General features: G+C 34.6%; 2 protein-coding genes across 2 annotated transcripts; both read right to left on the bottom strand.

Moving 5' to 3' along the window:
* Positions 1-24,815: 24,815 nt before the first annotated feature.
* On the bottom strand, positions 24,816-28,115 carry LOC131856324 (jacalin-related lectin 3-like). The gene is made up of 5 exons (XM_059207963.1): positions 27,474-28,115; positions 27,296-27,389; positions 26,070-26,306; positions 25,351-25,836; positions 24,816-25,120 (listed from the first exon to the last, which is right to left on the bottom strand). The coding sequence occupies exons 1-5, from the start codon at positions 28,025-28,027 to the stop codon at positions 24,842-24,844; spliced, it is 1,650 nt and encodes a 549-aa protein (XP_059063946.1). The 5' UTR covers positions 28,028-28,115; the 3' UTR covers positions 24,816-24,841.
* Positions 28,116-51,277: 23,162 nt separating this feature from the next.
* LOC131856493 (lactoylglutathione lyase-like) lies at positions 51,278-67,691 on the bottom strand. Its single transcript, XM_059208287.1, has 8 exons — positions 67,534-67,691; positions 67,310-67,434; positions 66,976-67,040; positions 66,619-66,831; positions 65,717-65,764; positions 65,470-65,577; positions 65,224-65,376; positions 51,278-51,532 (listed from the first exon to the last, which is right to left on the bottom strand). Exons 1-8 carry the CDS (start codon positions 67,638-67,640, stop codon positions 51,278-51,280), a joined length of 1,074 nt encoding a protein of 357 aa, XP_059064270.1. The 5' UTR covers positions 67,641-67,691.
* Positions 67,692-72,089: the final 4,398 nt, after the last annotated feature.

The raw sequence follows: 72,089 nt of genomic DNA, 5'->3' as shown, positions 1-72,089 counted from the left end.
GATGATATTGCTGGATTATGTCGATGGCCCGATAGAGTCGATGTGGTGTCATCGGGAGATTGGGTCTACCTATTGAAGGCTATCCCGATGACCGATGGAGCTGACCTGTTGTGGAGCTACATTAGTGGAATCATCTACTGGTTCATTGGGAGATCGAAGCAACGCATTTGTGGTCTTTCCGATGAGCCGATGGAGTAGAGACTGACTGCGAATGCTCGCTTCGAACCGAAGTCCAAAAGATGAGCTCATGGTCACATTAGAAGTTCCTCCCGGTATATTTGAATACGAACTGGTGTGATTCTTGGGTGCATGTGTGATAATTTTTTTCTCACAAATACAGATCGACGTAGGTAGTTAGATGTCTAACCAATTGGTGCAAACTGACAGTTGAACGGTCGACCTGGAAGATGTAATTAGAGTAGCCAGAGAAAACCAAAACGCAATGACAGATGGTTGGAATCCATAACAGTTATGCTTAATTGATACGTTGTAATCAATGGCTGATATATATGTTGCCAGAGATGTAACCGATGAAGAGTTGGAGTGAGAACAGAGTGGAGTAAGAATAGAGTTGGAGAGTACAAAGTTCTGAGATCAGAGTCCAGAAAAGAGGATCTAATAACTTTATTGTAATCATGTTGTTTACTGAATAAAGTGATCTCTCTTTAGTGGTGGGTTTTTTACCCATAAGGGTTTTCCCACATATATCTGGTGTCTTTCTCTGGTGCTATTCTATCTGGTTCATCTTAATCTCTGTCTGTGTTTATTTTAATGTACTGCAAACTGAAATTGAAATACTTCCTTGCTTGCTAATCCCCTTAGAATTGACAATAGGAGAGCATTTTCCACACGTTGCTTTCCTTACAAAATTGGTGTCATCTGCCAGATTGTTCTATTCTACAGTCAATTCTTTACTAATACTAGGATAGATGGTTTACGGTGGATTGGGCACTGGAGCTATTTGGCTGTTCACCTGATTCGAGGAGGCTCAGTTGTTTCCATATTGGTTTTGCTAATATAGGGGTCTATTGCCTTGGAAATTTTGTTGGAAAGGCAGTCTAGCATGAGGAATTTGGGATCTCTTCAAGTTAATGATCTCATTTGAAAAGGATCTCAGAATTTTTTTTATATCATTGACTTCTGCGACCAGAGCTAAAGAAGAGGACATACTGGTTTGTTGGGAACTAGGATATACATACATGGATTAGGGTGCGGAAGTGCTAGGCGTGATAGGATCAGGAACTTGATTTGATATTTCAGGGAAGACCGACATGAGTGGTTGTGGTGCAAGCTTTCCAACATCAATTAAATTATTCTCTGCTCAGACTGCCAAGTCATAGTCATCCAGGAGAGTGTTGCCTCCAAGAGATTGGATCATCACAGATATATCATAATTGAAATCTTTTAAATAAAAAACAAACATCATATCTACAAGGGGATGAGCAGACAATGTCATCCTCTGCCAGGTCATTTGGAACCTCATATTGAAGTTTGTCACCACTTCATGAGGAGCCCTTTTAATAGTAATCAACTGCTGCATTAGAGATGATCTATTCGCCTTGTCAAAAACCTCTCGAAGAAGTGGTCTCCAAGCTGATCCCAATCAATTATTGAATTAGGAGAAATAGACCTATACCAATCTAAATCTCTTCCTTTAAATGAAGCTGCAAGCAATCTCAAGTATATATTTTTCTCTATAACATTATGGACTATGCAAACATCGACTACATCTTGTAGGTGTTCCCTTGGTGTCTTAGAATCTTCTTCGATGAATTTAGGGATAAATTTTAGTGTAGAGGTAGGAATTGGGCCCCATAATGCGGGTGGAACGAGAGGAATGACGGGACTACCCTATTCCAAGTCATGAAATTTCTGGTAGGAACTTGAGCAATTACTACGGGGACTGGTACCATAGGGATAATGGGTGAATTCTGAGAAGAAATGACTGCGGACGGATGGACGCTTACCAGGGATGGTAGAAGTAAAATGGGATTTGAAAATTTTTGACTCTTGGTAATAGGTTTGTGGCTCATAAACTTGCTTAGGCTTGTTCAAAATTAGGTGTCACCGAATGTGGCAGAAAAAGAATTGTTGACTACTAATTTTGCATTAAACACTAACAACCTTATGGGAAATCCAGTGACAAGGGACCTTTGCGCGAGATTCACTGGATAACCTCTGGGTTTGAGAAGCCGCCTCTTCATGCAATTGGGGGAGAAAAGGGGAAGAAGAAAACTTAAAAGCTATACTAACTAGGCGATGTGCTAGAATATTTTTAAAATATCTACAACAAAAAAAAAAACCAAGAATTTGCAATTTTAAGGCTCATTCAACAATCTACATGCCCAATAAAATTTGTAAAGATAATCAAACAAGGTTCATTGAACACAATATGAGATACACCATTCATCTAACAGATAACAAGTTAAATGACATAGTCTAATCCGTAGAGTCTCACAACATATATCATAGAAGTCACTGAATTAGAACATATCACATAAGTTTATCTATTTAGCTACAAATAAAAATAACCATAAAGGCCATATGCATAGTCTGATATGTTTATCATCCATAAAATATAATTAACATAAAGGCTTATTTCATAGAACCAAAGTCTAATAATCTCTATCAAAGTCTGAACCTCTAAAACAACAGAAAAAGGCCTCTAAATATCCCTTTGCCTTTAACAAACAAAAAGAAAGCACAAGAAAACTTAGCAATCGCTCCCTATTAGAATCTCCCTGTGTGGCATCCACAGAGGCATATGCCAATAATATCAAAAATAGCCTTTAATGTTGTTATTCTAATTGCGTCATGATGACCCCTACACTTGCCAAAATAAGAAAATTGCGATGCCAACAACATTCAGCTTCATGAATCACCAAAGAGGACACGCGACAACTCGGAGGAGACCCAAAATAAAATGCATAAAGGGAATTGGAATATGCAATGTGAAGACACCAAGTGTTATTGCCAGCACACGAAAGATCGTGGGGCCAAAAAACATATGCCGAGGAAAAAACCTGTGCCATGCGGTAGCTCCGCATTCTCTCAACAAAAAGTGAGAAAAGCGAGCCTCTTAGAGAAATGCCATGATACCACCTAGCACACACACAAATGAATGGGAGAGTGGGCCAAAAAACAAGGGAAGACACTAACCCTTAACCAAAATTCCACTCACGAATAACTTTGAAAGAATATTAACAGATAGCATGTTAGAAATTAGGATCTTAGGATACTGTAGTGTCGTAAATTGTACACCTTTTATTAGTGTGTCCAATTTCACACTCTCCTAGCACCTATTTTAGTATTTCCCTTTCCACTATGCATTATAGGATCTTTATTGATATTTAAATTAATATTATGAGTCTTATTCCACCTTATTACATCATCACGCTCTTACTTGGGCCCTTAATTCTATGTGTGTCCTATATTTCTTCAATATCCCAATTTATCCTTAATCCTACCCTAATTTCAACCATCAAAATACATTTCACATATCTATACACTATAGTTTGAGTCACTGAGTTGGAATTGACATTAGAACCCCACTATCTTTCATAAAGTCAAAAAAATATTGCTGAGACAAGGGCAACCTACCACCATGGTCCTGCATTTTTTCCTTGAATTTCAAGAGGATAATTTGGAAATCTTATCTAATTCAAATTCCACTTTGTGAAAATGAATCACAAATCTAAGTCAGCCTAAAGGTGGAACTCTAACTATGAAATCCCTATATAATGCATCTCTTTGAATTCATTTTAAACATTGCATCTTATGCTAACATTATCATCAAATTCAAGAGGAATTCTTCTTCCTCAAGAGCAGACCTAATTAAATGAGCAACAAGCTACACTAAGACATATTCATGTGTATGTTTTATCTATGATTTCATTATGAATTTTATATGAATTATCATGTTATTACATCAACACATAGAGGACTTATCCTAAGAGCATTGCATCACCTATTGAAGGTATAATCATCTACATTCAAGCATTGCAATTTAATATCTAGTCTTTCCCTCATAGAAAACTTGTTCCAATTCAATTTCTATTTCAATTAGGGTTAATTATAAACTTGGGGTTTGACCTAAGGAAAACCCCTATCCACAACCCTCTTTCTTTCCTCTTGTGTGCATCTACAGGTACCCAATCGAGTCTACAAGACCAGAACCAAAAAACAAAGCATCCAACTAAATTTCATTAGAAATTTCTTGGACGAGGGTGCTTTAGATCCATGGTCCAAGACTAGGAGGCTTTGGAGCCATGGTCTACATAATACAAACTACTACTAAGGCAGGGGGGGGGGGTGGGAGCGGCGGGGTTGGTGGGTAACATGGTTGAATAGCTTTTAAAATTATTAACCTTTAGTTTGCAATCTAGAAGAAAACAATAAGGAAAACAATATCAACTCAACCACAAAAGATAGAATGCACATGATTTTATGTGGAAACCCAATTTGGGAAAACCATGATGAGAAATGATTCTAGGATTTACCATCCTAATTATCCAGCTTGGTAGTTAAATTACTTACAATCTTTTGAGCACCAACTCAATAAAAGTTCTTATGAGAGCACCAACCCTCCAAGAACACAATACAATGAAATCAACACCAACTCAAGAAACTTAGAGAACCAAATCTAGAAACTTAAAGCACCAACTCCAAAAAAAACTTAGTTACAAGGTATGTTTATTTTCAAATCAATTATAAAAATCAACCCCAACAATTTGAAACATTAAGACATCAAAATGTACTAAATATAGAAAGTCTTATTGTTTATAGCCTATGTATAACTACAAGATAATGCATTGAAACCAATATTAAAAATTAGTGTGTTTTTGTATATCTAAAAAAAACAAAGATCCGAAAATAACTTCTCTCAGCACTAATGTTTGTCACATGCTATGATCTGAAACTTAAACTTAAAAAAAAATTGTTACTGTTACAATATCAGAGATGAATATAACCTTTATAAAATATTTTGAAGATATTGGTCAAAAACCAAGTCTATAAAAAGAACTGTTATTGTATTATGGTATGTGAATATCTGAAATAAAATATAATCAGCAATACCCTGACGTATATGTCACTTGTCTTTGTCAATAGCCTTTTGTAATGTAGAATTATTTAATTTGAACCATTGATGAAGTATGAGAATCTCTTCAAAACCTTTTATAGAACTTGGACACCAACACAATATCTTCTATTCCATGACAAAATTATGATTCTTCTCTTTACAAAGTAGGCATTCTTTCTCACAACAATATGAAAATTGTATTTATCACAGCAACTCCCATTCGACTTTCTAATGAACTTCAAGTATATATAGAATGCAATCTTTCTCCATAGGAAAGGTCTTGTACCTGCCATCGGTTAGGAAGTTGCAACTGCCAATGTAACTAACAAACTATCGTTCAACTATCAACTACTCAACAACCTTGAACTGAAAGATTAAGTATTATTTGCTTAATATGACAAGCTTATACATATCTTCGATGATAATAAAGAAGTTTATAAAAAATTGCCAAAGGAAGATTTAAGAGACTTTGTAATCAACTGCAATGTGATCAACCTTTTAGCCTTATGAAAATAGATTTTATAATTTTTTTTTCCAGATCAAAATCAAATTGTCATCAAACCAAGAAAGATCGGATGACATGCTCCTCTAAGATATTCTACAAGAATTTTTATACTTCATTTTTATTAGCATAATTTTGATCATTACTGATTTTTTCCAACTTGCAAATCATATCACATGGAACTATTTGCAGATCAAAGATGTATTCAAAACAGACCAAATGGAATGTGCAAATACATATTTGAGAAAGTGTGTACTTATTTGATTTGTTTGTTTTAGATTTGTTCTCTGTCATTGCAATCTTCAGATTTTATGCAATTTCTGTATGTCATTAAAATTATAAACACAATACTTGATATCAATGACAAAAATGTCAACAATATCTCCCTTTGGCATTGATGTCAAAACACAAAACATAATCTGATAATCACCATAATTAGTAATCTGAAAAAGAACTAGTCAACTATAAACCAAACAACTACAATCTGAAATCAACAATTTGAAGCAATATGCTGAAGCACATTTTGAAACACTAGGTCAAACACCCAAATCACCTGAAACCACAACATGAACCATAATCTAAAGTACCAAAGCCACCTAAAATATCTGAAACAATAATCTAGGAACAAAATCAAGTCACCTATATCAAAGCATTTGAAACACAAATCTGAAACATTAACAATTCAAATACATCTAAAACAACAAAGTACATTCTCCCCCTTTGACATCATTGACAAAGGGATGGGGGGTAGTAAATATAATAGAAGGACACTCCCCCTAAGTAGATGCATGAAGATGTTCAAGTTTGAATAGGTGAGACTATAACCCCAAGACTTTTATGAAGAGCTTCAAAAGTTTCTTGAGGAAGTGGCTTAGTAAAGATATAAACTAATTGATCATTAGTAGGAACATATGCAAGCTGAACTTCATGATTAGCAAATTGTTCTCATGGAAAATGATATTTAATAGAGATATGTTTAGTGTGATAATATAATACATGATTCTTAGAAATGTGAATAACACTAGTGTTGTCACAAAAAATAGAGAGAGGTTTATCATAAACTAATCCTAGATCTCGTAAAGTTTGTTTCATCCATAAAAACTAGGTACAATAGGAAACAACAACAACATATTCAACCTCAATCATGGACAAGGTCATTGATTATTGTTTTTTACTCAACTAGGATACTAACTTCTCCCTAAAGAAGAAAGCTCCACCAGTGGTACTATGTCTGCCATCCACACAACCTACCTAGTCAACATTAGTGTAAGAAGTCAAAGTAAACTAATTTGATCGAGGATACCATAACCCATAGTTAATTGTTCCTTTTAAATATCTAAAAATTCTTTTGACTGCATTAAGATGAGAAATTTTGGGAGCAAACTGAAACCATGCAACCATACACACAACATGCATAATATTAGGCCTTGATGTTGTTATGTATAAGAGACTACCAATCATGGATCAATATTTTGTCTGATTCGTATAAGAAGATTAGTTAGTTTTTCTCAATTTACACCTTGTGATCATCAAAGTACTAACATGTGTGCAATCCTCCATTTGAAACTTCTTAAGCATCTCTTTGGTATATTTAGTCTGAAAGAGAAATATACTTTCATCCAACTGAGATATTTGCAACCCTAGGAAAAATGAAATCTCTTCTATCATAAACATTTCAAATTTTGTTTGCTTTTTAGTGGTAAAATCTTTACAAATATTATCATCACCATAAAAAACAATGTCATTAACATAAACTACTACCACAAATGCATGATCACTAATTGACCTAAAATATAGGTTGCTACCTGCATTACCTCTATTGAAACCCTGTTGAAGAAGATGTTAATCCAACTTGGAATACCAAGCTCTAGGGGCTTTTTTTGGACCATACAAGGTCTTTTTCAACCTACAAACATAATCCTCTTTACCAGGACATAAAAATCCTTCTAGTTTTTCATAAACTACTACCACAAATGCATGATCACTAATTGACCTAAAATATAGGTTGCTACCTGCATTACCTCTATTGAAACCCTGTTGAAGAAGATGTTGATCCAACTTGGAATATCAAGCTCTAGGGGCTTTTTTTAGACCATACAAGGTCTTTTTCAACCTACAAACATAATCCTCTTTACCAGCACATAAAAATCCTTCTAGTTTTTCCATGTAAACTTCATCTTCCAAATATCCATTTAAAAAAGTGGATTTAACATCCTTTTGCTAGAATTTAAAAAAATTGTGAATTGAAAATGTCAAAAACATACAAATAAATTCTAATTTGTCTATAGGTTCAAATGACATGAAAGGCAATGCCTTCAATCTATGCATATCCCTTACATAAAATTCTAGCTTTGTTTCTAACAATCTTTCTAAAAACCCATATAGCACCAATTACATTTGTTATAAACAGGTCTAGGTATGAGTTCCCATATTTTATTTTTCTTTATCTAGGTTAATTCTTCTTTCATTGCATTAATCCAATTTCCATCACTTCTAGCCTCTTTATAAGACTTAGCTTCAAATTCAGAAACCAAAGAAAGATAAACCTCTTCATTACAATGTTTGGCAATTTTCCTTCAAGTTTGAACACCATCATCTATATGGCCTGTGATCTGCTACTCAAGATGGTTTTAATTTACAAATTTTGATGGGACCTTTTCACTATCATTTTCAAGAGCCACTACACCACCATATTCAAAACCTGTTTCAACATTATCATGTTTAGAAGCATTATTTTCAGAATCCTTAAAAACATTTTTAGATTCCTTACCTACAATAATCTCTTTAGGGTTATATTCCTACACAATCTCATCCACTTTCAAAAACTCTTTTCAATCTAGTATTATAAAATTTGTAATTGTTGCTATGTGTAGAGTAACCAAGAAAAACACCCTCACCACATCTAGGATCAAAACTTCCCAGATTATCTTCATCTTGTCTAATAAAACTTCTACTACCAAAGACTTTAAAATACTTAATAGAAGTAGGTCTGCCATACCAAGGATCATAATGATTTTTCTTACTATTAGGTCTCACCTGTACTTGGCTAGGAGTTTATACTGCTTGTGTGAACAACATCTATCCAAAACTTATATTAAATTTTAGCTTCATTTAGAAGAGTCCTTTCCATTTCTTTAACCATGTGATTCTTTCTATCAACCACAACATTCTATTGTGGTATCCTTGCAGCATAAAATTGTCTTTTGATACCAAACATTTCACAATATTCATCAAAATTGTTAGAAACAAATTCACCACCTTTGTCAAATCTAAGACACTTGATTTGAAAACCACTTTCTTTTTCAAGCATTTCTCTAATGATTTTAAACTTCTCAAATGGCTCAGATTTTTCCTTTAGAAAACTCACCCATGTCAATCTTGAAAAGTCATCCACAAACAACATAAAAAAACCTTTTTTTTAACCCTTTAGTTCTAGTTGGCCCACAGAGATCGATATGAATTAATTCTAAGGGTTGCAAACATGAGTATTCTTTTGGCTTAAAAATTACTCTAGTTCACTTTTCCTATTGAAATTCCTTAAAAATAACACTTTTAGGCTTTACAATTTTAGGCACGTGTCTAAGTAAATTAATAGAATTGATATTAACAAGATTGCCAAAATTCACATGACCTACTCTTCTATGCCAAAGACAACTTTCATTAAACTGACCCAACATACATTTTTTACCTTTTACCTCCCTTAAATCATAAACATTACTTTCAGTTCTTTTACCTTCAACAATAAGTTTTCCTAATTTAGAATTTCTTATTTCACATCGTTGAGCATTCAAAAACACAAAATATCCACTGTCACACATTTGACTAACACTTAGTAAATTATATTTTATTCCATCTACAAACCAAACATTATTTGTTTTTTAAAGTACCATTAATGCTCAAAGAAGCTTTACTGCAGATTTGAACTATAGACCTATCACCAAATTTCACTAGACCAATAGGAAACTTACTCCTATCACCTATCATATGATTTGAGCAACCACTATCCACTATCTAAATATTTTCATTCTAGCATGCAATATTGTGTGAACAATCATAGATTTCTTCTCCTTTATCTTTCATACTTTTTCTGGGTCATTCTTCAAGACCCTAGTTTCTATTCCTTTTCTTTCCTACAAAATTCACGTGACAATTTTTTGTAATATGACCAACATTCTAACAATTAAAACAAATTACATTGAAATCCTTCAAATAATCAAAAGAATTTCTATTGATAAAATTATCATTCTTTTGTGGCACAACTCTGCAAAACTGCTTTATGACCAAAATAATTACAAAGATTAAAATAGCCAAGAAAGGAATAATATATGTTTGTTGTCAATCTTCTAGTAGGAAAATGACATTGTGAATACCTGTATTATCTTTGAACTATAACAAATTTATTACTTTTGTCTTTGTTATTAGAAATTTGACCTTGTTCAAAAACCAAACTAGATATATTCTTATTTGACCTCTATTTAGTTAGAATTTTATCCAACAGGTTAGAGCTTTTAACAAATTTTACTTTTCTATCTCACTCACTTTTATATTGTTCAAGATCATGTTGTAAAGCTACTAACTTATCTTCCAAATCCATGCATTCTTCATATTTAGATATAAATTTTGAATGTATTACCTCTTCTCTTTTCTTACCTTCTTCAATTTCGGCTTTTATCTGGGTGATCATTTGATTTTCTTCTTCAAATCTGTTCTTTAGTTCTCTATTTTTCTTTAATGCTGAAGCACTATGTTGTGTGACCTCTTTCTTTAATCTCTTGATTTCTTATAGCACAAACAATAGCTCTCCTTGAAGACTCATCTCACCATATCCATGATCTTGCAACTCTTCATCACTTTGATCTCTACTGATACGCCCAAGTGCCATAAACAAAGTTTCAACACTAGAGTTCTCAATGTTTTCTACGTTTGAATTATCTTCTTTAATACATAAGATTTTCTTCTTTGTTGAAAAGTTTGTTTGTTTAAAAGACATCTATCCTTTATACTTATTTTTGAATCCTTCCTGATTATCTTCGTCATCTTTGTCATAAGGACACTTAGCAACAAAGTGCCCAATTCTTCCACAATTGAAACGCTTAAGAAGTAAATTTCCTTTATGCTTCCCAAAACTCCTTTTTTCAGTTTCTTCACCATATATGCAAGCTCTTCTTCCATGCTACTATTTGAATTTGAATTCTATTCTTTTACTTTTTTTGTTGCTTTGAAGGTAGCATCTCTCTTTGTGTCTTCTTCTGGAATCAATCTTATTTCATAAGTAGTCAAAATACCATACAAATCATCAATTTTAAGCCCACTAAGATCTTTGGCTTCTTCACTGGCATAAATTTTTGCATTATATTTAGAAGGTAGAGATCATAAAATTTTCTAAACAACCACAACATCTTTCATTTCCTCACCAAGACCCTTAATCACATTTACTATCTCATCAACTCTAAGAAGATAGTCTACAATCCATTCTTCTTACTCCATTTTAAGTCTTCAAACTTGGCTTTGTAAGTTTGTAACTTTTCCTGCTTAACCTTTTCATCTCCCTCAAAGATGCTCCTCAACTTGTCCCATAACTCCTTGGTTGTTTCATGATGCACCACTTTAACAAAATTAGTGTTAGATAATCCACAAGGTATAGCATTTTTAGCTTTAGCATTATTCTCATAATATATTTTTTTTTGCAGGATCAGTTAAAACATGTGAAGGCATTGTATAACCATTAACTATTGTCATCCAAACATCAAACCCTAAATATGACAAGTATCTTTCCATCCTTATCTTCTAAAAAGAATAGTTAGTGCCATAAAACAATGGTGCTATAGTAGAAGAATATCCTTCTTGACAAGCCATGTGTTCTATACTCAAGACCTACTTAGACTGATTAAGTATTTTTCCAAGTATTGGGCTCTAATACCAATTGTAGAACAAAACCTACAACTGAGAGGGGGGGAAATCAATAATATATTCAATCCCTTTTAAGTTAAATAACTTTTAAAATTATTAACCTTCAGTTTGTAATCTGGAGAAAATAATAAGGAAAACAATATCAACTCAGCCACACAAGAGAATGCGCAAGATTCACTAAGAGGGGGGGGGGGGGGGGGGTTGTGAATCAGTGTTATATTGGAGGGGGGGGGTGAATTAGTGTTATATCGAAATAGTAAATTTTAGCCTTATTAAAACATGTATACACCAACCGATATACCCGTACATACAAAATTGAAAGAAGTAAAGCAACCAATAAGCCAGATACATAAATGAGAATAATAACACACATATTTATATGTGGAAAACCTCAAAGAGGAAAAACCACGGTGGGATTTGTGACCCACAATGTCAATCCACTAGCCATATGAAGAGATATTACAAAATATGAGGGGCTTTCACTTGCAGGAAGGCTTATAGCCTAGAGCACATTGCTCAATCACAACAGGAGCCTCACCGACTACATAGAATTCTAGACTACAATCCAGAGAAGTGTGATTTGATAAGATAGAATCTGCTATGCCAGAATACAGTTCTGATTTAAGCTCCGCCTGTTCTGGTCTGAAACCTTAAACCTCTTATCGAAATAACCCTTACAATAATTTCCTCACATACATAATCTCTTTGAATAATTTCACATCATATTACATTCACATATCCATCACCATGTCTATATATTCCTATATCAAAATGATCTAATCTTAATTGGCCTATATACCCTATACAACTTTTTATGCCTTATGTTGGCTTACAAAGATATATAAAATATCAAATTACATGTCGGCTAGATAACATAAATGTATAATCATTAAAACAAATTGCTGATTCCGGATCCAAGATATGTCAGCCTCCAATACCGATAAACTTTACTAAACTATGTCGGCTTGCATTGCTGGTAACCAAAGAAATCTTTCTGTCCTGGTGGTGCCGGTGCCAGTGTAGAATCTGTGAAGTGCCTATCGGTACACCATAAAATCAAAACATGAAGCCGGAACAAAAAATCATGTTGCCATCAGTGACAACAAAGTGAAACCAACCAATAGAGTGTCAATTGCCAACAAATTTTATGTGGAAACCCAATTTGGGAAAACCATGGTGAGAAATGCTGATAGGATCTACCTTCCTAATCTAGCCTCATAGTTAAATCACTTACAATATTTTGAGCACCAACTAAATCAAAGTTCTTAGGAGAGCATGAACCCCCCAAGTACACAATAAAATGACTTGAGCACCAACTTAAGAAACTTAGAGAACCAAATCTAGAAACATAGAGCTCCAACTCCAGAAATAAATTAGTTATTAGATTATAATTATTTCAAATGGGATATACTTATAAAGCATATAATATATAACATATTTTATAATCTTATATTAGAACATTATATGAAAATTTTATAAGGATGTGACATCTAATAACATTATGTTCTAACAATTCTCTCACACTTAGGCTCCACGAAGGTAAGGGGAGAGGATACTTTCATAATATTTTGTGATGGATAACATAAGGTGTGCAAAAGCACTAGACAATTAGGGAAACATTTATTTTCCTTAATAAATTAAAATGTTATAAACATTACCAAACACAAGCATACAAGAAAATAAATAAATTGAACTCCAAAATCCTATAACAAACAAGTTAGTAGTTCGAGTTCTCCAATCTTTAGCCCATGTTTACCATCACACTAAAAGAAAAGATTAATATCAAAAAAATCCAAATTCAAGAATATAAAAGATAGAAACTAGAACTAGAGAACACAAAAAGGGCAAAAACAGAAAGGATCAAATTTGAGATTTTACCTTATAAAGCTCACTAGTCAAATGCATGACACAATGTATCACATGTAGTATGAATCAATGCTAATATGGTAGACTATCAGGTGTATGCAATAATTTGCCTCTCTTACACATTGTTCTTCTCTCCGCATGTGATATTTTGCTTTGTGTATGTGTCAGTGTTCTCTGCATATGTGGTATCCTAGAATATGTATGTGGTGTGTAGTTTGCAAATACAAAATCTATTTGGAAAATTCATAACTTCCATCATGTTACCTGCAAATAGTCTTAAACTCACAAAAAATAGAGCATTCATAGTTCCAGCATGTTCACAAAAATGTATACAACTAAAAATTGGGGAAACATGTGAAATAGACCATTAAGCAACCAAAATCCTAAATCTATCACTAAATCCAACTCTAAAACAATAAAATCTTTTAAATGAATTCAATAATGAAACAAATAAATCAAATCAATAATAAAGAAAACTCCATATCAAATCTGAGCATGTGATGTCTATTGTCTTTCTCATCCTTGATGCATGAGATGGTAGTGGCTCTTAGAGTTGCACAATAATTGCATAATATTGACACACGAATTTGAAGAATGTGGTTATCCATGATTGAGAATTGGTGTTGAATTTATACATTTTCTTGAATTTTAATGGACAATTTAGATTGATTTGACATCATAATTGATCAATAGTTAATAATTGACATGACAAGTTGGTTGGAGATGATCACTCAATGTGATTGAATTTTATTGGGAAATTTTATCCTTTAATTGACTTGATAAGTGGATAGATGAGTTAGACAGACAAAAAGGTTTTGAAAAGAGTTTGTTGACTAGCTAGTTAGAAAAAGGTGACCGATGACTCACTAGTTGGAAGTGAAAGTCAGTGGTAGTTACTAATTTTGTAATTTCCCATCTGTGTGGGGAGTGTCTATTAGCATTTTGATAATGTTTGTACTTAGTTGTGATTGTCATTGATGGACACACACTTATTTATTGTATGAGTTATTCTCAACTGGTAGTATGTGATGTATTGTTCAAACCGGTATTATATGCCAATGTATGCATAGTCTTTGTTTGTAGAAGACTCAGTGTTTGTAGAAGGAGCTTACCGGTCAAAGCATGTACAAGGACCCCAAGTGCCAACCAATCTTTTTAATATCGGAACACTATGTTCCAGTTTACCAGTCTTTGTTTGTAAACTGGTAATTGGTATACCTTGTTTTGTTAACCGACAAACTTGTAAAGTGTGATGAGCTATCATCCAACGACACCGATGCAGTGATTTTGTGTCGTGTTACAAATTGTGTTTAGATGCATTGTACCTAGGAAATTATAGTCTAATCTCATTGGACTGACATGAAATCAGATTCCTATACGAGGACATCATGTCTAGGGTTTTGAGTGTTGTTGTAAGAAGTTTAAGTTTTTTTTGCAGAAAAGTTTCTTGTGACAGAGATTGAACGTGTGAAGGACAGAAGACTGAAGTAATGATGCAATGCATTAAGATAGCATAATCAAGGATCTAACTAATCATTTTGTGCTACTTTCTAGAACACTTACTTGTTGATTACTAATCTCTTCGACAAGTTAGAAACCCTTAACCAGGTAGGCTCAGTTAAGCATGTTCTAAATCCTCTAACAAGGTGGTTCACAGTTGTGGATCTAAAATCCTTTAAAAGGGTAGTCTTTAACAGGATTTATCTCCTAACAGAGATCAGGATTCCTAACAGGATCTGTTCTGGTGAAGAACATTGTAAGGCCTTAACCGGTCTGACCTTAATCGGTCTGGTTGCTATTCTGTAGATAGTAGACTTGTGAGTTTTATTCACCGTGGTTTTTCCCATTTGGGTTTCCACGTCAAAATATCTTGTGTTATGGTGATTGTGTTATTGTGGGTGAATGCTTTATTTGCTATTTGTCTTGTTTGTGTATTAACTGGTTTACTGTTGAAATGGCTATACCGATCTGCAGTAAAACTACTTAAGTGTTTGGTAAAGTTTTTGGGTATACTAATTCACCCCCCCGCCCCCCCTCTTTGTATTCATCAGTGTCCACACATGGTGGCACTACTCCCACGCAAGGGTGTGGCCCTCTCTCACAACACAGGGGAAAATAAAAAAATCCATGTATGTGTGTTTATGTATATATGTATATATGTATATGTTGAGTGTCTGTTATTAAAAAATATGCTGACTAAAAGTTTTATGAAATGTGATTTTATCTATAAGTCAGCTTGTAAAGTAGTTTTGATTAGCTTGTTTGGAATGAGAGTCAATTAAACAATATCAACTTATTATTAAGTAATTAACAATGGTTATCTATATTGATAATAGAGTTAGTTTAATATAATTAAGTTAATTAACGTTGAATAGTGGAATTGAATTCTTGGATATAATTATTGACTTTTATTTGAAATCTTATATAGGCATAAAATTTGAAATTAATTTATATTATTTAATTTATTACCCTCTCATTGTTATTAAGTTATATCCTTAAGTCAATGATGTTAAGTAAATGTTATTGGGATTATGTCTTTATTAATGTAAATTGAAATCCAACCCTTGATTAATAAGGTTAATATAATGATTAATTTAATTTATGTGGTTATTGATGTTGATGTATTTTGTAGATATATCATACCTTAATGTCTTGTTGCATTATTCAATTAAGTTTGATTTGTAGATCACCTTAGGGTCTTAAATTTGATCAAGTTATAGTATCTTAGAGGCTCTTAGGGGTGGTTGGTAAACCTTATGTATTTACCCCTATTTGGATGTTATTTATTGAGTATGATTGGATATAGAAGATGTGGCATCATTATCTCTTTGTGATTGATTAGAGCATATGGTTATGGTCATGAATTTTTATTATGAGGATAGTGTAATCCTTGTTTGATTAGATTTGTTATGTCTAGTTTTTTGCCTTAGGATTAGGGTTAACCAGTGGGGAGGTTGCATTGTAGTCTTAGGGAGGAGTGGCTCGCAATGGGGGTTGAGGCCCAAAGTGACTGCCAAGGTAACCCATTGTGGAGTTACTTAACAAGAGATAACATAATTATAATGGGTTGGGGTAGCACATTAATCAAGATAATTGAGTTTTTACCTACCCATGTCCTATGTGCTTGTTTAGGCTCTAGAAGGGTTTGAGAAGATGCTTGTCCATCTCTATGACATTTGGAGTTGGCAATTGCTTATCTGTCTGTGAGATGTTTGGTGGTGGCATTGCATGTCCATCCATGAGACATTTGGAGGTGGTATAGTTGACCACCTTGTCCTCATGAAAGGTTGTCAATACCACATGTGTACCCTAGGAGGGACCATGTGATGACACTCCTTCCCTAATGCATCCTAGCACCTTTCCCGTAGAACTATGGTAACGACCCTCTGATGGTAGACCTTGATGTTAGTACTGGACTTTCCTTGGGGTGGTTGGATCTTGCTGACCATAGTATGTCTGTTAGGACCTAGTGTCTATCTCCCTAGCATGGTGGGGTGGAACTTTAGGTTCCACATGGTCAGGTGGTCATGGCCTATCTTTGGAAGTCAGTTTCCTTGTAGAGCATGGTTGAGGTCTTCTTCAATAGGTGCATCTTGTTAGTGTTTCCAATGTTGATGTTGAAGATATATCTATGATGGCGTTTCATGTAATATTTATACGATTGTAATTGTATCTCTCTGCTAAGGAGGAATCTTGATGTAATTGGATAATGTAATGTAATGTTAATTTATGTTTACTGGTTTTAGATTGTGCGGTGTTGGTACTGGCAATCCATTATGTGCTTATGAGTTATCTTTTATTTCAGTTGATGTTTAGCTTAACATGGTTTGGATATGTTATCATATGCAATGGATTAATGTGGTTAGTATGTAATATGAATGAATGCTTATGGTTATACTTTCATGTTTCATACAATATGAATTGCCATATGTTGTTGAGGAACCTCTTGGAGATATATGTGTTTTGTATCTTAGTTAATACTTGTCATTAAACCTTCTTTTTTTTAAAAGAAAAAATATTATTGATTTTCTTTGTTATTGTTGTATGATTATCTGGTTCCATGAGGTTCCTTGTGGGGGACAATACACAATTTCAACATTTGTTGTAGGAAATTAAATAAAATTAGCGTTTTAGTTAATTTGGATGAAGTTTAGTTTTCAAAAATGTCAGAGAAATTAAATTAAATTAAATCTGAGAGACATCAAATTAAATTGAATGTGAGAGAAATGATATTAAATAAATTAGGAAATTTATTTAATTGAGAAGACCTTACTAGTTAATTAAATAATTTGAAATAATTATTTAATTATGGGAACATAATAGAAATTGATTTAATTAAATAATAAAGATTAGCTAATTAAAGTAAAAAATTGGGATTAATTAAATAATAAGACTATATAATTAATATTAGAAGAAAAATAGCTAATAAAATAATTAAAAATTATTTAATTATGGAGTTGGAGGGAAATTTAAAATTTGAATTTGAAATGAAAAAATAATGTTAATTACAAGAATAAATTTAAATTAATTAAATAATTAAAATTATTTAATTAGTAAAAAGAAATAATTAGCAAAATTAATGTTCAGTACGACAATTTTAGGCGTCTACAATATAATCTTTGTTTTTGAGGAATATATTAGTTTTTTGTGGTACTCTTATTTGTACAAGGTGTTCTTTATTTACTTTTGATCTTGCAGGTGCTTGTGTTGTAATTCAACATGGTATGAGAATGTATATTCCTTAAATCTAAGAACTCAGTAAAGTTTTTGGTCATCTTGAGGTATGTTTGTAGAATAAAAATACCTAAGAATCGCTTATTGTTTGGAAAAATCCATCTAATTGAAACTTTTGGATTTTCTTTTAGCCTCTATTAGGATCCATACAAGACTGTATGGTTCATACCATAGTGCATTCAAAAGAAAAATTCACATGTAGAAGATATTTTTTTGCAAAAAAATTCAATTAAAACATGAGGGGTCAATTTTTTTTGAAAAGGAGGCCTACACAAGGAGGTCAAACCCTATGCAAACCTATTCTTTCTAACAAGGTCGGTGTCAACCTTTTTAACTTACAGATAGTTGCTTTTTTAGCATCGACTTTTTTTTTTTTTTCCATCGACACATTTCCAACTAGCATGCACTACATGCTTTGTAAATCGCGCACATGTGCAATGCACACCTTACTCTATCCACTCCCTTGGTATTATGCATGACCTATGGAATCCATGTGTGTACCTCTTGTGCACACCATGAATGCCCCAACGTGCACCTCCTACGTGCATAGCCCACGCACAACATACACCTCCATGTGTGCCCTTAGCTATGCACCATTGTGTTGTAGTCCTGCACCACCAGAGAGACACCTCCACCAAGATTCACCACTTCCACCAGAGAGCTGCCTCCACTGGGATCTACCAACAAAGAGCCGCCTCCTCTAGGATCTACCACTAGAGGACCACCTACCTTGATCCAGCTGTTGGTCTACCATATGACTCGGGGCCCTAAATTTTTAGCCTCATGTTTTCCTTTTTTAGCCCTACTAGAGTAATTTTATGGAATCGACTATAACTTGGGCGTATACTATCCATTTTTTGACATCCATGTATATCATTAAAAATATATTTTAAAGCACTATCTAATGGTATATGTGATTTGAATAGATTTCTCTCTTGGTGCATGCTATAGGCCATTGAAGTTAGACTTCTTTTTTGCACTCATAACGTCATAACTCAGCTCAACGGACACTATTTTGGGCAAACCAAATATCATCATAAATATCTTAGAGTCCACTATCCAAATCTATAATTATTTTTTCTATATTTTTATTGAAGTACTTAGTGCTTTCATTTGAAGTGATTTCTTATTTTCTCACTTCCTCATCATTCCAAATGCATTAAGGTTTGTGTTTTTTTTTTGTTGTTGGGGATCAACTTGTCTTTTTAGATCCTCATAACATTTCAACCCTACGGAATACTCTGTTATTTATCTCATGCCTCATAATTATCATACTTGGAAGGATCAGATGACCAAATTGCTTATGTCCAAAGGGTTGTGGTTTATTTTGGATGGGACCCAACTAAACTTGACTTTTCAATTTGAGAATTTTTAGCACAAAAATAATATGGACAACGCTATGAGATTTATTGTCATTCATGTTCTAATAGTCTTTTATTTTACCTTGAGTCTTATACTACTCCTCGGGCCATGTGGAATAAGTTCAAGGATCTTTTTGGGATAGTTAATGAGTTTTGGACAATGCAATTGGAGATGGAGTTGACCACATTGGTTCATGATCCTTTTCCTAGTATTGAGGAATCCTATAGAAGTTCAAATTGCTTAGATCTTTGTTACATGATTGTGGAAAGGAGAAATTTGACAAAAAGTGTATCCTCTTGATTTTTCCTAATATTTGAGGGTCTTTCTAGGTCTTTGCTTCTACATTTTACTCAACCATGGATGTTATGGAATCTACCTTCACTTTTCCCTCTTTTGAGGTCTTCATTGAGTGGCTCCAACTTTGAGGCCAAGTGGTTACACAACCCTCTAAGGGAAAGCAAAAGAAGAAGCCAAAGCCTAACACACATTTTTCATTGACTAGTGAGAATCCCTCCAAGCCCCCTCATTAGTTAGATCAGAAATTCAAATCCACTCCACCACCTACTAATTATTCTAAGTCTAGTAAATCTTCTTCCAAGACTAAGAAGTCAAGCGAGCCTTGTAGGTTTTGTGTTAATGAGGGACATATAGTCGCTAGGTGTTAGAAGATACAAGAGGCTTTAGATGAGGGGCCACACAACAACATCAGATTATGACCCCTGAGTATTTTTCCTCATACATAGACAAAGGTCAAGATCTTTTTGCATGGGCCTTGTCTTTTGTAGCTACTGGGATACCTGAATTTAGTGCTTCTAACCATATGATACATTCTCAAGACGTAGCTAACTCTCTTTTAGATTAAGCACTTTACAAATTGCAGTGGGAAATTTCACTCATCTTTTAGTTGTTGATTTAGGCTTTATATAGCTTGAGGATGGTTATCTTCAACATGTGTTTGTTGTTCTTGCAATCTCTACCACCCTTTATCTGAGTGTATCAAATTTGTCATTCAATGATGGGGAAAACAATTGAGTTCGTACCACATTATGTGATTATCAAAGACCTCATTGATCCTGATGTTATTGTGGCTACCAAGAGTGTTGATCCTTCATCTCAGCTATATCACTTGGATAGTTTTGAAAGTCCAACTCCTATTGGTTCTTCTTTCACAACCCATGCAAGTTTAGTGAGTAATCTCTGACATGAACCCCTTGGTCATGTTAACTATAGGTATCTACAATAAATGAGCACTTAGTCATTGGTGCCTAGCCTACATAAGATTTCATGCATAGATGATGTTTGCTAAGGTTGTGTGCTTGGTAAGAATCATTAGAATTCTTTTCCTTCAGGTACAACTCACTATGTTAAGGAACCCTTGGAGTTAGTTCATAGCAACCTCATGTCCTTTCTAAATTCATCTTTTTCAAGGCCCAAGTATGTGCTAACATTTATTGATGAATTCTAAAGATGTACACAGGTTTAATTTCTTAGGTACAAGAGTGATGTCTTTGATTCCTTCAAGAGGTACAAGGCATTTGTGGAAAATTAGTCTTGTCTTTCTATCAGGCAGATATGCATAGATAACAGGGAGGGATATGTTAATCAAGCCTTTTGGTACTTAGACATTGAGCATGGAATCCTCCATTAGCTTATAGTTCCTTAAACCCATCAATAGAATGGTGTTCCCAAGAGGAAGAACAAAAAACTATGGGAGATGGATAATTTCATGATTTAGTCTCTGGATATGGATGCTAATTTTTGTGTTGAGGTAGTGAATTATGTTAATTACATTCAAAATCAGATGCCTCACAAGGCATTGTGATATTTGACTCCTAAGGAGGCTTGGTCCCATGTCAAGCCTAATGTCTCTTCATTCAGATTTTTAGGGACTAAGGCTTGGGCATTTATTCTAGATGCACATAGGAATGTTATGGAGAGGAAGAACCAACCATTGATCTTTGTTGGCTACTGTGAGGATTCTAAGGCATATAGGTTTTGTAATCTTGTTTATAGAGAGGTACTATTTTGACAAGATGCCTAGTTTGATGAATGCTATGCTCTAATAGAATCTTCATCATTAGATTCTCTATCACTTCCTACTCCTTCTTCATCTCTTGAGGATTATTTTCCTTCTAATGATGAGCATATATTCAAGTTCAGTCCCCACCACCTCCATCATGACATCTTATATGGGCCTGGAATACTATTGATGTATTTGGATATTGGGTGGGCGATCCTTCAGATTGTCATCACAGTCATTCATAACATTCTTCGAACTTACTCCTATAAGTTAGGCCATTTTAGTTGATCCTCAAATTCTTTTAGATGCAACAAGTATTCCCAAGTGGGATATGGCTATGGCATAGGAGTATTCTTCATTAATGAATAATCACACTTTGGGTATTTTTCCCCTTCCTAAAGGAATAAAGTTGGTGTGGTGCAAGTGCATGTATCATACCAAGTATGTTGTGGATTAGTCCATTGAGTATAAGGGTCATCTTGTTGCTAAGGAGTTTTCACAAATTGAGGATATTGATTATTCAAAGACCTTTTCTCCTATTTCCAAGATGGATTCTATTCATCTTGTACTTTCTTTTTCAGCTTTATAGGGACGATCAATATATCAAATGGATGTGAAGACTGCCTTCTTGCATGGCGATCTTCATGAGGAGATCTATATGGAGCATCCATGGAGTTTTGTATTGGACTCTTCACTTGTTTGTAGCTTTGACATTCATTGTATTGTCTCAAACAAACCCCTTAGGATTGGTATGAGAAGATGGACACCTTTCTACTATATATTGGTTCCTCATGTGTTGCTAGTATAATACCATAGTTTACACTTAGTTCCAAGAGCGAGATATTTTGATATTGTTCTTGTATGTAGATGATTTTATTATTATTGGAAGTTCTTCTTCCATGATTTAAAATGTTTAAAGAGCATTGATGGGGTGGTTTGACATGACAAATCTTGGCCTTCTGCATTAATTCCTTGGTTTTCAAGTTATTCAATCTTGAGATGGGTTTTTTTGTTTGTCAGTAGAAGTATGCTCTTGATATGCTCTAAGGGTTTGGCATGATTGGTTGAAAGCCTTCTCCCATACCATTTCAATTAGGTGTTGTGTTGTCTTCCCATTTTTCTACTCCTTCAGTTGATGCTACATTATGCAGGTAGTTGGTTGGCAATCTTTTGTACATGACACACACTGTAGTTGATTTGCTCTATCATTTCTCTCACAATCCACATGAGAGTCACTATAAGGATGCCAAACATATTCTGAGGTATATTTAGGGCACATTGCACTTTGACATTCATTAAACATCAAGATACTCCAGATTTGTTGGCTTCAATAACTCAGATTGGGCAGGTAATGTTAATGATCACAAGTCTAATCTTGGTTTTGTTTGTAGTTTTGGTTCCAACCCTATTGCATGGTCTTCCGGGAATCAATCTGCTATTGCATTATCATCTACTAAAGTTGAGTATCAATGAATTGTTCTTGCTAGCAAGGAGATTTATGGATTTCTCAGTTGTTGATAGATTTTGGTTCTTATTTGATGGTCCTACTGTTCTTTGGTGTGAAATCAGCATGTCATTCACATTTATCACAACCCAGTGAAGCATTAGAGGACTAAACACATTGAGATCCACGTGTACTTCATTTGATAGTTGATTCATGATGGTATTGCCATCTTGGATTACATACCTATAGAGGAGTAGGTTGTATACATCTTCACTAAGCCTTTGGAATCCCCACATTACCTTCAATTGCGGTCGATGCTTGGGGTGAAGGAATTTGTCCTTGGGGGGTCTTTATGAGGCCTTCCTTCCTTCAAGAATTCATGTTTTTCCTTGCATTGCATCTCTCATTTTTAGAAAGGGGTTTTATTTGATGTGGTTTTTCTCTTTTTCTCTACTTAGAGAGACCTCCTTTTTGTACATAGGTACCGCATCAAGCCTTGTTGTCAAGACCCATTCTTTTATTTCATGCATTTAGAGTTTTTAGCTTCTCTGTAAGCTTAATTTGAGGGGGGTGTCAGAGCATTTTTAACTTCATTTATGCCTTTTTAGCTTAAGTTCACTTAGTGGTGCTTTAGTTTAGTTATAATTGAGCTTTTTTAGCTCCTCATGCTTTTTCTTTAGTTCTCCTAAATTCAGCTTAGAGCATCTTTTTTCTTTTTGTAAAGCATACCATTTGGCATTGTAATATTCATTCTATATAATCTTTTCTTTTGAGGAAAATAGTATTCTTTTGTGTTACTCTCACTTGTGGAAGGTATTCTTTGTTTGATGTTTGACCCTACAAGTGCTTGTGTTGTAAAATTCAACATTAAACACTTAATTTAAAAATATTGAATTACAAGTTGAAATATCATGCGATTGACCATAAGATAAGTGTGAAGGAATCATAAATTAAATAAAAACCATGTAATAAATGCATAACCCCATAATCTATGTGGAGATTTTTTTTAGAAAAAATTCCACAACCAAAGAGAGCTCATGTTAGTATCAATATAATAACATGTTATAGTAATACATCCAATTTCTCATTTTAATATAACAACATTTGGTGACATAACATTAATTATCCTATAAAAGACTCCTAGAACAACCATTAAAGCCACTAGAGAGATAGAGAGGGAAAACTATGAATTGTTTTCGAAATCCAAATATACCAAAGTCTATAGTATGGAAAATATCAATGCATAATAAATAGTAACAATAATTAATATCTTTCATCCATGTGAAGAGTTGGCACATTTTTCCAAGTATATTGCTTTATTTTCAAGTTGTTACACACTATAGACCTAATTCAAATAATAAAAATGATCCACTCTCTCTTAAAACTGCCACAACTACCAATGGAAATTAAGAGAAAATAACTAGTAAAGTATTCACTCAATCACCCATTAGGTATCATGTACCCATTCTTAAGCTAGTGAATGTCAAATGGAGTATATTTTTAAGGTTAATATCACAATAGTCTTATTATTTTTTGGTTGTGATGCTTTCATTCACATTTCTAAACAAAAGAAATCTAATTTAGAGTTTAAAGCTAACCAAGTATATTTTTATCTTGACTATCTCATGAATGTTAAGGGTTATAAACTTTGGAATTGGTAGCTTTAAACCTAGTATATTCTAAAGATTTAATTTCTAAAAATATTAGAATTAAGTCTTATTAGGTAAAACCAAATGAAAATAAGAGTAATATGTATTTTGACACAAAATAAAGAAATCAGAAAATACATTTAGACAAACATTTTTCACTCAATGAAATACATTAAATGAATGACTTAAAAATTAATACCTTATTAAAATATTTAACAACATTTTAATCTATCATCTCTACCCTTACAATAAAATATGCTAGACATATATTCTTTTAATGGGTTGTCCATTTCAAGTGGACTCCTATAGCATCCAAATAAGATCCACTTTTCCCATAAAATGCGAGAATCTTGCATCCATAGGATGGTGTCATGAAATCAATTCTCTCTTCAATTTTGCCCTCATTAAGTAGATTATGGTTACCAAATGGACCATATTTTTTAAGATTGGTATGAAAAGTAATACATTTCACTACTTTCATATCAACGTTCCACTTTCGACCATATTGACCACTAATTGACATCAATACCTCATTTGGAAAATCAAACTTTACCTGTAAAAACATAAATAAATATGAGAAAGATCAAGTGAAACCTATAAAAACAAAGGTATATAAAATAAGAATAGTAGATTTTGAAAACTCTTTATAGCTAGATAGATATTATTGTTTTTGCGTCATCTCTATATATAATATCATTCTGACATAAGATACTGAAGGTTACATATAATATACCTGACATATTGTCAAGTTCTAATCCAGGATATTAACAATTGAAATCTTACCTTCTCTGTTTTGTGGGAATCAGTGCCTCCATGGCGTTTAGACCAGAGGGGCAGACCATCTAGATCATACTGAATTGTGATAGAGTCCACACAAGTCCCAACTGTCAAAACAATCTGATGAATCCCACTGTATATTAATCCATCATCCCAACAACCACCACCTCCTCCTCCAAACAACCCCATAGAAAAAGGTCCTTCATTCAGCTCCGTAGATATAGGCTTCCAATGGACTCCTATAGCATCCAAATATGTCCCATGTCTTCCGTAAAATCCAAGAATCTTGCATCCATAAGATGGTGTGACGAAATCAATTCTCTCTTCAGTTTCCCCTTCAATAAGTCGATTATGATTACCAAATGGACCATATTTTCTTAGATTGGTATGGAAAGTAAGACATTTCACTGCTTTTATTCCATCATGATTCCACTTTTGACCATATTGACCACTAATTGACATCAATACTTCATTTGGAAAATCCAACTTAACCTGAGAAAACAAAAATACATATCAGAAAGATCAAATGGATCCTTTAATATCCAAACATATGTATTTATATTTTAAGAAAAGAAAAAATATTGCAAAAGCTTGATAGAGAAGTAGATATTGTTTCTACGACATGTCTATATCTAATATTATTGTTTAATATACCTACATATTGTCAAGTTCTAATCTAGAGAAACAATTGAAATCTTAGATTAGAATAACAATTGAAATCTTACCGTCTCTGTATTTGTACTTGGGGCACCAGTGCCTCCACGACATTCAGACCACTGGGGCAAACCCTTTTGATCATACCGAACTGTGATAGAATCCACAACACTCCCAAATGTCACAACAATCTCACGAATTCCACTATGTATTCCATCATCCCAAGAACCACCTCCTCCTCCTCCAAACATTCCCATAGAAAAAGGTCCTTCATTCAGCTCCGTAGATACAAGCTTCGAGTGGAACACCTGAAATGTTTGAATATCCATCATCAATCATTAAAAAGAAGGCAAGATTAAGTAGAGTATTTTAAAAGGAAATATGACAAAGATCAAGAGAGAAAAATATTAAATATTTGTTTGTAATCTCAAAGACCTCCTTACATGTTGGGATAATTATAATGCCTTTATCATCAGTTGATCTCATCAAGTGATTATATGATAAGAGAAGGATTGTTTGTTGAATATGTAGCGATCTGAATATTTGTACTGTTTGTATCAAGAAAGTGATGATTATAATGCCTTTATCATCAAGTGATTATCTAATAAGAGATTGAGAGTTTGTTGAATGCTTAAGAGATTGAGAGTTTGTTGAATGCTGTAGCGATCAGAATATTTGTAATGTTTATATCAAGAAAATGATTAATGAGAATCAATTGAAATTGAAGGGTTTCTATATTTGTATCAATTTGTGTATATTATGAAATTTGTTTTATAAATATCCCCAACCCATCAAAGTGGTATCAGTCCACGGGTTGGACCTGGTCGCTCACATCGTAGGAGTAGACGTTCTTGTGAAAGAAGATTGAATGTTTGAAGATCTGTTGAGGCACTGCCGGTCAAGGGAGGTGTAAGATCGAAGATTGGCAAAATTTGTCCCAGCTATTACAGGCCGCTGAAAAGGCCGAGGAAGATAGATCCGCGGTCAATGACAATAGAACCGCCAAGCAACGAGGAATTGATATTGAAGCCGTTGAGAAAAAAAAAATGATTTTCACCGAAGATTGAGTCCATACAATTCTGAAGACATCGCAGAAAGTGAGTGCAGAAACCTAACAAACTGCAGGCCGCCACAAAAAAGTTTAAATCGCAGGTTTGGAGGAATCCCTGTTGCCAAAGATAAAAGACCTAGAAATTGTTTAGATAGTTCACTGAAAGTCAAAATGAGCATGTATTGTTTAAAAAGAATTAAAACGTACCAGTAATAAGAAAAAATCAATCAAGATTAGATAGCCAACCTGATCTCTTTCGGGATTCGGTTCTTTCTCCCGCACTTTTCCCATTTTTTCTTTACAATAATCCACTATTTCTTTCAACAGCTTCCCTTCATGGCTAAACATTTACAGCCAAAATAAACACGATAAATCAAAGACAGAATAAAAATTGTACCATGCAAAAATATTGATGAATACTTACGCATTAGGAGAGTTGAGCGGATATCCCATGAGATTTGAGACTTCCTTGAGTGCCCCTTTCCACTCCTCCAGTTTCTCTTGTGAGTACCTCTTTTGGTGTTTGGAAAACGCAGGAGCATAGATTCCTTTTCCTTGGGCCACCCATCGGAGATCGCTGGGCTGAACATGATAAAACACAGGAATAATTGTTGTGCCAGTTTTGACCATAAGGTATAGCTCATCTAGACACCAGCGAGATTCCGCATACTTCTCAGAGAAAATAGCAATATGAAGTGCTGCACTGCGTATTGCCTCCTCTATTTCGTATGTTATGGGTTCGCCCAAGGGCAACTCTTCTGCATCTAGAAAAGCCCTAAACCCATGACTCGTAAGTGTATAATAGATGCTGCTGGCTAATGTGTGTTTAACATCACACCCACGATGATTAATAAAGACATGGTAGGGCTCCGTTGTGGTTTGTTTTGAGGATGATTGAGATTCTGGTATAACTTCATCAGAACCGCTTTCTTGCCTACTCTCACCCTGCGCAGATGTGGAAGAGAAATAATTCCCCATTGACTGAAACGCATAGAAGAGTGATAATCGCTGAGAATAACAAATCAATCGCTGCGAGAAACCAATGGAATAGGCAGGTGCAGGGGAAATGAATACATAGTGGCGTTTGGGAAGTTTAATGAGAAGGGCAATATTTTATAACAAAGAGTACAGACGGTGAGTGGATGGAAGTGCATTATTCTATTAAAGGTAAGCATTATTTAGTTAGTTTTTTAATTGAAAAATTTATATATTAATAATAAAAAAGAATATATATATTAATAAAAGTCTTGGAGGCCATACTTTGAAGATTAGTCATTTGAAAGTAACATGTCGAATGTGAATACAATTACAACAAAGCATTATAGTTTGTATATTATTTAAGAATAACCAAAACAGAAATCTGAATATTATTTAAGAGTAACTAAAATATAAATAAATTAAATTAATAAATTTAGATCAGATTAGTGATCTGAATGTCATTATGTGCAGGGTTATCATTGCATGTTGTTGAATGTAGAAGGAGTAGGTACGAAATTGAATGAAGATGATTTGCTCTTAGTAGGTGTAGTACTCTACAAATTCAATGCCGTCACGTCATTTGAGGAGTTCTCGTCAAATTTTGCCAAGAATATCACATCTGATTGGGATTGTAAGGACAGAACATGCACACCTATATTATGATTTTCTTGTTCTAAGAAGCATGTGGTGGAAAATAAAAGGAATATCACATTTGAAAGAGGAGCCTCAATCAGATTTGTTTGAAAAATCAAATTTGAATCAGATTTTTTTAGATTTGTTGAAAAATCAAATTTGAATCAGATTTTTTTAGATTTGTTGAAAAATCAAATTTGAATCAGATTTTTTTAGATTTGTTGAAAAATCAAATTTGACTCAGATCTTTTATCCCACGCATTAATTGTAATCTTATAGAGTATGGTCACTACTGTCAATGTGCAATTTAGTGCAAGTGACAGCCTCCGTGTTGGTCAAAGTCAGATTTTAGGTTGGGTGGGTATCATTAATCTTCTGGGTTTAACTGGTGGAGGATTGTGAGCCTCTAGGCTGTCTATTCTCTGAGTTTGCCACATTTGCACATGGCTGTCTTTTCTTCCCTTAACGTTTGTTCCACCAGCAGAATTCTATCCATATTTTCTTCCATAGAAACTTGATCCTTTGAATTAGTGGTCATCAATATCTTCAATACTATTCAATTCTTTATATTCTTAAATGCCATTCTATAAATATAAACTAAATTTTCATAACGAAAATTTCATATTTAATCATTAATTTCAATCTCTTAAACAAAAAAAGGAAACAAAAATTTCATACTTATCATTAATTTTAACAGCTTAAACAGAAAATAAATAAATAAAATAATTAAACTGTAAAAATATCTTGTTAGAGCAGGTTTGACTGAGAAGGGCTACCCACTCGTCAAATAATTGAGTATGCAAAACAAATAAAAATATTTGGTAGATTTTCTCCTAAACATATTTGACTTAGTGGGTTTTTTACGTGTTTGCATCCCCCCAGCATACGTAGTCCATTTTGATTTACAATTTTCTTAATTGAAAAGTCATCTGATCATGTTTCTAAGACATCTATTGATCTTATTTGTAATGCAATCCATATACTTTATAGAAGTATCATTATTGTAAATAGAATATGTTTTATTTATTATTTCAAATTTTCATTTAGAATTAAAAAAAATCTGTTTTTCTATTGATTCAAATAAGAGACCATGGAATCTTTTTTTAAGTAAGCATTGAAAAATCTACTTCGAAGTTTTACACATTATTTTGATTTAAATATGAAGTTGTACTCTTTATCTATCAATTTGACCAAATCACAAAATGGAAATAAATATAAAATTTTCCTCAATGACAAAAATATTCTCTCAATTTTTCAATTGACATATATATTATAATTCTAAAGAAGCAAGTGTTTGTTATACCTATTTTGAAATCTCTATCAAAATAATTCTCTCAATTTCTCAATTGACATATATATTATAACTTTAAAGAAGCAAGTGTTTGTTATACCTATTTTGAAATCTCTATCATATGTAAATCATATTTTTATATTTTTCCTACTACTAGTTGATCTATTATTCTTTCGTATAGTCAATTTTCTTCCACATTTATATAATATATTTTTAGACACATGCCTTTCTACTCTTTTAGAACAACCTTGCCATGTTTTTCGGTGAGATGGTCCACACTTTCGGTTTTGAAATCCTTTTCTTGAATACTTTAATTATCTCTTTTCCTTCCCTTTGGTGTCATCGATTGTTCCTTTCATGGAACTTTTTGAATGAAATCATTGGCCCATCAATGAGATATTTTGCTAATTGTTCATCATCAAATCCAATAGTCTAAAATATTTTTGTATATTAATCCCATCATATTTTGTGGTATCATATTTTTTTCAAATAAAAATGATTATATATATGTTACATTGTTTTGTGGTTTTTCCCTTATAGAAGTTTTAGATGGTCCTCTAAAATTATTGTTTTATGCAAAGTTCCTTATTTAGTGTATAACATAAAAGTATCAAATGTACTTTTCTTTTAGTACTCTTTATTTTAAGAAAAATGACAAGTTGTATACTTCAATCCTATTTATGACCTATTCTACTTTTTAATTATATGAAAAATAAACAATGTAAGGTGTTAGGTTATTTCAAAATTAGTATAATAAAAGATCTAAAGGGTTAAAACATAAAATAAATAATAGAGTGATAAATAAGAGAATTCATAGAATCTAAAAGTTTATCTAAGTAGCTCATGGAGACTAGCATGCCACACTAAGTCTTTTTTGTGTGAGCTATCATCTGTGAAAGCTAGAATTTATGAAAGTGGATTCTTATTATTTTATTACCCTACATACTAGGAAATAAAACACAAAGTGAAAAAGATAGAAATTATATAGAAACACACAAAATAATAAGAAACTAATCCAACACTTAAATAAAATGAATCTGTAAAAATATGAAAGATGAAAAGCAATAAAATATTCTTTTGGTATGAAAGTTTCTTATAGGCGTTTTCCATAAATAGTCAAGCCCCTTGTTTAACCTTTCAACTTTTATATGAACAATTATTAAATGAGGGGTACTTTAATTGCTCGCTTTCTCTTAAAATATTATGCACATCTAAGGTCTAAGAACAATAATACAAAATTAAATCTATAAGTATTTATCTGTTAGACTTGTGTGAATAATGTTGTCATTAATATCAAACCAGTCATCTGGTTCTTTACTGGATAGTGTATGTAGACCTGGATATCAGTGTGGACGCTATGGATGTTATGAATGTTGTGTGGATATAGTTATGCATGGATTGTACGCTGTTAGTATGTATGTGTGGTTCAGGGGTTGTCGTTTCTAGTTAGAATTTATTATGTAGCATGGATAACTTTGGGTGATGACCTTTTGAGGTCCCATTGAGTTCTCATTGATCTCAGTATCTCGATGTTAGGAATTATTGTTGATCCTAGTATCAGTTATGTGTCCTGGTGTTAGCAATTTTGGTTTCTATAAGAAGTATCCCTTCGAGTGTTGTAATTGCAATTTCTTTGGTACATGTGGAGTCTACATTTTGGAGATATTGAGTTTAATATTATGATGTGAGGTCTGTTCTCCTGGGTCCAAATGACCCTTGCCCTTTTTCTGGTAATCATAGTATATGCATTGGTAATTGGAAGTATGTAAAGGAACTGTGTAGAAGTATTGTGGAGGCCAACATAAGCTTATAGATAATGTGTTGGTCTTGGCTGACACACTATTCTATAATTTTATCCTTCGATATATATATATATATATATATATATATATATATATATATATATATATATATATATATATATATATATATATATATATATATATATATATATATATATATATATATATATATATATATATATATATATATATATATATATATATATATATATATATATATATATATATATATATATATATATATGAGTGGTGAAGTCTATCATTCATTAAGAGAGAGTGTGTGTGATGTGTGGAAGATGGTTGGCTGCAAATGAGGTAGTGTATGTGAGAGTTGCAGACAATGAAGGTAATCAGTGTCACAACAATGCAGTAGTCCTTTACCAAACATGATGTAGACCAATAGTGCAAAGATCTCTAACTAAATCTTTTGGAAAGTCTGAGATTTGTAATTTGAGCTTAAAATTGGAACTGATCTCATACATTTTGGAAATCCAAACCTTCTTAGTTCAACCCTTTCAATTGCAGTAGGCATTCTGGCAGCTAGTAATTTCTTTTTGTATCTGTAGTGAGAAGTCCGACAATGAGCCATTTTTGTAATCTGGTAGTGAGCCACTTGGTAGTGAGACACTTGTTTGTAAAAACAACTATAACTAGTTAAATTTTCCTAAGAGTTAACACTCTCTGTGGTTTTTCCCATTTGGGTTTTCCATGTACAAAATCCAGTGTTTATGTTGTGGTTGTGATCTTCTTGTTTATTCTGCATTAACTATTTTACTTCAGTTAAGTCTAAGGACAACTTAAATTGGATAAAAGTTTATTATTTTAATTCAGTGGGAATATTTATTCACCCCCCCCCTTCCCTCAATATTTTTGTTCTTTCAACCTGATCAACATTATCTATAATCTTTGGAGAGAAATACTATAGTCCCTATCAATAAAAATAGAGAAGAGATAAAGCTAGCCAAATGCCAAGATGGTTTTGTAGAAACAAGATGTTTTACATGAAATAGTTGTGATAAAGATATTTTTCAAAGAAATATAACACGACTTAAAGTCAACTAATAAATCATGAAGAATGATGAAAACAATGGTTACAATCATAATTTATTCAACAATTGAAAGGCTTATGGGAACCAATTCTAAAGCTTTAAGTGTCTTGTTCAAGTGTTCAATAATAGTAGAAAAATGGGGTAGAATGTTGTAGATCCTTATCTAAAAATTTATCTTTTTGGTGAATATAATGGATGAATTTAAAAATTATTTTTTTGAGAAATTGAAAAGGAATGCAATAGTGAAGTAGTTATTGGAAATCACTCACATAATGTAATAGTTGCAACCACTTGTTTAGGTGTAGAAAGGCAGCAATTTTTGTTGTAATTGACTATTGTATGGTTATAGTGCCAAAGGATCTAGTAGTGTGTTGCATAAGCGTATATACACTCCACTATAGTCTAAGCATAAGAATTTTAGAGACTATGCTAAGTAGAAATATAAGACTAGATTAAATTAAACAATATGTACAATTATATATCAAACATTTGAACATATAGAAACCCTAATTTTATACTAGCATCAATAGTGCAATTGTTGGGATAGGATTTAGTGGTCCTAAAAACATGCTACATGGATACATGTGCTAAAAATAAGGTCAATTTGTTATATCAAAATTTTAATGTTTGTAATTTTCTTTCTCATATTTTCTTCCCCACTTTGGCAATATTTTACTACCAAGTGATAAGCTACTAAAAATAACCAAATAAAATATTGAATGTAAATAAAGTTAAAATTATATGAAAAATGATTACAAATTCTTCTAGTTAGGGAACTATTCCCTCTAGCTAAAAGCATACAAAGTTAAATATTAGATAGTGTCAACCTACAATACAAACATGTTAGAATATAAAATTTGCAAGATAACAATGTCATAAATTATATGCTATAAAAAATACATTAGTAAATCATAGAATATCCAATACATGAAAAATACACACACAAATATTTGCATAAATTTCAAACAAGTAAATTAAGGAAATGCACTTGAAGTTATGTTGGTATTTTGGATATGTTGATATGGTTTTGTCATTGATGTCAACACTTATCAATACCTATCAGCACTTGGAGAATTGGTTATGTTCACCGACAAGTAAGTGATTTATGCACAGTCACTGGTATTTGGTTCACTGGCAAGATATATTATTCATCGGCACTTGGAAAGACCTGAAGACTACTTGGTTATGTCGAAGACATTGTTCGAACACTTTGTCTTGGTGATTTGTTCATTGGTTTATTCGAGTTTGCATATTTGTTGTTACCAGAAAATACGTCCAGGATATACACTGACAGGTTTATCTATTCCAGATTAGCATGGCACGTCAAGGAGATGATTTTGTTGTTATTGTAAATGCATTGAGCTGACATCATGCATCGGATATTGTTTTATTTGTAATTGATTTTATTGTAATATCTTTTAGAGCCGACCTACTAAATTGGTCTTAGGTTATGGTATAAATGTAAGATCTCATTTGTGAGATCAATATGCGATTGAGGAAAGAGTTGCAATTCGGTATATGCAAATATCAGCAGAGCTATACACGTAGACATCATTCAAGATTAAAGGAAGGTTTGAAGAAGGCATATTAGAGCTAAATCGTTATTGAATCCAGTATATGGAGATGCTATTTTGAGCAGTACATTATCATTGGATTTAATCACCAATTGTAGTCAGTGTGACTCTCATTTGTGATTGAGCAGTGAGCTCTAGGCGCTTGGCCTTTCTACATGTGCAAACCGCATTTATATACACTTACTATCTGCAATAGTATCATTTGATTGTGGGTAAGGTTTCCCACCGTGGCTTTCCCCTTACAGGGTTTCCACGTACAAATATTGGTGTTATGTGTTGTGGATGTTATTGTCTTCTTGTTTCATGCATTAATCTTTATCGGTACTGCAATTAACTGATAAACTGTCTACTGGCATAAAGTTTGGATTACCGGTATTAAGCATTAAGTTTGGTTAAGTTATTTTGGTTTGAATTTATTTGACAAATGATTCACCCCCCCTCTCAGTTGTCTTCGAGACCTAACAAATGGTATCATAGCCTAGTTCTCTTTTGGAGAAGTTTAACAGCTTGAGGAGATCCAATGTCTTCAAACTATTTCAGGAAGGACAATCCTAAACTTGATGGAACTAACTATGGGATATGGAAGATTAGGATGGAGACTCATCTAAATTGCATTGGAAAAGACATCTGGGAAGTTACAAAGAATGGCTATACTACCCCTAGTCAAAGTCAACCTAATCCACCAAATCTGACTAAAGATGAAGAAAATGATTGCAAAGCAAGAGAAGCACTTTTGAGCGCATTGTCAGATCAACAAATCATGGGATTATTAGATAGGTCTACTGCTAAAGCTATTTGGGACAGATTGGAAACATTGAATGAAGGTGATACCATAGTCAAAATTGTAAAACTTGAATCCTTCCAGGTCAAGTATGAAATCTAAAAATTGAAGAGGATGAAATAATTTCTTCTTTTATGGAAAGAGTAAATGAAATTGTTTTGGGTATATAATGTTGTGGAGGAACCTTAAGTGAAGATGAAATTGTTTCAAAATTTTTAAGAGCGTTTCCACTGGCATACAAAATGAAAGTAACTGCTATAAATGAATTGAGAACAATGCCTAATACATCAGTAACTAGAGATACTTTGGTTGGAAAACTTTTATCTTTTGAAATTGAGGAATTTGGTCTTGTTGCTACTATAAAGACAGATCTAGCTTCCAAGGCATCAACATCATCTGCATCATCATCTGCATCATTTGACAAATCTGATTGGAAAGCCTTTTATGCAAGAGAACTTGAAGAAATCAGGAAAGAAAATGAAGAACTTGAAGAACTTGAAGCACTATTTGCAAGGAAAATGCCTAAACGTCCTATTGGAAGTAAGTGTGAAGGTAAAGCACCCTTTAAATGTTTTAACTGCAATAAGATTGGCCATATGGCATCTAGGTGTCCTGATAGACATGCAAGATTAAAAGAAGAAGCTAAAAAAACATACAAGCCTAACCCTGGATATCAGAGATACAAATTTAAGAAGAATAGAGACAAATCTTGTTACCTTAATGATGAAGGAGTCTCTGATGATTCTGATGAGGATACAACAGACAATGGATGGGTTTTTGTTTCTATAACAGAAGATCAACCGACACCTACTGTTCAACCGATAGAGTAGGCCCTGGCAACTAGAATTGAATTTAAGGATGAATGGATCATTGATTCGGGATGTTCACATCATATGATTGGTGATAAAAGTAAATTCTTAACCTTTCAGGAATACAATGGAGGCCTAGTGAGATTTGGAGATGATAAAGCTTGTTTGATCAGAGGAAAAGGCACTATATCTTTTCGATGGTAAGCACAATACTGATAATGTTTACTATGTTGAAGGATTGAAGCATAATCTTTTGAGTGTAGGTCAATTAGTTGAAAAAGGATTTCAATTACAATTCAAGAATGGTAAATGCAAAATCATGAATAGAACTAGTTTGAAATTGCAACAGGTAATCAGACTAAAGGTAATATCTTTCATTTGAATAATAGTGAAAAGACATGCTTGATAGCACATATTGATGAAAGTTGGTTATTGCATAAGAGACTCTATCATGCAAACTTTGATTGCATTGTGAAAATGAATACAACTAAAGAAGTAAGAGATTTACTTAAGATTGTCAAACCTCACAATCTGGTATGTAAGGAATGTCGAATTGGAAAGCAAGTCAGAGCATCTTTAAAGAGTATTCCAGAAAAATCCAATAACGATCTTGACTTAATTCATACTGACTTATGTGGTCTAGCAAGAACTAGAAGCTTACAAGGAGATAGATACTTTATGCTAATCATTGATGACTATTCTAGAATGTGTTGGGTAACTTTTCTCAGGGAAAAATCAGAAGCACTTGGGAAATTCAAACTATTCAAGGTGATGGTGGAAAATGAAACCGGCAAGAAAATAAAATGTCTGAGATTAGATCAAGGAGGTGAGTTTACATGTAAGGAATTTAATACATTCTGTGAAGTTAATGGGATCAGAAGACAGTTGTCAGCACCCCAGACACCCCCGCAAAATGGAGTTGTAGAAAGGAAAAATAGAACCATCTTAGATGTAGCTAGAAGTATGTTATAAGAAGCAAATATACCTCATGTATATTGGAGAGAAGCAGTAAGTACATCAGTCTATACATTCAACAAAGTTCACATCAAAGGTGAAACCGGTAAGACCCCTCATGAACTATGGTTTGGTATTACTCCTACTCTTAAATATTTCAGAATATTTGGAAGCAAATGCTATATTAGAAGAGATGAGTATATTAGTAAATTTGATCCTAGAAGTGATGAAGGAATATTTCTTGGTTATTCATCTAAGAGCAAAGCATATAGATGTTTTAACAAGAGATTGTAGAAAATTTTTGAGAGTACAAATGTGAAGATTGATGAACAATTCAAAGGAACTTCAAGGTACATAGACTCTAAACCGATATCAGAGATACTAACAAATCAACCTACAATGAATACACTGGTACAGGATGAAGATTTAGTTACACTAGCATCATCTAAAAATTCCACAATAACTAAAGAGCAACGACAAACAAAGACACCCCGGTATGTAAGATTGAACCACTCTGAAAATCAGATAATTGGGAACAAGTATCAAGGAGTTATGACTAGAGGAATACTGGCAAATGAAGAGGTATGTCTTATTTCTTAAATTGAATCAACATCAGTTAGTGAGGCATGTGAAGATAAACACTGGATTAAAGCTATGGAAGAAGAATTAGAACAAATTGAAAAGAATAACACATGGACATTAGTTCCTCGGCCTAAAGACAAAAATGTAATTGGAACAAAATGGGTATTTAGAAACAAACTTAATGAAGATGGTAAGGTAATAAAAAAAAAAGCAAGACTAGTGTGTAAGAGATATTCACAAAAAGAAGGAATTGATTACAATGAAACCTTTGCACCGGTAGCTAGAATTGAGCCAGTCAGATTATTCTTGGCTTTTGCAGCACACAAGAACTACAAAGTATATCAGATGGATATCAAATGTGCATTTCTAAATGGAGATCTTGAAGAAGAAGTTCATATTGAACAACCTGATGGATTTTCTTTAACAAATGACAAAGATATGGTTTGCAGGTTAAGGAAATCTTTGTATGGGTTGAAGCAAGCTCCAAGAGCTTGGTATGCTAGATTGGATAAGTATCTTTTGAAGATTGGTTTTTCTAAAGGTAATGCTGGCAACAACTTATACTACAAAGTGACTAATGATGACATCTTGGTTATAGAAGTTTTTGTTGATGATATAATCTTTGGAGGAGAAGATGGATCATGTAAAGACTTTTCTAATGAAATGCAACAAGAATTTGAAATGTCTATGATTGGAGAGAATTTTTTATTAGGATTGTAGATTTCACAGACTGATAAAGGTATATTATTGAGCCAATCTAAATACTTGAAGGAGTTACTAAAGAAATTTGGTATGGAGAACTCTAAACCAGTAAGCACACCTATGACTACAACTGATAAATTATCACTAAGGGATGAATCAACACCTGATAATCTGACTAGATACAAGTCTATGATAGGAGGTTTACTGTATTTGACACAAACAAGACCTGATATTATGAATGCAGTATGTATTGTTTCAAGATTTCAGAGTAATCCTAAAGAAAATCATGAATCAACAGTAAAAAGGATTTTTCGGTACTTACAAGGCACCACAAATATTGGCTTATGGTATCCTAGAGATGAAAACTTTGAACTATGTGCATACACAGATGCAAACTGGGCAGGAGATATAGATGATAGGAAAAGCACCACCAGTGGAGCATTTTTTCTTGGTAGCAGATTAATTTCTTGGTTAAGTAAGAAACAAAGTTGGACATCTTTATCAACAGTAGAATCAGAATATGTTGCAACAACAACTAATTGCACACTAGTATTATGGCTTAAGAAAATGTTGAAAGACATAAAGGTAAAATGCAAGGAACCTATAACTATTTATTGTGATAATACAACAACAATTGATATATCTAAGAATCTGGTACTACATTCTAAAAATAAACATGTTTCTATCAAATTGAATTTTCTGAAAGAGAATGTTGAAGCAAAAGAAGTGAAATTAGTTTATGTGAATACTAAAGAGTAGATTACAGATATATTTACTAAACCTTTGCCTAAGGAAACTTTTGAATATCTCAAAGATCAGCTTGGGGTTATACCCCCACTGGTAGAGACTTAGACAGTTGATGTTTGTCATCAACTGACAGAATTAACAAAGAAATATTTTATTTCGGCTTTGATGAGGAGAGCTACTTCTCAAGGGGAGTAGGTGGTATTTGGTATTTTTGTAATGAGTTGGTATTTTGTATTTGAATCCAGTTTTTGTATTGCTTTGGCATTTGATGTCAAAGGGGGAGAGATTGATATGAAAAAAAAATTGAAAAACACATATTATCCCTAGGGGGAGAAAATGTTACTTTGGAAGAAATATTATGATTTCTGGTTATGATCTCTTTGGGAGATTATTGGTTTTTCATTTTTGGCATTTCTGTTTTGGCACTTTGATGGTTTTTCCATCTTGTGTTGCCATCAGTGTCAAAGGGGGAGATTGTTGGTATTTTGGATATGTTGATATTGTTTTGTCATTGATGTCAACACTTATCAATACCTATCAACACTTGGAGAATTGGTTATGTCACTGACAAGCAAGTGATTTATGCACAATCACTGGTATTTGGTTCACCGACACTTGGAAAGACCTAAAGACTACTTGGTTATGTTGAAGACATTGTTCAAACACTTTGTCTTGGTGATTTGTTCATTAGTTTATTCAAGTTTGCATATTTGCTGTTACTGGCAAATAGGTCCAGGATATACACCGACAGGTTTATCTATTCCAGATTAGCATGACACGTCAAGGAGATAATTTTGTTGTTATTGTAAATGCATAGAGCTGATATCATGCATCGGATATTATTTTATTTGTAATTGATTTTATTGTAATATCTTTTAGAGCTGACCTACTAAATTGGTCTTAGGTTATGGTATAAATGTAAGATCTCATTTGTGTGATCAATATGCGATTGAGGAAAGAGTTGTAATTTAGTATATGCGAATATTAGCAGAGCTATACACGCAGACATCATTCAAGATTAAAGGAAGGTTTGAAGAAGGCATATCAGCGATAAACCGGTACTGAATCCAGCATATGGAGATGCTATTTTGAGTAGTACATTATCATTGGATTTAATCATCAAATTGTAGTTAGTGTGACTCTCATTTGTGATTGAGCAGTGAGGTCTAGGCGCTTGGCCTTTCTGCATGTACAAACCCCATTTGTATACACTTACTATTTGTAGTAGTATCATCTGATTGTGGGTAAGGTTTCCCACTGTAGTTTTTCCCCTTACAGGGTTTCCACGTAAAAATATTGTTGTTATGTGTTGTGGATGTTATTGTCTTCCTGTTTCATGCAATAATCTTTATCGGTACTGCAATTAACTGATAAACTGTCTACCGACATAAAGTTTGGCTTCCCTGTATTAAGCATTAAGTTTGGTTAAGTTGTTTTGGTTTGAAATTATTTGACAACTGATTCACCCCCCCACCCCTCTCTAAGTTGTCTCTGAGACCTAACAAGTTATAGGTAGTAAAATTTAAAGAGTTTCCATAACACTCTATTGCTGGAAAATGGAAAGGCATAATCCCATCATTCTCTATTATAAAATGCGGGATATGTTTCAAAGTGTAGAATAATCTATTGTTAGGGAACATACCATATTTTCATAAATGGCATGCACATACTATGTTGATACATGATCTATAAAGTTATAAAAATATGTCACTACATGAGTCTAATGCCATAGCATACTCTATTTCTAGATGGTTTATATGCCAATAAAATATCAAGGATTACATGTACTATTGGTTCATTCCTAGGTAATCATGATAAGATGGCTAAAGCCAAGCAAATATATGAAATGAGGGCCACAACCTACTAATGCTTCAAGGAGAATGCTAATAATATTTGTATGTATAATTTTACATGTGAATATTTTGATCCCTCTTAATAATAACTTCACAAGAAAAAGGTGCGCAATTGATTATAACATAAAAAAAGGGGAAGAGATATATGACGTGATATACCTGTAGACTTACTACTATAATGAATGTAAGGAAAGAAAATATAATAGTATTATTCCACATAAAGAAAGCATAACACACATAAGACCATTATCATTGAATGACATATGAATAAAATATAATATCAATTACCTGATAGAATCAAAAGTTTTCAGGGTGATAGATATTTTATGCTAATAATTGATGACTATTATAAAATGATGTGGGTTACTTTTATAAGGGAGAAATTTGAAGCATTTGAAAAGTTTAAAATCTTTAAAGCTAAAGTTGAGACAAAGACAAGATTGTAGATTAAATGCTTAAGGTCTAATCAGGGTAGAGAGTTCACATCCAGTGAATTTAACAGTTATTGTGAAAGGAATGGGACAAGGAGACATTTATCTGCACCCCAAACACCTCAATAAAATGGAGTTGTGGAAAAGAAGAACAAAACTATCTTGGATGTGGCTAGAACTATGATGATGGAAGCTAATCTGCCTCATATCTACTGAAGAGAAGATGTGAGCACGACGGTATACATATTCAATAGAGTTCATATCAAAGGAGACACCGATAAGACACCTTATGAGTTATGGTTTGATCACACACCTAGAATTGAGTATTTTAGAATCTTTGGTAGTAAATGTTATATCAAAAGAGATGATTCCATTGGAAAGTTTGATCCTAGATGTGATGAAGAGATATTTCTTGGTTATTCTAATAAAAAAAATCATATAGATGTTATAACAAAAGATTGCACAAAATTGTGGAGAGAACTAATGTCAAGGTGGATGTGAAAAACATAAATTAAATTAGAACTTATGAGAGAGAACCGAGAGTAGAGATGATCATAATTGAACTGATAGCACCTGCACCAGAACAAAATATTGAACTAGTTAATCTGGTAGTATCAAAAAATTCAATAGTAACTAAAGATTAGAGTAGAGGAATAGAAAGTCAGAAGACTCCTCGGTATGTAAGGTTAAATCATTTAGAAGACCAGATCATTGGAGACAAGAAAAAAGGAGTGATAAAAAGAAGGTTGGTAGCTGATGACGTATGTTTAATATTGGAAATTAAACTGGTATCAGTAATTGAAGCATGCAAAGATGAAAGTTGGATGAAAGCTATGGAAGAGGAATTGGATTAGATAGAAAAGAATAACACATGGACTTTAGTTCCTCGGCCTAAAAATAAGAATTTTATTGGAACTAAATGGGGTTTTAAGAATAAATTGAATGAAGATGGACAAGTTGTGAGGAATAAAGCTATATTTGTTTGTAAAGGATATTCTTCGAAGGAAGGAATTGATTATGATGAAATTTTTGCTCCGGTAGCTAGGATTGAAGTTGTGAGATTATTTCTTGCTTATGTCGCCCATAAGAATTGCAAGGTTTATCAGATGGATGTTAAGTGTGCATTTCTGGATGGAGATTTTGAAGTGGAAGTTTACATTGAGCAACCTAATGGATTTTCACTTTCAGATGACAAATACATGGTTTGCAGGCTAAGGAAAGATTTATATGGATTAAAACAAGCCTCCAGAGCTTGGTATGCAAGATTGGATAAATATCTTTTGAAGCTTGGTTTCACTAAAGATAATGTTGACAGTAATTTATACTATTAGATCACTAATGATGATATATTGATTGTTTAAGTCTTTGTTGATGATATCATTTTTTGAGGTGACGATAAGTTATGCATGGAATTATCTGATAATATGAAGAATGAATTTGAGATGTCTATGATTGGGGAGATGAATTTTTTCTTAGGTTTGCATATTACTCAAACTAATAAAGGTATTTTCACCTGTCAAACAAAGTATGCTAGAGAGTTGTTGAATAAATTTCGTATTGAAGATTCTAAACTGGTTGGTACACCTATGGTTAGAAGTGAGAAGTTGAAAAAGAAAGATGCATCAACATCGATAAATCCTACAAGGTACAAGTCTTTGATTAGAGGTTTGTTATATCCAACTCAGACTAGACCGGATATAATGAATGCAATTTGTATTGTATCAAGATATCAGAGTGATCCTAGAGAGAACTCTAAGAGTGTGGTGAAAAGGATTCTCAAGTATTTGTAGGGAACAACTGAACTTGCTTTGTGGTATCCTAAAAAATGATTACTTTACACTATGTGCATATATAGATGTTGATTGGGCTAGAGATGTTGATGACTGGAAGAGCACATCCAATGGAGCTTTCTTTCTTGGAAATAAACTTGTTTCCTGGATCAGCAAGAAGAAGTCATATACATCTTTGTCTACTACTGAAGCTGAGTATGTTTTTGCTACTACTAACTATGCACAAGTTATATGGATAAAGAAAATGTTGAAGGATATAAGGGTGGATTGTAATGAACTGGTAGCTATTCACTGTGATAATTTTGCTGCTATTTATATATCAAAGAATCTAGTATTTCATTCTAAGACAAAGAACATATCTATCAAGTATAATTTTTTGAATCATTTGAGTACTTCAGAGATAGATTGGGGGTTTTTGCCCCTCTGGTAGAGACCTGAATGATGTTGACTGGCATCAGTTTGACATGCACTTACAAAGATACTATTCATTCTGGATTGATGTGTTGGTGCTAATACTCAGGGGGAGTAGTTAGTTGTGTGGTTCAGTGGATTTATGATTTTACTTTGATGTTCATGTCAGATTTCTAGCATTGATATCAAAGGGGGAGAGATATATGTGAAAACCAAATCTTAACAAAATATCAATCAAGGGGAGAGATCAGAGCTTAACAAAGATATCATTCATGAAGGCAATTTGTTAACTTCATTGTTATATCATCTTTTGGGAGATTGTTGGCTATCTTCCTTTGGGGGAGACTTGTTTGGCATTTCTTGGCACTTGGATATTTTTCACATCTAGTGTTGCCATCAATGCCAAAGGGGGAGATTGTTGGCAATTGGAGGAATTGATTATGTGTTGCATTGATGTTTTGTCATAAATGGCAACATTAACTATTTTGGTTGTTTATTGGCCTCCGGTAGGTTCTGCTTGAGTGGTTGGTCTATGATATTGATATGGTATGCTCCAGTACATTTTAGCTTGTGGGTTTGGTTTAGATTTGTCATTCATTCTATTCAGATGGGTATCATGTTCCGTTGGTTCAGGATTTGATGACTCGGGAGCTATCATATGTTCTAGTAAGCCTTTTGGTCACCGATAAGGGTTTTGTCTATAGAGCTTTGTTGAAGATCTTTTGATGGATGCAATAAGTGGTGTTGGCATGACTTCAAGATGACTTGTAGGATGCTATTGGTTATCTTGTTTATTTCCTTGTTGATCAATGGTGTTGGATTTCGGTCCAGACCGAATGCTAACTAATTTGGCTAGTTTATGGATTGACTTATGTAACGTGTTGGTGAATGATCTTGATGCATTACCAGCTGTGTTTATTGATTAGAAATTATGTTATTTCGGTCTCAAGTTGACTTGGTTGATCATTAGATTGCAGGTTTAAGTTATTAATTTATTGTATTATCATTTAGGTGGCTGATCTAATTGTTTAGGTCCAGGGTTGGTATAAATATGATGTAAGATCTGTTTGTAGATAATGGGGATTCATGGGATTAATGTAGTTATAGATTATCTATGTGCAAATAAATTTGTAATCATATGTATAGGATTTGGTCAATCATAGGTGAATGAATTGGGTTGGTGAAAGAGGTTTAAGACCTCTAGTACTGAGCTTAACCAAAACTATACTCAGACATAGGAGATTCTATTCTTGCAATTCTTTCTTCTTCCAAAATGTAGTCTGGATTTATTTTGTAGTCAGTGAGGCTCATTTTGTGATGAGAGGTGTTCTCTAAGATCTTGGCCTTACTGCATGCATGGGCCCCTCTTGTTGTAATTATATACTTACTACATAATTATTATCTGACTGTGGGTAGGCTTCCCACCGTGGTTTTTCCCTTTACCGAGTTTTCCACATACAAATCTTGGTGTTATCTTTTGTGGATGGTTGGTAAATGTTATGTGGTTTATATTTGTGCTTAACTGTTATATCTGTTATTCTGGTATTTGGTTTATGTATCCGGTAATAAGGTTTTAATGCTTAAAGTTCTATAATCTGCTGATAAGTGATTCACCCCCCCTCAGTTGTCCTTTGATTATCTTAGTTGTATAACAATCACAAACCCCTCTAGCACCCTTTGTTGCAACAATTTATATCTCCACCATTTTCTACAATCCATATTCTCTAACTCTACTACCCCTTGCTTCACATTTCATACCTTTGTTATCTACTGCTCTACACTTTCTAGCATTTACATTCTCTCCAAAGAAAATTTAATAATTCTATGTAAAACCCACTAATCTCTCTTCTTAAACTAATGTTGTAAGGTCCACACTAGAAACCTCTTTCTTTTCATTCACCATGCCTTCATAAAGACATGTCTTTACTACAAACTCAATCACCACACCCTCCATGCCTTCACATAGACATTGTAATGCATCTCCCATTTGCAGTTTAGAGATGTGGATATCTCATTTTGACAATGACCATGTTTTTGGATATGTTGAGTTTGATGGTATGATGAAATTTTAAGTTTCTGGTAGAATATTGAGAGGGGGGGGGGGGGTTAATCAGTATATTGAAAAACTTGACACAGAGTTCCCAAACTCAAATTCAATCTCACAAAGTAAACTTTTCTTAATCAAAATCAGTAGTCATAAGAATACTCATCATTCACCGGTTGACTATTATATCAACTTAATAGAAAACAACTTCAACCTTTATGTAAATCAACAATGCTTAATCATAACCTTCAATGCTTCATCATAAATTGATCTAATCATGTAACATCACATCCACAAAAGCATTCACCACTTGACACAAACATTTATACGTGGAAAACCCAAATAGGTAAAACCACGGTGAGATGGGCCTCACAAAGATAGCTATTTTAACTCTTCTGAAGTTCGCCCTATTAAGAGCTAAAGCTAGTTACAGGTTTACAATAAGTCCTGTTAAGAACTAATTCATGTTTAGGAATCACCCGGTTAAGGGATTTACAGGTATTCCTTGATAAAAATCACAATACCCTGTTACGAGTAACGTCGCCAGAGGATTGAAGAATCCAAGCTAATAGACCACCTTGTTAGAGGATTTAATGAGTAACCAAGCTTTTTAGAGCTTACCCAGTTAGGGGATATTACCTCTGCTGTAATTGTTAGAAAATAATAGTTTCTGTTGATCTGTTTGAATAGCACTACACTTGCTTGATCAAATCCTTCTTAAGCTTCAATCTATCTTTACTCAAAGTACAGATCTATCCACCGATTAGGCAACTGCACACTCACAAGTTTCTACCAATCTTGTCAATTTTGCCAGCACTTTTACAAACAACTTCATTGACCTTAAATACACAAACAATTAGGTTGGTAACATAAGCATAAAACTAATTCTCATCATCGAGATTACAAACAAGTCAATACGATCTTGATTGTTAGAAATCATAACAATTTCTTCACACGCTTCAAGACAATTTCAACTGCTCCATGATCACTGCTCCAATGGACTTTGTAACTCATCACACATTGTGCATTAGATGCAATCCACTTTTCTCCTTTCCAAGAAATCAAACAAACGCGGTAAATCAATTTGAAAATTTCCTTATACAATGATCACACGTGTCTCCATCATTTCCGCTCAATAGGTAATAAACTAACAAACATGATCAGTCAGGGTTTATCAACAGGTTAGGGTTTACCAGTTACATTATATAGACATGTTTAACCCTTCATACCAGTTCACCGGTTTTATTCACAAACTTTACATACCGGTTACAAATTTTTTACAAATCTCTTCTTACTCTCTCCATACCAGTTTACAAGAAAAAAACAATAACAACAATAACATCAACAATATTATGAATATCATTATGTCAGTTTAGTTGACATCAATGACAACATATCATTAATGCAATCTATGTGCAAAACGCCAAGAATCTCCCCCTTTGGCATTGATGGCAATACAAATTTAATGCCTTGATTGTTGTTGTGATTGGTGAATAGGAATCCTGGATTACATTACCAAGTATTTATCTTGCTTTGTCTGTCTTCAGTCTGTCACTAGTTTTTCTCCCTTTCAATCACATAATAATTCTCCCCCTTTGACAACAATGCCAAAGTGAAAGTAAAACATGTAATTCTACTCTCACTATGCATCAACATCATACTGCAACTATATGCTCCCCCTATGAAAATCATCCACTCCTTCATCAGTCCATGAAATATTCTACAAGAAATTTAGGGACTAATGCAATCAACATCATGCTCAACTAACTTCATGAAGATGGACAACCCCCAATTGACTTGTAAGATACTTGAAAGTGGTCTTAGGAAGAGGTTTGGTAAAGATATCTGCAAGCTTCTCCTTAGTAGAAACATGCTCCAAGATAACATCTTTACATTGAACTTTTTTCCTCAAGAAGTGATACTTCAACTCAATATTCTTATTCCTTGCGTGCAAAACATGAGTTTTGTAAATGTTTATTTCACTTGTGTTATCACATAGAACATTTATAGGATCTAAGATTTTCATCCTAAACCCTTCCAAAATGTGTCTCATCAACATATCTTGTGTGCAATTCATATATGCTACCACATACTCAGCCTCAGCAGTAGATTGTGAAGTACAACTTTGGTTTTTGCTAGTCCAAGAAACTAACCTTCCTCCAAGAAAGAAAGCTCCATCAGTAGTACTTTTTCGATCATCAATATTTCTAGCCCAATCAACATCTGTATACACTTTCAAAACAAAATTTCGACCATATGGATACCATAACCCATAGTCAATAGTACCTTTCAAATATCTGAAAGTTCTTTTAGTTGCCATCAGATGTGCTTCCTTTGGATTTTTCTGAAATCTAGCAACAATACCAATTGCATGGGCAATATATGGTCGACTGTGAACAACATAGTGTAATTTTCCAATCATTGGCTTGTATTCCTTTACATCTACAAACTTAGATGCATCATCCTTGGAAAATTTACAACTTGTAATCATTAGGGTTCCAAATGGTTTACAGTCACTCATACCAAAAATTTTCAAAACTTCTTTCACATATTTGGATTGAGTAATGAAAATGCCATTCTTCATATTTTGTATCTGTAAGCCTATGCAAATTTTTATTTCCCCTATTAGTGACATCTCAAATTCATTCTTCATTTCATCAGCAAAACAATTACTCATGTCATCATTACCTCCAAATATAATGTCATCAACAAAAACTTCACTGACCAGTATATCATTTCCTTTAGACTTGAGATAAATGTTGCTATCATCATTGTTTCTAGAAAATCCTATCTTCATTATATGAGTATGAAGCCATTCATACCATTCTCTAAGTGCTTGCTTCAATCTATACAAATATTTATGCAATTTTCATACCATATCTTTTGTATAAGTCAATGCATAATCATCAAGTTGCTCTATATAAACTTCTTCTTCCAATATTCCATTCAAAAATGTAGACTTAACATCCATCTAGTATACCTTGAACTTCTTATGAGCTACAAATGCAAGCAATGTTCTTACACATGCCAGTCTTACTACTGGTGCAAAAGTTTCTCCATAATCTTGTCCTTCTTCTTATGCATAGCCATTGCAAACTAATCTTGCCTTATTCTGAACTAGAACACCATCTTCATTTAACTTGTTTCTAAATACCCATTTAGTACCTATAGCATTCTTGTTTACCGATTGGGGTACTAGGGTCCAAGTGTTGTGCTTCTCAATTTGATCTAACTCCTCCTTCATAGCTTTCACCCAATGATCATCACCAAATGCCTCTTTAGAACTTCTAGGTTCAAAAGTGGATATCATGCAAGAGTTCTCTTGTAATCTCCTAGTTTATACTCAAGCATCCTTATCTCCAATTATCTATTCAGGGTTGTGATTTAGTCTCACATACCTAGTTAAAACATGATCATTCTCTTCAGGTTTAGCTTCATCATTGTCATCTTCTTCTAAATTTATTTATTTTGGTTGAACAAGTACATTAGGATTTGCTTTACCACTTTTTGTCTTAACAGTTTCAAGCTCCAAAAGCAAAATGTAAGGATCTTCATCCTTCTTGTCTGAACTTGTTCCTTCAACAACTTCAGGACATTCATCTACATGAACATCAACACTCTCAACAATTCTCTGTGTCCAGTTGTTAAAGCATTTATAAGCCTTACTCTTGGTGGAATAGCCAAGAAATATGCCTTCATCACTCTTAGCTTCAAACTTTCTTATATAATCACCTCTTCTAATAAAACATTTGCTTCCAAATATTTTAAAATAGATAACATCAGGTGATCTACCATACCAATATTCATAAGGGGTTTTGTCCCTACCTTTTTTCATTAGAACCCGGTTCATTGTGTAGACTGTTGTACTTACAGCTTCTCTCCAAAATGTTCTCGCCACATCTCCTTGCATCAAAATTGTCCTGGTTGCTTCAACAACTGTCCTATTGTTTCTTTTTGCTATATCATTTTGCTGAGGTGTCTTAGGTGCAGAAAGCTGCCACTTGATTCCATTATCATCACATTACTTAGTGAATTCCTCAGAAGTAAATTCACCGCCTTGATCTGTTTGCAGACATTTGATCTTCTTGCCACTCTCTTTCTTAGCTAAAGCTTTGAATTCCTTGAATTTACCATAAGCATCATTTTTCTCTTTCAAGAATGTGACCCACATCATCCTTGAATAGTCGTCAGTGAATATCATAAAGTATCTATCACCTTGAATGCTTCTTGTTCTTATTGGTCCACATAGATCAATATGAACCAAATCTAACAAGTGTTCAGCTGAGAAGGACTTGCTCTTGAAATTTGAGGAAGCTATCTTCCCTAATTGACATTCTTTACGGAGAGCATTAACCGGTTTGTTTAGCTGAGGCAGACCTCTTACAACCTTATACTTTCTTACTTTGATAATATTATCAAAATTAATATGAAAAAATCTCCTATGCCAAAGCCACCTATCATCCATCTTTGCAATCAAGCAGTTGCTAACTTTAGGACTGAGATGAAATAGCTTGCTTCTAGTTTGTTTACCGGTTGCAATAAATTCACCTTTGTTTTCAAAGATTTTGGACATACCATTTCTAAATTCGAGTGGGTATCCTTTGTCATTAAGTTGTGCCACACTTAGAAGATTGTGCTTTAGGCTTTCAACCCAGTAGACATCATCAGTACCACTTTTCCCATTAAGAGAAATAACTCCTTTGCCTTTCACCATATAGGGTGATTCATTGCCAAATATGACAACATCGCTATCAAATTCTTTGAGGGAAAGAAATTTTCTTTGATCACCAGTCATGTTATGTGAACAACCACTATCAATGATCCAATCATCAGAGTTATCCATTTTGGATACTAGTGCCTTCTGATCTGATAATTCTTCCTTAATAGCTATAAACCCTCATCCTTTTGCCTTTTTTTCTAAGTCTTAGTAGCAGTAGGATTGAAAAGGAACTCGTTGCAAAATTATTTCAAAAGAGAAAGTTACAAGTGTTAGCAATCAACAAAATCCTTTGATTGATTCATTCCTTGAACAATTACGTAAGTCCCCCTTGAGATTACCAACATATCACAACGAACCAATTGAAACCATCTGCATGAATCTGGAACCTTGGAGTTGTCTTTGTGATCACACAAGTCCATCTGTTTAGTACATAGAACATTTTCATCAAGATAGAACAGGATAGCTCTGGGTATTTTATTTTGAGTTGCATGTGCATAAAAAACACACCAACACTGACCCACCTCCATAGATGTCTTATCAACAAGTGTTGATGTAAGAGATTTGTTTACCAGATAGCAGGCATTGGCTACAACTTCAGCTCAAAACTTTTGTTCGAGGCCAACAACACTAAACATACTCCTAACCCTCTCCATCAACATCCTATTCATCCTCTCTGCAACTCCATCTTGTTGAGGGGTGTATGGAGTTGTCTTATGCCTCTCAATCCCATGGTCCTTAAGGAAACTGTTGAAATTTGCTAATAAAAACCCAACACCATTGTCAGGCCTCAAACATTTAACCTTTCGACTAGTCTGATTCTCAACAAGAGCCTTAAACTCCTTAAACCAAATAAAGACTTCAAATTTACTTCTAAGAAAATAAACAAATGCCTTTCTAATGTGGTCATCAATAAATGATACGAAATACAAAGATTTTGAAATCGAAGGAGCATTGACAGGGTCAAAAACATCAGAATGTATCAAGTCCAACAACCCAAAAGATTTGTGAGAACTTAAGAAAAATTGAAATTGGTTTTGTTTACCATAAATGCAATGTTCACTAAACTCAAACTCAAGATTACAATCTGCAAGCCCCTCTACGAGGCTTTGTTTTCAAGGTTTTGAGACCCTTCTCGCCAATTTGACCAAGTCTTTGGTGCCATAACATTATCTTCTCCGCTGGGAGTTTCATCTCCAAAGCATTGGCACCCTTACGTACCCAAAAAGCATGACCATCAGATGTAGAAGCTACAATCCTCTTCATAGCTTGATCTGACAATGAAGATGAGGAATCTAGAGCCGTCTTCTTGGACTCCCGAAAAGCACTATTGCACTATACAATGCATGCATCCAGCTTATAAAAGGTGCCTATCCGAACACCCTTAGCAAGCACTAAAGAGCCTCTAGTTATTTTGCATCCACCTTGTGAGAAAACAACCTACACACCCACATCACTCAACTTACAAAGAGTAGATTTCATGCCAAACCGGGGAGATGCATAACACCATCGATCCCCTTCACTCTACCATTAGGGAATATAATCTTGACTCTTCCACAACCAACAACCTTCAAATGAGAGTCATCACCAAGATACACCTTCCAACCATCATATTCTTCATACTTTGAAAACCAACCCCAATGTAAGGTCAAGTGAAAAGATGCACCTGAATCTATCAACCACACATCTTTTGATGCATGTGTTGCCAAGCCTATGACAAATGCTTTCCCATCATGCTAAGAGAATTTGTTTGAATTTGAATCAGAGGGTCTCTTCTTCCTTTTCTCCTCACAATCGTTTTGAAGTGATTGGTTTTGTTGCAGTTCCAACATTTTGCCTTGGACTTCCCAGGAGAAATCTCCCACGAGATTTGGATTTGCCTCTTTCATCTTTCTTGTCCTCCTTGCCTTTCTTTTTTGATCTACTACAAATTGCAAGAGCCTCCTTAGTTGTCTCAGAAGTCTTCCTTCACATCTCTTGAAAAGGCAACGATGATACCACCTCATCCATCTTAAACATGGTGGTTGTACTCCCAATAGCCACAACAAGGTGGTCACAAGAGTCAAGAAAAGAACATAACAGAAGCATGCAACGATCCGCCTCCTTGATCTTGTCACCAACATAATTTAACCGAGCAATAATCATGTTGAATGCATTGAGATGATCAGCAACAGATCCTTTAACAATAATCATATTGAATGTTTTGAGATGATCAACAATAGATCCTCCATCTTCCATCTTTAGAGAATACATCTTCCTTGGGAAAAGCTTGTTTACCTAGGAATTAGACTAATAAACATCTCCAAGCTTCTTCCAAAGTTCGTTTGCAGTCTTCTCTTCATGAACATTCAACAAAACGAAGTCCGCTAAACAAAGCCTTATGAGGCTCTTAGCTTTTTGATCCATTGTATCCCAAACATCCTATGTTGTGGTCTAAGGTTTTGTTCCAGATATTGCAGCCCATAGATCTCTATCCACGAACATATCTTCCATTCTCAACTTCCAAAGTTTGAAGTTGCTACCATTAAACTTCTCCATATCAACTTTTGTGGATGTGCTTGCCATCTTCTTTCTACAGCAAGATTTTGAAAATACTCTGCAAAAGCTCCCACTCAAATTGAAAAATCAATACAAAACACCCACTACCCAACAACGGAAACAAAACTATCCAGGCTCTAATACCAACTGAAAGGAAGATAAGGTGTCGAAAACGCTTCCTAACTCTAATCTAGTGGGGGTAGTGCAAATTGTCTTACAAAGCTTAACTATTATAGAAATAGAAACACATTCACAAGGAGATAATGAGCATGCATAAAGATATACAATAATGAACACAAGATATATAGTGGGGAAAACCCTTTAAAGAGAAAAACCCCACACTCCAAAAGCACAATTGTATAATTGGAAAAATAGTTACAATACAATAACAGTGAATTGCTTCTTGAACAAGAGTCTCCAACAATCAATCCAACAATGCTTTGAATGGATTTCAGCAACATAACACTTCACCTACAAATATTACATAACTAATGCTCTACAAGGCTACCTTTTATAGAGAAATAAAACAAAGAAAGAAGCATCTAGTCGAAACAAAAAGATAGGGTTGTGCAAAACATTTGGCCCTATTTTTTGGCCATCACAAAGCATGCAAATAACACATGTATATCTCCAAATGACTCCCCATTCAAAACTCCTAAGTTGGACACCCAAAATTTACCATTTGGAGGTATGACAAATGTTCTTATGCATCTTATAGCTGTCAAGAATTTCATAAATATTGTCATAATTGACAACACTTACATCTATTAGAGAATCTGTCATCACTGACTATTATTAGCACATTCTCTTAAAACCCATCATAACCCAATTTGTGCACCCACCTTCTCCATGCAAAAGGTATCTCCTGCCACTTGTCCAATTCATCATAGAATCCATCATAGCATGACACTTGTCAAGATCCTCAAAGTGGGATGCCTACCTCCACATGTGCAACATATGTGCCATATCGTCAATGTCAAGTTGGATGCCACCAAGCCTGTGGGTCTGTTGTGACCATTTCACACATCGCCCCATTAAAATGGGGACCCCCTCTTTTTTGCTCGGTTTTGCCTGTTCTTCTCTTTGCCTTTAGGATTTTGAGTAGGTGAGTGAGTCGTCTGGACTAGGGTTAAGCCTTAGGAGTTTCCTGTTGATATTTTCAAGACGCAGTCCAGTCAAATTTTGAAGATAATTAAGCATCCTCCCATAGATGGCAATTTTGAAATAAGATGAGTCTGTCTAGGTCCAGTCAGAATTTTGAGGGCAAGTTCAAATTTTACCTAAGTGTTAATGATGGAATTGTGCAATTTTTGTCTAGGTGAATTTTGACCAAATTTTGGAAGGTTTGATAATTGATCCCTGGCCTTGGAGATAACCTAATTATGCCTTGTAAAGTGACTGAAGACCTAAATTTTGGATACTTTGGCCTATAGAGGTAAAATCACTCCTGTCCCTCACCCAGGGACCAGGGCGAAATTGATATTTTATGCATCTTGGTTATTGACTTGTTTAAATTGTTTTATGCAGGGTCACCAGGAGATGCTATCGAACGTGAATCGAAGATTTTGAAGATTTTTTGAGACTCAAAAATGACAAGTTTTTTAAGGTTTAAGGCCAAATCGCTCCTGTCCTCCACTGAGGGACCAGGGTGAAATGAGGGCATTTTTGGCCTTAGTTGATCAAATTAAAGCATCAAGGATGCAATAAGAGATGAAATCAACATAATGGAGTATCTAGACTTAGTCGTTTGCAACAAAAAGTTGAACATTGGACCTTAAGGACAAAAATCGCTCCTGTCCCTCATTGAAGGACCGGAGCTTGTTTCTCAAAGTTGCGCTGTCCTTCCAAGACCAAGACTTTTTTTTGATTGAAAGAGATCAAGGAGGGCATGTTTTGTCCATTGAATATAATTTGAAGAAATTGGCAAACAAGAAAATGTGCTAAAATGACAAAATCGCTCCTATCCCTCACTGAAGGACCGGAGCTTGAACTCCAAGTTTGCCTTATCCTTGCAAGATTTAAATGATTTCGTGATTTGAGAAGGCCAAGGAAAGTGCATTTTTCTCATTGAATATAATTTGAATAGACCGCGAAAGAGAAAATCTACCCAAGACACAAGTTCGTTCCTGTCCCTCTCCCAGGGACCAGGGCGATTTTCAAATGAAGCTCCTGTCCCTCTCCCAGGGACTAGAGTGATTTTCTCAAAAGACAAGTTTTTGGCGAAGGTGAAGTAAGTTTTAAGTTTGGGATAAATAAAGGAAGGCTTGATCGCCCCATTGAAGATAATTTTGAAGATTGCAAAGCCCAAGTGAAACCTATTTTACCCAAGGCGCTCCTGTCCCTCTCCCAGGGACCAGGGCGAAAAATGTATTATCAAGACTTCCCTTCCAAGTTTGGTTGAGTCCAAGTCAAGACACGAAGTCAAAATGATGTTTGGAATGCTTTAAGGGAAAACAAAGTTGCAAAGACCGCAAGACTGGATGAGTAATGGCCAAGGCGCTCTTGTCCCTCACCAAGGGACCAGAGCGAAATATTCAAGTATGCCTAGTTTTAAGGTGCCTCTTTCATTTCAAACGTTCAAGATGGAGTAAGAAACAATGTTTTACGCCTTGAAGAGAATTTGATGTTGATATGATTAAGATTTTGTGCCATAAATGCAAAATCGCTCCTGTCCTACGCTGGAGGACCAGGGCGATTTCTATAAAAACAATCATTCCTTTCCAAAACTACGCCAAGGCAAGGTCATGTAAGGTCCAAAATGTCTTGAGGAAGATGATGAAAAAAGAGTTAACGTCAAAAGTCGACAATTTTGAGCTCAAGTGTAAAATTCGCTCCTGTCCTTTAGTCAAGGACCAGGGCGAATATCCTTAGAAGAACTCAATTGGTATTGAAAAAAAATGAGTTTGGCGCACATAAAGTAAACAAGGAAGATCATCAATCGCCCTCACAACTCGATTTGGCAATTTGGAAAATGAAGACCAAAGGCAAGAAGTAAAGTTCACTCCTGTCCCTCACCAAGGGACTAGGGCGAAAATCTCCAGAATATCAAGTTTGCTTTACAAAGGATGAGTTAAACATGCGTAGAACAAACAAAGATGATCATTCCTTACCTCGCAAGTTGATTTGATGATTTAAAAGACAAGGGCCAAGGAAGAAAAGCAAAAATCGCTCCTGTCCTTCAGTCAAGGACCAGGGCGAAAATGGTTTAAAAGGCATTCATTCCAAAGAGGGAATAGATTAAACTCAAAATGCCAAGCGAGAACCCCATTTTGGACGTAAAGGATGAAGTTTCAAACGTAAAAAATGAAAGAGGGAGGACCAAAATGAATGGGCGCTCCTATCCCTCTCCCAGGGACTAGAGCGATATTGGTTAATGTCCCAAATTCCTCCCATGCTTAAGCGCCAATATCTTCGAATTACATTAAAATGCTAATTTCGATAAAACTTTGAAATATTTAATTAAATTGGCATTTAAAAATAGCACATAAGGCATTTAATAATTAATTTAGCCTTTTAAAAAAAAAATCGAAATTATTAATTACAAAGGCATTTAAATTAATTAATTATTAAATTAAATAAAAAAGAGAGCGCTTGGGGTTTTATTTTTATACTTTTATAAAGGTCGGCCTCCTTTTTATTTAATTTTTTGTTTATTTTGGCCTTATTTCCAAAAGTCGGCCTATGGGAGAGTGTAATGGTGAGCGCTTATATAAGAAGGGGTACTTTGAAGCATTTTAAACCATCATTCAATCATTGTTACATGTGATTTTGGAGAAGCAATAGAGGGAGCGAATTTTGATCCAATAGAGGAGCGAAATTTCAATCCAAGGAAGAGTGTGAACTTTATTGGAGGTTAGAGGAGGAGCAAATTTTCCCTTAAGGCGTTGAAGACCCCAAAGGTGGTGAAGTTGATGAAGGAGGTGCATTTGCTAGAAGAAGCTCATGTTGAAGACTTCGATCTTCATTTTTGCCTAGCAAATTTCCTAATTTTGCATCTTTTTTTTAGAGCGAGTTCTCAAGGAAAGGTATGGCAAGATCTACCTTGTCCCAATTTTGAATTTTGAATCGTCCTAGCCTCAATTTTGAATTTTGAATCTTGAATTCCAAATTGCATCATTATATTTAGGAAATGAGAATTCAAAGATTTATCATGAAGTTTCCTAAATTCAAACTTTAATCTAGTCTATATTTCTACATTGCAAAATCTGTTACTCATTATGAAATGTTGTGTAGGTGTCACGATGGCGACCCCAAAGGCAGGAGCATCCACCAGTCGTCCAGCCCTCATGAAGGAAGATCAAAAGAACGAAGAATTGGAGACCAAGATCATGTCGAAGTGGAGCAACATTGGAGATACCAACTTGGGAAACTTCAGTGTGTAGAAGTTTCGAGAGGTCCCTTACATTGGCAAGCCATCACCTGTTGCCAGGAGAATAATTGAAAGTGGCATTATCAAGGCGTCCGGCTTCCCTCCAGCAATCTAGTGCCATGAGTTGATGATCGAATGTGCTCGCCATTATGATCCACAGTCAAGATCGATCGTGTCCAAGGAAGGAAACACTTTGGCTTATCTTTCAGAGGAGGCTATAAGTGAGGCTTTCCATCTTCTGGAGCACATAGATATGATTTACAAAAGCTTAGAAGGGGCCAGGTCCATGTATGAAGATGATCCAGACACTTGCTTGAGCATCATCAACAAGAATTGGTTACTCAAGAGTCGTCCTCGCCTGAGCAAGATTCCCAACACACCACACAGAATCGACTTCCAGGAGGAGTACAGAGATTTGATAACGTTACTCAACCGAGTCGCAGGAGCTCCTCAAGCCTTCTATTTTGAGAAGTGGATGTTCTACTTCATCCAAGTGATAGTTCAAGGAAAAGGAACAATTCATTGGGCCAGAATGATTAGCCATTGCTTGGACGTATAGTTAAGAAGACTGAAGGCTACCAAGTCCTTCCACATGAGTTCATACATCATATATGCCTTGATCAGGAGTTTTGAATATGCAGGACTACCTCACAGAGGAGTGATCGAAAGAGGGCCCAGGGAAGTCAGAGTTTGTGATTCCTATGTTCATTTGCATCATCCACCGAGAAGTGACTACAAGTTAGTCAATGATACCTTCACGATGAACATCACCAGGACATTGCAAGGCGGGATTCACAATCGGCTATCTCAGGACGCACAAGAGCTTGTAAAGAGGTATGGTGCTTGGTTCATCCAATTCCAAAAATTTACTTATATCAGAGTTCATGGATGTCCTTCACCTCCCCACATGTTGCCGAGATATCCGATAGACAGAATACTGTTACTTGAGGTAACTAGACAGTTGGCAGCTTATGCGAAGGCATTCAGACACCGACATGGAAATGGAGTTCCTGTGCCAATCATACTAGGAAATTCAATTGAGGTATGTCCTAATGCTCTAGCCATGGATGATGCAGAAAAGGAGTTGGCCTTATATTCATTTTCATTCTTTGCTTTGAGAGAGACTTTTGATCCTTATGGGTATATAGAGGAGACAGTCGATAGAAAGTACAAGCATGAGTTTCAGATAGAGGACTTTTTGATGAATCTCTCAGATGATTTTGAGGTAAAAAGAAAGATGCATTCCAGATTGCCTTTAGACTTCATCAGGAAATGCAAAATTTACAGAGTGGCCGACCAAGCTCAGGATAGTGGCAGACATCTCCAATCATCCTATGACCGAGAAAGCAAAGCAGTAAGGATCGATTGGAATGAACCTGAGATTTTGGATCTAGATGCTTTGATGGCTCCAATTTTGTCTTGTACTCACAGATGGGTTGATGTGCAACATCAAAAGTTGAGAGAGCAGGGCATATCTATGACTTTTACTTTGGAGGAAAGGCCAGGAGAAGGAGGAGTAAGTGTAAGTGAAGGTAATCCTCATCCCAAAAGCATGAGCGAAGGCAATCTTCGAAGCACAAGTGAAGGCAATCCCCATCCTAGAGGCTCGAAGAGGAAAGAAAGACCTGAGAAAAGAGAATCCTCCAAGAAGAAGAAAGAAGCCAATCGAGACTGTTCATTCGGCACATCTTCTCGACAAGAGAAGAGGACACTTGAAATGGAGGAATCTATGGAATCAATGGTACAGAACGATAAACATGAAGAAGGACAGGCCCCTCAACATTCATCAAGTCAGTCCCTCCAATTCAATGAGCTACATGAAGACAAGAATGATGACGAAGTGACATCTCCTCTCAGAGAAGAAGAAACATTGCCTAAGGAGATACAAGTTAGGGAAACAAGGTCTGCCATTCTAGATTGGTTGAAAGAGAGACTAACAAGGGTGATTGTGATCAAGGACGAAGATAATGTGATTGATTTAGAAAGCCTTGTTGGAAATTCTCAGGAAGTGACAGAAAAGAGGAAGGCCACTAAGATGTCCAAGATGATTAGAGATGAGACAGGATCCAGGAAATTGCAGATAGCTACACCAACAGTGGACAAGTATGAAGGTGAAATCCTTGCAGAGGAATATGATGTAGAAACATTTGAGCTTGGTCCACTCACAGCTGAGCAGACACTGGATGAGGCCACTGATTCATTTGAGGCACTTAAGGACAAGCTTAAGGAAGAAATGGAAAAGAATAGAAAGCTTGAGAGAGAGGTCGGTGCTTGGAGAGTCTACTTTAGCCATCTCAATCAGCCTTTGAGGTGTCAGGATCCAGCAGTATCTCCTGTACAGGCACTTCCCCTTGAATCAGTTGGTGAGGCTGAGAGACTCAGGAGTTTGATCCAGCTTATGAGCTCTTGGATTGACAAATCCCATATAGTTGCTATCAAATTTGCAACAAGAATGATGCAGACCATTCACAGAGCTATCCAGGTCCTTGAGATCATCCACAACCTAATGATAATGGTAGCCGCCTTTGCTCATACTAAGGATGATATCATCCCTGTCCTGCAAGTAATCAGACAAACATTAAGGAAGATCCTAGCACAAGAGAAAATAATGGATGGAGGATCTCATAGTTTACTCCAATGGTCAACTTTACTTCAGATGAAGTTCGTTCTTTTGAGGACATCAGTAACAAATGCAATCAAGTCGAAGAGATTATCCATCCGATCTAGGACAAGGTGTTTGAAGTATTATGTACTATTCTTGGCAGGAGGATCGAAGTTGAGACAGATGTGGATTTGCAAGAATTAGAAGAAACAGTCAAGGTCATCTTTTGCAAAGATGAGAATGTTATTATAGATGAGCAACGGGATCAAATGTTTGCTACCATGCTCCTGATTGAGAAAATTAAAGAACTTGAACCTGGATGGGACATTGCTCTTCTCAAGGCTTTCGATCAGGTCATCCACTTGGAGGAACGAATGAGGAATCTTCCCGAGATTCCAATTGCTAAGATCGAAGGAATCGTGTCTAGATTCATTGCATATGCTAAAAAGGAGCATTGGAAAGGGAATAAGATTCTAGAAGAAAAGTTGTTATAGATGATGTGGCACCTTAATTGTCATTGGTCTATGTCTCCTAGATTTTTGTGCCAAATTAAATATTTGGCTATGCATTTAATATTGTTCAATAAAAAGGGGGCTATTTGTAATAAACCCTAATTAGGGTTTAGGTGTCATAATCTTGGCCATTGATCTTCTTTTGATCTGGACCGTTCATTGTAATTGAGGATGCTATATATACCCTCACTCCTTTTCATTTTGTCATATAGGAGAAATTAGAAATATAGAGATTAGAGGATTTGCAGTTAGAGTTTAGAGCTTTTTGAGAAGCAAGTTATTTTGTAGCAAGATTGAGCTTTGAAGAAGGAATTTCAAGCAATTGTTGTTTATGATGGCTTTGAGATCAATAAAATATTGAAGTTATGGTGTTTTATTGCAATTCTTGTGGTTATCTTCATGGTTTTTTACTTTCTTGAATCATTCTCAGTCAAAGTAGTATTTAAGTTTGAAGGACTAAGTGTTGGGCTTGATCTTTGGTGAGATTCACATTCCAAACCACTAGCTTCTTACTTATTGTAAGGACGCCTTGTGTGGTCGACTAGAAATATTTGGATTGCATAAACCTTCATTCATTATTGAGTCATTGATATGTACCTTCATGGTAGTGCCTATGGTTCTTGATGATTTGAAAAAAATCATTACTCACCTTAGAAGATCGCATTAGTTTCAGTAAAGTTGTAATTCCTTGGCGATACTGAAGTTGGTAGAATCTTGCCAAGTCTAGCCTACGTTGGGTCATTCTTAGGATTAGATTAGAATTTATCCCTTGCAAACCTTACCCTTTTGATCTTTTTTTCGGAATTCATTAGTATTAGGAAATCTTGTTCCTACAATTCGAATACGTAAGTCCCCTTGATGAAACAACAATCACAATGACCACTGGTGCTTATCCACACGTAGAGACCCTATATAAAAGAACATTGGAGTCACCCTGATTGATCCTTTTCTGCGACATCTTCAACAATCAGAGGCTTTATTCAAGAGAGGATAAGGTACCCTTGGGTATTTTATTCTGTGTTAGGCTCTATACAAAATACACGTCAACAGGGTCCCACTAGATGACTAGACATTTGTAGGCAATTAATAAAGTAAAATAATAAATAAATATAACAAAAACAATCTTAGGATTTGCAAAGGTTGAGACACCTTAATCTTTTCGGGATCAACTTTCACACCTCCAAAACTAATGATATGGCCAAGGTAGAGAAGCTCTGTCATGCAAAAAATCATACAGACTCCTTGGTGCATGATGACTCACTCCCTAATATACTCAAAAAATCATCCAAATGCCTCATGTGTTCTTCCCAAGTTTTGCTAAAAATTGGGATATCATTAGAAAATATTAAAGCAAACTTATTTGTTTTCAAATCACCACCTTGCATCCCTCTAAGCACTATATTCTTCCCATTACACTCAAATCTCATCTCCATAGCCTGCAAATTCATCGCGAACTCCACAAGTTTCCTCATTCAATGCATTTCTAGGACCACATCAATATCCCCTATATTCACTACATAGACATCATCTTCCAATTTATACTCCCCCAAATGTATGCACAAATTAGAAATCTTGCGAATACAAATGAGCCTATACCCACTGCTACCATTACCTTGAACCCCTCAAATTCTTTTGTTTGGAGTGCTCTCTTGGCCACAAGGCCCTTATCAATGAAATTGTGGGTAGCACTTGTGTCAATAAGAGTTATTATTTGTTGCCCCAATAGAACATCTCTAACCTTAAATGAAATTTTGTTGTCTTACAATTGCTATGTCATGTAAAAATTGTTAAACATGATGAATTTCCAATATTAGTCTGCAATAAGATCATTCAAAATTGCAGCTTGCAAACTGTTTGTCTGTTTGTTAAAATGCTTAGAGATAACTCTAAAACCCAAGATAGAAAATAGTTAGGATATTATAGTGCTTCTCAGTGATTTCTATTTGTAGAATGAATGAAGTTATTGTTCATGGGTCGGAATCAGACAGTATGATCCACATGTCACTTCCAGCACATTCCATTAGAACTAAACATCAATTAGACACTACATTAAGGCATCATAATCATAACATTTTCTTAAGACCTGATCATTCCTGAAGAAAGGGAAGTTGGAAACAGTGTGGTAGTTCCAATGGGACTGGTATATTTCAAGTCTCCAAAATTTAATTAGTTTTTTCAATGGCAAACCATTATTTGTCCTCGACTCCAAGTAACTATGCTTAGATGTCTAACATTTGTCCTACAATAACTGAATTAGGATGACTTCAAATGGACTGGTTAAAAGTGCTTTTAGAAAACAAATCCATGCAAACTTATCCCTAAAAAAATTTGAAATTTATTGTGAAAAATAAAATATTACTCCATCCTCCAGATCAGTACTACATTCGAGGGATATCAGATGAGTATTCATACATTATTTCAAACTAATCAATGGAATTTGTTTTCAAGTTCCAACCTATATTCCACCAAGTTTCCAAAATACAAATAGAAGGGGATGACTATTAAAAAAAAGAAAATTTAAAAATATAGAAAATTTCAAATATTCATTTGATAACATAATAGAGAATTCATCATATATATTATAGAAACTTAATACATAACATTAGAGTTGAATAGAGATTTCGCATGAGAGCTGGCAAACAAATCAACAAAATTCAATTGCTTCATTGTCAATGTGCATATATATGATATAAAAATTACAACAAAATGCCCAAAGGTTGTAAAAGTTTAAACTAAAAAATGACAAAAACATAGAAAATGTGTTGTTGCCTCTAATCAACAGCTGCTCACATTGCATCAAAATTGGAGTCTAAGTCTAAGTCACTGCCACTATGAGGGGTTGCCTCCTCCAATGGAACTCTAACCAATCCCTCTTGTATCTCCTCATCAACCTATGTAGCATCTTCTAGATCAACATCCCAATGTGGGATTGATGTCTAATGATACTAAAGACTATGTTGATCTTAAAGTCACAAGGCACTATGTACCAGTGAAGCAACAATCGTCAAAAATTCATGATTATAACCGATTAATCAGGAATCGTCCATGTCGTCGATTTTTCCCCCCAATTTTTTGAAAACATTGTGTATTTTTTATCAACAACCTTCAACGATTTCTTCAGCGTTTAATCATGATTAAACAATCCGATTAATCGGGTATAAAAAATTGTGTCTAAAGAGCCCTAAAATCGACGCTAAGACCCCAAAAAAACTTGCAAAGTGGGAAAAGAACCCTGCGAACTGCCTATATAGCAGCTCACGCGACATTATTTCAACACCTGCTCAAGAAACAACCAAAAATCGCGTGAAAGGAAGGCGTAACAAGTTCCTACAGGTTGCAAATTTGGTATTGCATATCTGCAAATATCGGGTATTAATCGTATTAATTAGCAACAGGTATTCGCATATATTAACTACTCGTATTAGATATACCAGTTGCATCCACAAATTAAATGTAATAGGTATGTCTTTATATTATAATCGTATTAACTAGCATTTCATTATATTTATTATTATTTATTAATGTTACTATCGATTAGTTAGCATTTCATTATATTTATTATGTATTTATTTATTCAGGAAAAAGTATTTGTGGCCAAGTAAATTTTTTTTAAATGTAAATTTTATTGTTTATTATATTTTTATGTTGACCAAATTGTAGGTGATGGCCCAGACGTCCCCTAGCCATACCCTATCATTCCCTAGCATTTCTTCTCCAAAAAATGTCATCCATAAAACATTTTTGGTTTTTTAAAAATCAAGGACGAGGTGGGGACATTTCTTCCCCATCTCTACATCCAAGAAATGTCCCCTATAGGGGATAGGTCCAAATTTTGTAGGGAACAGGTCCCCAGGGAACATAGATTTTTCCACCATTCTTACTGAATAAGAGGGATTATAATTCACTTGGTATAAAGTAAACATCAAAACTATTCCCAATCATTATACAGATAAATTCAAAGAATTAGTGATGTGAATAATATAACTATCAAACACTGCCATGTTGACTAGGTTAATTGTCCTTTTGCAGGTTATGCTATAAGACCAAATAATATTAAAAGATTTAAAGCTGTCAGAATTGCCAGTAATTATAAGAAGGGCTCAAATACAAAGTTTAGCCTTCAAAAAGATGAATAGACAAAGTCCAAAGCAGTAATCTTTTGGATTCTATAATGAGAATAAGCCATCATACTAGGTGAGAATTTGCTGACAAGAAAGGCACTCCAATAGAATATGTGAATGCAACACTCGTAAAAAAAATTAGGACAGAGACAATTCTCACAGACATAGCTCACCCAAATGTAGCCATGTAAAATCTCAAGTGTTACTTGTGAAAATTATCAGTATATATACCACAGACAATAAACAAGAAGTAAATACATTCTACAAAATCCATTTGATGAAAAGAAAGCATAGATGGCTGAAACGAAAACGAAAAAAAAATTCTTGTTATAAATGTTAAAGATGACTTAAGCTAAGAGTATATGATTGAGGAAACTCTAGTGCTTTGAGATGGAAAACTACAAATTACATTATATGATTGTACAAATCAAAGGTATGTTTTAGTTTCCTAAAGGTTCTTTGCTAATAATTATAGAATTAACTACATAGATATATCTGTGAAGGGTGTAATCTTGCATATTCTCTCTGCTTTGAAAACAGAGGCTACTAGATATTTTCTGAGGGCAGAATGAAGCATAAGCACATTTCAACCTTTAAGAATATCAAGAACGCCCAAAAATCAAAGGTAGCCAACAATAATATAACATTGTTCCTCATATCCCAGCTATGAGAGAATCCTAACTTGTTACAGCCATGGCAAACTGATTCTCACTTTCAAAGCAAGGTGACAACTTATGATCACATTTTATCCTTTGCCTATGTGAGCAATCTATAGTGACATATTTGTTTCATTCTTTATGTGTCAGTTTGCTGAGTTTCGTTAGATAACTTCTGTAAAATTAAAGTCTATAACTATAAGTATTAATACACGAGAGACAAATCACCACTTTCCATCCATCAGGATCAAGGAAAGAAGTAACTTTAGTATGGATCCCAGGTATTGGTCCCGGTTCCCGGGTTACTTTCCCACCAAGTTTCTCTGTAACTATACAAATAGCCTCTGCACTCTTGTATACATCATCTGTGCCAAGTGCTATCTACAAAGACAAATTCCAAAATTTCATTATTAAAAGAACAAGGATAGCCTCCAAAAACAGGATGACTCGCAATTTTCTATAATATGCTCTTACTTGTGCATATCCATTGCCTTTGGTATATTCAGTAACACCATAATTATATATTAGCTCCAACACAGTTGTCTCTTCCTCTTTGGCATATCCCAACATTGCTACTGTATACTGCAAGGCATTAAATTCCAGTAAGGCCATTTACCAAAGAAAAAGAAAAGGGAAACCCAACATGTTTATTAAATACTAACAGGGTTACTTTATTATATTCAAAGAGAATGCAGACTATGCACAGAAAAGTCCTAGTTACCTTGTAGTCAGGGTTATCCTTTTTCCTCAAGAGTTTCATTCCACAAGCCTAGGTGGAGAACACAGATAGAACAATAAATATTTCTGAACATCTGCTGTATAAATTAGATTAAGAACTCGAGATATTATCTACTTATTAACTCTGAAAAATAACTTTGTACAGTGAATTGAAACAATGGCAGATTGCTGAAGTTCAGAAAGTTAAGAATATTATAACAATATTATCCTATCAAGGAAAAACCTTGTAATCATGAGCAAAATGTCATTAATCAAAAGATACAGTGAAACTGATTAACAGAAAATCTTTTATCGTTTGTTTACCGAGATAAAAAATTGATTTCTCTAGAGAACAAGGAATGGGGCCAAACAGGCTTGCTTTCGTGAACAAAATTGATAATTGTTCAAAGAGCAACCAACAACACATGTTCTGAAGGAAGAGCTTGAGATTAAAAAAATTAGCGAGTACTACCATACCACAATATTGTTATCTTGCAGAGTGGGATGTGCCTTAAGTTTGTAAATTCCATTACTTTACTTGAAAGGAGCATGAATCTTGGGTTTTAAGAACTTATAAATGGCATCAGAACTACCAGCAGCATAACAACAGCAATAGATTGTATTAATTCAGAGAATTTCACAAAGACATTATATCAGGAAATGGTATGGTGTCCTGATGGAATTTTGTTTAATGTTGAATATGGTTCCTCATCAAACAAACATACAAATCAACCAATGCAGATGATTTCACAGAAAAGTCATTTTCAGTAGGGTGGCACAGTAAAAGGCATTAAGCATTCATCTGCAATCCAATGACAAGCAATCCCATCTTCTCTGATACACTAGTTTCGCTCCAGAGTCTATTTATTGCATCCTCAATGTGCTGCCTCAGAAACATTTTCTTACTTTTTCATAAAATGCGATGGACTGATCAAGATCTCCAATACGAAGCACGACTTGACACAGCAGTTCTGGAGTCGGGCCCCTTTGAATAAGCTGGAACAAATAACCATCTGGATCCTGCACATATGCTACAACTGTTGTACCCCCTTCTGCAGGGCCTGGTTCTCTTGTGACTTTTCCTCCCTTTGCTCGGATATCCTCAACCAGCTTGTATACCTAGAGCACAATGAAACTTTGGGCATGCCTCATTGACACCACAAGATAGGTTGACAATGGAAGAGAAAAACATTCTTAACTTTTAAGCTGCCAGCTTTCCACAGCCATATCTAATAAATTTATATGTTGTAAAAGGATACCTACATCTTCAGTTGCAATTGAAAAGACTCCAAACCCTGTGCCAATGTCATACTTGTCAACTCCATAATCTGTCAGGATAAGAAAACCCTGTAATGAGTGGGAATTCTAGCAGCACCTTCCTAGAGATATACCAAATAAGAGAAACTAGATACTGCTGCAATACAAATGTATAACAGACCCTTAAGAAATCAAAAATAATGAAAATTGGACCTTTAAGCTTTGGTTTTTACTGCATGGATAGAAAAAGATAAAAACATAAGATATTATAAAACCAACTAAAGAAGCTTATGCCTTAATACTACATAATTGTGCATTTCTTGGCAGCAATGCTCCTTACTGGAAGTCAGTTCCAAGACAAAATGGGACTCCTCAGGTCCAAATCCAAGAAAAGCATTTGAATACTTTTCCTCTGGAATGTCTCTTTGTCTTAGTAATTTCATCCCAAAGCACTCAGTGTAGAATCTGAATCCAATTCCAAAAGCTTGTCAAATTAAAATCCATTTATAAATGGCATCATTTCACATAACAACAGATCAGATAATTCATATAAGTCTAGTATACTTGATAGTTCTCTCGAGGTTTCCAACTCGATAAACAGCATGGAGAAAGCGGCGGTTGTCATTTTGCACCCATTCCAATACATTCTGAGATGATTCTTCCGAAGCCATCCTTCAAAGTGAATATACTCAGACTATTAAAACTTCTGGAAATAAAAAATCTCCCTGCAGTATTGGGCATAAAGTCAATATTATATTTTATATTTCTTCAACCAGCATGAAAATGTCATTCTCAGCACACCACGGGGGTATATAAAGAAACATCTCTAGAAGTAGTAAAAACCTATATTTGTATCATCATTCTTGTAACCTATAGACAAAAGCACACACGTCAATTGTTAAGATTTATCTTAATCATAAAAATTAGCAGAGATCTTTCAGGTCATGTTGGTCTTCAAATATTTGATCAGAAATTGCTATGATTATTAAGCTAAGCTTTATGTGAGAAATCACTGCAATAAGCATGCTTACTACGGATAACAGCACAAAACTTTGTTAATGAGATCACATAATCTTCTTGAATTAATTTCATTCCCTTGTTTCTAAAATGTCATAATAGCCATTTTCGGGCATAATATTGTGTGCTACTCAAGCAAGTAAGTCCATTTAAATATCCTACACAGGCAAATAGGAATCCTGGAAAGGGGCTGGCACCCCTTCAATTAACAGAGAAAGAGAATCATGACTATCCTGTTTTAAAGACTATCATGTTTTATCTTGCACAATACATCATAAGATATCCTGAATGAATCAATTATATGGTAAATCTATATGTTCAGTGTTATATCTGTATGTATTGATGAGAAATAATCTTATTTTTATGCTCATGATTTTAATTGGTGGGTCCTCCAACCTCCTCTCAGTGCTCCTAGAGTCTGGTAATCAAATCTAACATGCAAATCTTCAGTACTCCCAATAGCACCATCAAGTTGTCCAATGATAAAGTTTCCAAAAATAGAAGCAATTAGTAGCACGTAGGGCATGGAAAGTGTACCAACGTATAAAGCAAGAGAAAATAATGGGGTTTTTGACTCCATCCATATTGCACCTGTTGACGATGTTTTTATGCACTATGCAACACAGAATAAAATACTAAGTACAAGGTAACTAGGACTTTTCTGTGCATAGTCTGCATTCTCTTTGAATATAATAAAGTAACCCTGTTAGTATTTAATAAACATGTTGGGTTTCCCTTTTCTTTTTCTTTGGTAAATGGCCTTACTGGAATTTAATGCCTTGCAGTATACAGTAGCAATGTTGGGATATGCCAAAGAGGAAGAGACAACTGTGTTGGAGCTAATATATAATTATGGGCACTAACCCAAGGAGCACCAACCCAAGGATAACCCTGACTACAAGGTAACTAGGACTTTTCTGTGCATAGTCTGCATTCTCTTTGAATATAATAAAGTAACCCTATTAGTATTTAATAAACATGTTGGGTTTCCCTTTTCTTTTTCTTTGGTAAATGGCCTTACTGGAATTTAATGCCTTGCAGTATACAGTAGCAATGTTGGGATATGCCAAAGAGGAAGAGACAACTGTGTTGGAGCTAATATATAATTATGGGCACTAACCCAAGGAGCACCAACCCCTACTGATTTAGGGCACCAACCCAAGGTGCATCAACCCCTACACCAAGCAACAACCTAGTGAACAAGGTGTAATAGATACAAAACTCATTTGTAACAAGGTGTAACAAGGTGCTTTCATTCTAAAAAAATATTAGAATGAAAGCACCTTGTTACAAATGAGTTTTGTAAATGGTGCCTATTTTCATCATGACTCAAACAGGTAGAGCTAAATTGCATTCATTCATATTGAAAAGGTACATGTAAATATTCTACTGAACATTATTGATCTAAATTTGATTATAGTTATCATTTTTAGTTTCTGTGCAAATACATAAAACAAAGGAATATTTTACATTTGCATAAATTCTATATTTCTATTCATAATGTAAAAATTAGAGTCCCACACAAGTCGTCAGATTAGCCTCATTTGATTCATCATACATGAAATAAGTAAAGAATACATTTGATAAATATAAATGATATATCTAAATGTAATGAAAAGGACAGAAGGGAAGTGTTCCATCATTGCATGTGTGATGATATCTAAATTTTTTTCTTCCTCTAGCTATGGTTGAATGTCTCGAAGAAGGCAGCTCTAGGTTCTCCTAGTCCTACAAAAATGAATAAAAGAGAAAAGGCTAGAGAAAACTCCAAGAAATGATGAAACAAATGCAATCTGCACTTCTACATCACAATTAGACATATCACATACAATCATCTGAGGCATCCATTAAGTGTTTAGTCATCAAGATCATAAGGAAAAAGCAGTTATTGATCATTCTCTTGCCGATTTTTGCAGAGAATACATTCTTGTAGCTCTTGTTGTAGTTTTATGACAGAATTCTGAATAAAATCATCAACTTATGCCTTATATCTTTTGAGTTTATTTTTTTAATTCATGATTGACAGTTAGTTTATTGTGTTATTGTCTAAATAACCTTTAAGGTTTTTGTCTCATTTGTAAATCACAAGTTGTGCATTGTGATTGATTGATTCATTTGGTTGATTGTGAAAGTCTTCTTTCCTTTCAATTTCTTGAGTTAAAATAATTTGCACGATATATTTATGTGTTGTGAACCAAAAGTCCATTTATACAGATTAGTGTTTTAGGAGTGTATTTCTGTCATTTTTCGATATCATATTGGTGCATCACCTTAGTTTATCATTTACAAAATCATTTTAGTTTCATTTTAGTTCCTATCTTTTTTCTTGTTAAAGAATTTATAGTTATTCATAGGGAGTCAGCCCTTCATTTGGAGGTTAATTCTCACTATAGGTGACCCACAAGCCTTAGAATTATCCCATGTGTCACCAAATTGCTTGAGCTTATTATAGGTGCAATTTGAGTGACAATAGTAACACCTACTGAACTTCTCTCTACTACTTTAATTCTTCTCTGTCTCACCGATTCTTTTACTACCAGTTATCAATTCACTCTCTGTGATCTCTTACCAGTCAGACTATGCCTTTCTTGACTTCCTCTGATCCTCACTATGCACTCATTCACTCTCTGATGCATTCCTACCCATTCAAACACTACCGGTATACTTGATTGTTAACTCTATAGGAGTTCACCAATCACTTTCCCTCTTACTGGTTTAACCCCTCTTGTCGATTAACACTCTCTTGCTGGTTCTGATTCAAATTCTTAGTAACTTCAACCACACTCAGTCTGAAGAACTCTTTGTTTTGTCAAGCACTCTCTTCTTAGGCAACTAGCATCATCAACTCATGTCTTCAATCTACATATTTATACTTGGGCTTTCCCGCCAAAATAGAGAATCAAACTTTGAGCCCTATGGTTTTTCTTCACCAACCCAATCCATATCAAATTTGATTAGATTTCTTCACCAAGATGATAACCCACAACAAGAAAAGATTGCACCACCATATCTCATCCTTCTTGTACTTGTTTACTAAATTTAGCGACCTGCAAACTGATCACCAACCCTTCTTTATGTCAATCAATATAAATGGTCTAGCTATTTTCCTCTTAAGGTCAACAAGAAGATCAGGTGTCCTGCTTCCATCAACTCATCAAGAATAAAATCTTTGTCCTTCACCCTGCTTGGAGCCACAACCCTCTATAACTGATCCGTTATTTTCATAATCAACAATTAATGTTGCCCTACTCATCAACAACCTTACCAAAACACTCTTCATCGATTATTGTATGTTTGTCACCTGGATGCTACGTGTCTTCTCAGTTCACTGTGTTGGTTCAGGATCAATCACCAACTAAAAATATCCTACCAGTATCTATGTTATACTATTGGTCTATTTGCCCTATTGGTTATTGGGTTCCTCTATGTTCTTCTTGTCCCTTGCTTGCTTACTGGTGGACATATTTTTCTTATTCCTTGCATGCTTACTGGTGGACATGTTAAATCAAACTGCACTTACTTGTTTTTCTTGCTTACTAGTTTACATCCACATGTCACATAACTCCAATGTCGGTAACTTCCTCTTGCATACTGGTTGATATTATTGCATGTTGATTATGCTATACCAGTCGACATTACCAGTCTTACCTTTAGTTTTCTCTTTGCATTCTTATACCTGCTTACGGGTGAACACTATACCGGTTACATCTCTTTCTTTCATCTTGCATACACCTTGTATATCAGTAATCATCCATACCGATGAAATGTTATACATACCAATTGACATCAATGACAACAAAATGCCAACAATCTCCCCCTCTGGCATTGTTGTCAACACATAATGATCATTGTCATGCCGATTCCTTCTCCCCCTTTGACAACAATGACAAAGTCCACAAACAATGTCCATTGTCCACTAGCATATTGGTTCCTTCTCCCCCATTCAAGATCCACTATCGTTCTGTCTTTTTTCGATAGAGTAGACCCCAAGACTCAGTATTTACTTAACCAAGAAAATCCCCCTCTTTGCCAAATCTCCCCCTGTGTCCAGCATATGGTTTAAAAATCAAAAGATAAGGTAGTCAACTCCCCCTAAACCATAG

This window comes from Cryptomeria japonica, chromosome 7, assembly GCF_030272615.1.
Source record: "Cryptomeria japonica chromosome 7, Sugi_1.0, whole genome shotgun sequence".
Taxonomy (NCBI): domain Eukaryota; kingdom Viridiplantae; phylum Streptophyta; class Pinopsida; order Cupressales; family Cupressaceae; genus Cryptomeria; species Cryptomeria japonica.
This window is presented reverse-complemented; position numbering and strand designations above follow the sequence as displayed.

What these genes read in the sequence shown, in the direction of transcription:
- LOC131856324 (XM_059207963.1), bottom strand. Translation starts at nt 28,027, where the DNA reads ATGGGGAATTATTTCTCTTCCACATCTGCGCAGGGTGAGAGTAGGCAA. An exon ending in CGAATCCCGAAAGAGATCAG is followed by an intron (nt 26,307 to 27,295) that starts GTTGGCTATCTA and finishes CAAACATTTCAG; the next exon opens with GTGTTCCACTCGAAGCTTGT. An exon ending in ATTCCCACAAAACAGAGAAG is followed by an intron (nt 25,121 to 25,350) that starts GTAAGATTTCAA and finishes ATGTTTTTACAG; the next exon opens with GTAAAGTTTGATTTTCCAAA.
- LOC131856493 (XM_059208287.1), bottom strand. Translation starts at nt 67,640, where the DNA reads ATGGCTTCGGAAGAATCATCTCAGAATGTATTGGAATGGGTGCAAAAT. An exon ending in AGGATAACCCTGACTACAAG is followed by an intron (nt 65,578 to 65,716) that starts GTAACTAGGACT and finishes AATGCCTTGCAG; the next exon opens with TATACAGTAGCAATGTTGGG. An exon ending in AAGGCAATGGATATGCACAA is followed by an intron (nt 65,377 to 65,469) that starts GTAAGAGCATAT and finishes TTGTCTTTGTAG; the next exon opens with ATAGCACTTGGCACAGATGA.